Here is a 72,089-nt window from a genome sequence, read left to right as displayed (position 1 = left end):
TTGGTGATATATATTGGAAAAGGGCTACATTGAACCTAATGACCATTTCTCCACCAACTCTGAATCCAATGTATTTGAAGCTTCAGTTGATGATGACTGAGCGAAATTCCTTGATAGAAGACGGCTATAGAACAAAGTCTTGTCAGGATGCAGTTACTTGCCAAATCCCTAATTTTTGCCTAGATTTCCCCAGGGTGAGGTACTCAATCTAGCGGGATACATATTCATTTTTTATGTCTCTAACTTTTGCCTGGATCGCCCTTTTGGGTTTTCAATCCACCGAGACGCTCATTTTTGCCTAAGCCGCCCTTTCGGGTTTTCAACTTAGCGAGCTATTCTGTTTTTATTTTTAGGCAAAGTATTTCTTGACTACATCGAAATTCACAGGACGAGTGAAATCCTCCCCATCCATAGTTGTAAGTATTAAAGCACCGCCTGAAAAGGCTCTCTTAACAACATACGGACCCTCATAGTTTGGAGTCCACTTGCCCCTGGAATCGGGCGCGAAAGATAAAACTTTCTCGAGCACGAGGTCACCTTCTCGGAACACACGAGGCTTGACCTTCTTATCAAAAGCTTTCTTCATCCTTTGCTGATATAACTGGCCATGACACATGGCAGTCAATCTCTTCTCTTCAATCAAATTCAGTTGGTCGTAACGACTCTGAACCCATTCAGCATCAGTCAACTTGGCTTCCATCAAGACTCTCATTGATGGGATCTCCACCTCTATTGGGAGCATAAACTCCATGCCATATACAAGGGAGAAAGGGGTTGCCCCTGTTGAATTGCGGACAGATGTACGATATCCATGCAAAGCAAATGGCAGCATCTCATGCCAATCTTTGTATGTAACAACCATCTTCTGGATAATCTTCTTGATGTTCTTATTAGCAGCTTCAACAACCCCATTCATCTTGGGTCTATAAGGAGAAGAATTATGATGTGCTATCTTGAACTCATTACACAACTCTTTCATCATCTTGTTGTTCAAGTTAGATCCATTATCAGTAATGATCTTATCTGGCACACCATAACGGCATATGAGTTGATTCTTGATAAACTTCACAACCACCTGCCTGGTCATGTTTGCATATGATGCCGCTTCAACCCACATGGTGAAGTAATCAATTGCTACGAGAATAGACCTGTGACCGTTGGACGCTTTCGGCTCTATCATGCCAATCATGTCAATTCCCCACATAGAGAAAGGCCATGGTGATGAAATCACATTCAGAAGTGTCGGGGGAATATGAATCGTGTCCGCGTAAATCTGACACTTGTGGCATTTCTTAACATATTTGCAACAGTCAGACTCCATTGTCAACCAATAATAGCCTGCTCTTAACATCTTCCTAGCCATGGCATGTCCATTGGAATGAGTACCGAATGAACCCTCATGGACTTCAGTCATTAACAGGTCTGCTTCGTGTCTATCCACGCATCTGAGCAGAACCATGTCAAAATTCCTCTTATAAAGCACATCACCATTGAGGTAGAAACTGCCAGATAATCTCCTCAAAGTTTTCTTATCTTTCACAGATGCCCCAGGCGGGTAAATCTGACTCTGAAGAAAACACTTGATGTCATAATACCATGGCTTATCATCTTTCACTTCTTCTACTGCAAATACATGAGCTGGTCTATCCAAGCGCATCATAGTGATATTGGGAACCTCATTCCAAAGTCTCACTACGATCATTGATGCAAGTGTAGCAAACGCATCTGCCATCCAATTCTCATCTCGAGGAATATGATGGAAGTCAACCTCAGTAAAGAACGTTGAAATCCTCCTCGCATAATCTCTATATGGGATAAGGCCAGGCTGATTCGTCTCCCATTCACCCTTAATCTGATTAACAACAAGGGCCGAATCGCCATACACATCAAAATGCTTGATCCTAAGATCAATACATTCTTCCAATCCCAAGATACAGGCCTCGTATTCCGCCATATTATTCGTGCATTTGAAAGTTAACCTTACTGTAAAAGGAAAATGTGTGCCCTGGGGATTAATAATCACTGCCCCAATACCATTTCCATATTGATTTACACCGCCATCAAACACCATGCTCCATCGGGAACCAGGCTTTGGCCCTTCATCGAGCGTAGGCTCATCGCAATCTTTCATTTTCAAATACAGAATCTCCTCATCAGGGAAGTCGTACTGAACAGACTAATAATCCTCAATTGGTTAATATGCCAAGTGATCAACTAATATACTTCCTTTAATAGCTTTCTGAGCTCGATACTCAATATCATACTCAGACAACAGCATCTGCCAATGGGCAATCCTCCTAGTTAAAGCAGGCTTCTCAAAGATATACTTGATTGGATCCATTTTGGATAACAACCAAGTCGTATGATTCAACATATACTGGCGTAAGCGCTTAGCAACCCAAGCCAAAGCAGAACATGTTTTCTCAAGCATTGAGTATCGAGACTCACAATCGGTGAATTTCTTACTCAGATAGTAAATGGCATACTCTTTCTTCCCTGATTCATCTTGCTGACCTAATACACAACCCATATAGTCTTCAAGACTAGTCAAATACATAATCAAGGGTCTCCCTTCCACAGGCGGAGACAGAATCAGAGGCTCAGACAAATACTCTTTAATACTGTCGAAAGCTTTCTGGCAATCCTCGGTCCAATCATGATGCTGATCTTTCTGGAGGAGCTTGAATATCGGCGCACATGTGGCAGTCATGTGGGATATAAATCTGGAAATGTAATTCAAGCGGCCAAGAAAACCTCGAACTTGCTTCTCAGTTTTGGGCGCAGGAATCTCTTGTATTGCTTTGACCTTGGCAGGGTCAACTTCAATACCTCTCTCGCTGACAATAAATCCCAATAACTTGCCAGAACAGACTCCAAACGTACACTTGTTAGGATTCAGACGAAGCTTATACTTCCTCAAACGCTGAAAAAGCTTCAACAAGTGCTCTACATGTTCAACTTCCATTCTCGACTTCGCAATCATATCATCAATGTATACCTCAATCTCCTTGTGCATCATATCGTGAAACAAGGTAGTCATAGCTCGTTGATACGTGGCTCCGGCGTTCTTCAAATCGAAGGGCATCACTCGATAATAGAATGTTCCCCAAGGTGTGATGAATGTTGTCTTCTCCATATCCTCGGGTGACATTTTATTCTGATTATATCCGGAAAATCCGTCCATAAATGAGAAGACATTGAATTTAGCTGTATTATCTACCAACATATCAATATGTGGTAGAGGGAAGTCATCTTTTGGACTAGCTTTATTCAAGTCTCTATAGTCCACACACATTCGGACTTTTCCATCTTTCTTAGGCACGAGCACAATATTGGCCACCCATTGAGGATATGTAGAGGTCACCAGAAACCCCACATCAATTTGCTTATGAACTTCTTCTTTGATCTTCACTTCCATGTCGGGATGAGTTCTTCTGAGTTTCTGCTTTACAGGCACACACTCAGGCTTCAACGGCAGGAAATGTTGCACGATATCAGTATCCAAACCAGGCATGTCTTCATATGACCACGAAAAGACGTCGACGTATTCTCGTAGCAACTCAATCAACCCCTTCTTCATAGATTCTTCCAGGAGTGCCCCAAACTTCACTTCTCGCACACAATCCTCAGACCCCAAGTTGATTGTTTCCAGATTCTCAAGATGTGGCTGAATGATCTTCTCTTCGTGCTCAAGTAGACGGGTAATCTCGTCTGGAATCTCTTCAACATCATCTTCTTCGGCCTCAAATACAGGGAACTCAAAGTTGGGAGATGGTGTTGGACCATTATGTTCAATGGGTTTGATCAACCTGCATAATGATTTTGGATATAAAGAGATTTTAGAATTCAAACAAGGCAAATCATTATGCATATGAAAAGATTGATTTTATTCTATTTTTAAGGTTTTATGTGATCACCAATTTTCATGCAAAAAGCAAAAAGTGAAAATAAATGGAAAAAACAAACATTTAACATGAATTTATTGAATGAAATATCATTGTATTTATGAGCCAACAATGTCATCACTCCTATTTTTGGCATGGGAGAAGGGTTTTTTAAACAAACAGTGAACATTACGTTGACTTATGGACAACTGTTGGTGTTGGTGTAAGCCCTACAGGCCAATACTTTTGGTACTTGTATCGAATTATTTGTTAATAATAAAAGGCATTTTCTTTATTAATGGTTGATTAATAAAGTCCCTAGAATAGATAGTCCGTTTAATGTATTAAGTGTGACTTAATCATGAGAACACATTAAACATAAGGGCACTATTCTTAAAGTATCCGTAGTTGAGCTTTAATGTGAAGTGGGATAACATTAAAGCATTAAGACTATTATGTTTGTAGACTGATGATCACATCTCATGGATCATGGATAAAGAGTTATCAAGTCTTAAACATAGGTATGAACATTAGGAGTAATATTTATACCGGATTGACCCGCTATGAGAATACTATATAGAAAGTTATGCAAAGTGTCATAAGTTATTCTCATGGTGATAATAGTGTATACCACTCTTCGACCTGAAACCACTATGGATCCTAGATGTAGAGTTGAGTGCCTTATTACTGATCCAACGTTATCCGTAATTGGATGACCATAAAGACAGTTGATGAGTACTCCACAAAGCATGCTGAGGGACATGAGTGTCCTAGATGGAATTTGCCAATCCTGCGTAACAGGATAAATGTCTATGGGCCCAATATTGAACTGGACAAGGATGACACGGTCTATACCTTGTGTTCAATATAGACATAAGGGAAGAGGGGTAATTATACACATAATTATTATCACAGGAGGTTTTGTCAGATCACATGACATTTTCGTGACTTGGGTAGCAGTGATGTGTTGCTAGATACCACTCACTGTTTATTATGTTAAATGCGTGATTTAATATAATTGCCAACGCCGCGAAAACCTATAGGGTCACACACAAAGGACGGATTGATGAGAGATAGAATAATTAAGGAACATCGTAAGGTACGGTGTACTTAAGCAGAATACGAAATATGGTAAGGTACCAAATACTTAAGTGATTTTGGCATATTATGAGATATAGGCCAAAATGCACTTAAGTGGGCTTTTTGGCTTGAAGCCCACACAAGTGGTTCTATAAATAGAGCTCTTGTGCAGAAGCTTTGTATGGGAATACAACACAACTGAAGAGTTGGAATTTCGTATCTCTCTTTCTCTCACTCAAAGCCTTCATTCACAAACAGCTAGCACTGCGATTGAAGGAATCTGTTCGTGTGGACTGAGTAGAGACGTTGTCATCGTTCAACGTTCGTGATCGCCCCGTGGATCTGTATCAAAGGTTTTGATCATTATCAGAGATCTACACCAAAGGTTTGAATCGCCACAAGAGGTAACGATTCTATCACTGATCATGCCCATTCGTAAGGATCACTAAATGGAGAAATTTTTAAATTCCGCTGCACCTTGGATGGCAATTCTCCAACAGTGGTTTCAGAGCCACTTACGAAACCATGAATCTGATATCTGTTTTTGTTATGTAATAATATGATTAAAACATAATGAATCAAAGGTTAAATTGAGATCGATCAAGTTACATATATGTGATATATGTAACCCTGATGCAAAATACATTATATATGATATAATGTTCTTGTTTCGTTCATTCAAAACCTCGATGATTGTTTTCCTTTGAGCGATCAATGGTCGTTTGCTTCTTGATCCGACATTAGTATGGTGAAGCAATGACGTGTTGATCAATCATAATGAATTAACAATCGAGACGTGTTTGACGGTCTGAAATTGGTGCATTAGGGTTAGTGACGGCACAAGGGTTGTGTTGTCAGAGAGTTATGCGATTCGGGTTTGAACGCACAAGAGTTGTGCTTCCTAAACACTTTTTGGAACAGTGTTAACCAGTTAACGCGTATGGTTAACCGGTTAACGGAATGCGAAATAAAATTTTTGAGATTTTTAACAGTGTTAACCGGTTAACGCATATGGTTAACCGGTTAACGCAAGGCGGAAAACAGTTTTCCAAGACATTTTCAAACAGTGTTAGCCGGTTAACACATTTGGTTAACCGGTTAACGCAAGGCAGAAAACAATTTTTTTCAGATTTCAAAACAGTGTTAACCGGTTAACGCATATGGTTAACCGGTTAACGCAAGGAAATTTTCACCCATTCGGCTAACTCAGTGCTTTAAAAGTGTCAAGTGTTGATACGAAAAGCGACATCGATTTAAATGAATTGTTCATTAAAATGTGATGATCGGTCGTAGAAATTTAATTTGATTTTAATTAATTAAAGGAATTAATAATAATAATAAAGTGTTTATTATTGTCTTGTGGTGATCGGTTATGGCCTTAGTTTTCCTTTATTCTATTTTGGGTTTTTAAAATACGACCTGCGTGTCGTGCCTCTCTCTTAATCTCCCAAATGTAACTTCTTTTCTCATCTCACTCCCTCGTATGTAAAACGAGTTTCTTTCATGTAATGTAATGATATGAAGAAAGCAAAGAAGTCAGTGCCAAAGGAGGACAACCTTGAAGATCTTGCTTGGAGAAGCTTAGATCGTTGTAGGTTAGCTTAGGTTCTCTCATTGGCTTGGGAGAACAATTGCGCTAGGGGCCATAACTGTTTCATTATGTATGTATGTATGTTGATGCATGTGAATGTATGTTGATGCATGTGAGAGACGGTTTATAGGATAAACAAGCCGGTGAGATCAGAAAAATTGCAATTCCCTAAAAACTAAATATTAAGTTTTAAGCTTTCCAAGTTTTAACACTCATCAAGACTAGTATCGAATAATGTAGGTTTCGCCTACGCGAGGTACATGTTCTATATTAGTAAGGTGTGATGGGATAATTGTAATATCCAACTGTTAAAACAATGGGTCAAACTTAACTAAACAAATTATAATTAGATTATATATATGTTTAGAAGCAAGAGTTAGGAATGATCCATATGATGGATTGGAATAAGGAGTTATTCACCCAACTGAAATTTTCGAGAGTTGTATGAGATACAATTGGAAGGAGTTCCTACCTAAATAACCTAGTTTTGTGTAATCCGCCTACGCGGACTTAGAACGAAGTAAAATATGGATCTCGACCCACTAGAAAATCTTCCAACGGGATTTTCCGAATCAAATGATGAGGGTCATTTGTTTTGAGTAAAATAGTGGGAGCATATTTAATTAAAGGCCTAATTGAATATGTCAATGATACTTATATTTTCATTAATCCTTATGTAGATTACCATGACAGCAAACACCTCTAACAACATCCTGCGATCAATCCTTGATAAGGAAAAATTGTCTGGGACAAATTTTCTGGATTGGCACGGAAACCTGAGGATTGTCCTCAAACATGATAAAAAGCTGTATGTCTTGGAGACACCTGTTCCTGAAGAGGAACCTCCTAGTTCTGCACCTAAGGCAGAAAGAGATGCTTATAAGAAGCATGTCGATGATGCCAATGAAACTGCTTGTCTCATGCTGGCTACCATGAACTCAGAATTGCAAAAGCAACATGAGAACATGTCAGCGTTCGATATGATCGAACACCTGAAGTTGCTCTATCAAGAGCAAGCAAGGCATGAGAGGTTTGAAGTTTCAAAAACCCCTTTTCAAAGCAAGTTAGCTGAGGGAGCCCCTGTAGGTCCCCATGTACTCAAGATGATTGGGTATGTGGAAAACCTTGATAGATTGGGTTTTCCCCTCGAAAAGGAACTTGCAACTGATTTGATCTTGCAATCGTTGCCAGATAGTTTCAGTCAATTTGTCCTAAATTTCAATATGATTGATATGGACAAATCTCTTCCTGAACTGCTCGCCATGTTAAGAACTACCGAGCAGAATCTGAAGTCAAAAGGGAAGTCCATTCTGATGATCGGAAATGGAAAGAGACAAAACAAAAGGCCCACTAAGCAGAGTGATAAGGGGAAGGGCAAGGAAGTTGCCAATCCCAGACCCACTGCTGTTTTGAAGCCTAGTGGAGGCATAGCAAAAGAAGGCACCTGCTTCCATTGCGGTAAGACCGGACACTGGAAGAGGAACTACCCAAAGTACATGGAAGATAAGAAGAATGGAGTAGAGACTTCAACTTCAGGTATTTTTGTTATTACTTTATCTACTTCTGCATCATGGGTATTAGATACTGGATGCAGTTCTCACGTTTGTACAAATGTGCAGGAACTAAAAAGGAGTAGAGATTTGGCAAAAGGTGAAGTCGACCTACGAGTTGGCTTTAGTCGTAGGAACTTTTGTATTGACTTTACCAAGTGGTTTAATAATTCAGTTAGAGAACTGTTATTATGTACCTGCAATTAGCAGGAATATTATTTCCATTGCTTGTTTGGACAAGTTTGGTTTTTCATTTATAATAAAGAACAATTGTTGCTCAATTTATTTGAATGATATATTCTATGCTACTGCACGAATGAACAATGGACTATATGTCCTTGATCTTGAAATGCCTATTAATAACATTAATACAAAAGGGTGAAACCTAACGAGTTAAAACCAACTAGGTAAGAATATTAAAACTCTTCGATCAGATCGAAGTGGTGAGTATTTAATCCTAGAGTTTGACCATCTGAAAGAGTGTGGGATCCTATCCCAACTTACTCCTCCTGGCACATCCCAATGGAAGGATGTACCTGAGAGAAGAAATCGAACCCTGTTGGACATGGTCCGATCCATGATGAGTCACACCAATCTTCCAAACTCCTTTTGAGGACATACACCATTGACATCAGCTTACACACTTAACCGTGTTCCATCCAAAAGGTTGAAAAGACACCATATAAGATATGGAATGGTAAGAGACCACATATGTCTTACATGAAGATTTGGGGTTGCGAAGTTTATGTGAAATGAAAAATTTCAACTAAGCTTGAGCCCAAATCTGACAAATGCTCATTTGTGGGATATCCTGAAGAAACAAGAAGGTATCACTTCTACAATCCTACTGAGGGCAAAGTGTTTGTCGCTCGAACTGGAGTTTTCCTAGAAAGGGATTTCATTTCCAAAGGAACCAGTGGGAGGAAAGTAGAGCTTGAAGAAATTCAAGAATCACAAGGCATTGATAAACCTATGGAGGAATCAGAGCAGGGAACACAAATAGTTGTGTAAGAGCAACCTGCTCAAGTAGAACAAGACCAGCGTAGGTCAGGCAGGATACGTCACCTACCTGAGATATATGGATATCTGATCTAGGTGATGTATTACTCATGGATCAAGATGAGCCTGTGACCTACTCATGGAATCTTCGTTTTGATGAAACAGTTAAACTGTATGGATTCATCAATAACGAAGATGGGCCTTGTGTCTACAAGAAGGTTAGTGGGAGCATGATCGTATTCCTGGTATTATATGTAGATGACATATTACTCATTGGAATCGATATCCCTATCCTGAAACAAGTAAAGTCTTGGTTGGGGAAATGCTTTTCTATGAAGGACCTAGGTGAAGCAGCCTATATATTAGGAATCAGAATCTATAAAGATAGATCACAAAACTGCTTGGCCTAAGTCAGAGTACATACATAGACAAAGTGCTGAGACGCTTTAATATGAATGATTTCAATCTGGTTATGTGTTTTGCTTAAATGGTGGCACTATGAGCTTGGAAAGTTCAACGCAAGATGCAGTTGCTGATTCTACAATTGAGGCTGAGTATATTGCTGCCTTAAGTGCAGCAAAGGAAGCTGTTTGGATCAATAAACTTGGCATAGTCCCTAGCATTGTGGATCCCATTGGCCTCTATTATGATAACAATGGTGTTATCGCACGAGCTAAGGAGCCTAGATCTCACCAACGATCCAAACACATACTTAGGCGTTGTGCGAAAATATGTAAAGTACCTACACTTGACAATGTTGCTAACCCACTGACAAAGCCTATTGCGCAGCAGAAGCATGATGGCCATACTAGATCAATGGGCATACGGGTGTCGCAGCCTGAAAAAAACAGAGGTGCGAAAAAACAACCGGCGAGAAAGAAATGACAGAAGAGTCGCCACCGTGCGTTATTTATCCCAAAAGAGGGAAAGGAAACGCTCGAAGTAAACCTGGAGAAAAGGACAGGAAAAGACAAGGTCTCGCAACCAAATCTTGGGTTCAGGAGTCGATTATGCGAAGGGAAGGTATTAGCACCCCTACGCATCCGTAGTACTCTACGGGATCCACTCTTGTTTGTTCTTGTCTAAAGGGTGTGTGTTTATCTAATGTACTATTTACTAAAAGGGTCAAAGAAAATGACTCGCACGGATATCGCATCCACTGCATACGTATCTCATCTGGATATGAGAGTCAGAGTCTTCGTAGCTCGGCTGCCTAGGGGTTAAAGAGATGTGTGCTCGCTAAGACATCGCGTCTTATGCCTACGTATCTCATCGGGAATGAGAATCAGAGCAAAACGTAGTTCAGCTAAACTACGAGAATAAGGGTCTCGATTGCAACTAGGGCAAGAGAAAGGGAAGGTCTCGATCGCAACGAGGGCGAGAGAAAGGATCGCAACGAGGGCGAAAACAAACAAAGATTAGTTGTTAGTTGTTAGTCAAACTCGGCAAGACGTCGCGTCTTGTGCCTACGTATCTCATCTGAACATGAGAATCAGAGTTACCGTAGTTCGGCTACACGCACGCCAAACAAACAAACACACAAGCAGGCAAACATGGAGCCTGAATGCCAATCACTGGACTTACATCAGCATCCGAACCAAAACACACACAAAAAGGCAAACGTGGAGCCCGAACGCCAATCACTGGACTTACATCGGCATCCGAACCAAAACACACACAAAAAGGCAAACGTGGAGCCCGAACGCCAATCACTGGACTTACATCGGCATCCGAACCAAAACACACACAAAAAGGAAAACGTGGAGCCCGAACGCCAATCACTGGACTTACATCAGCATCCGAACCAAAACACACGCACACTGGAACCCGAATGCCACTCGATGGACTTACATCAGCTTCCAAGCACACAACAACCAAACAAGTTAATAGGGAGTCGGGAACTCGAGCCTATAACTGTCAAGCACACACACAAAAAGAAAGAAAAGTGTGCCCGGAGAGATCTCGCACGACCTCCTGCCTACGTACCTCATCTGGTATGAGAATCAGGGTGACGTAGTTCCCCTTATATAGGGGTTGCCATCTGAACATGGACTTACAAAGGAGGACACCAGTTGAGTCAAAGGAGAGTGGGCGATGTGTTCACGTCCTAGCAGTAGGTGTCGCAGCTCGCTGAATCGAGTCTTAGGCGGTTACCTCTTTGCAATAGAACGGACTACATGCCACAAGATCGGAGACACACGGAAGGTCTAAAAGTGGGGAAGCTCTGCCCTAGAGTTGTCATGCAATATGCGCTTAAGTGTTAGGATTTACAAATGGGAATATCTACCTAATGTTAGCATGCAAAGAAAATGGGAATTCTAACTATGTTATCATACAAAAGGATACGGGAATCCTACCTATGTTATCATACAAAGGGTTCTATCTAATGGGTGCTACCTAATCGGAACAAGAGTTGACGAGTGGAGCAAGGAGAAATGTTAGGGATAAGGGTAGATGGCGATGCATGAAGCAATCGACTTACAAGGTTGATGGCGATGCATAGAGCAATCGACTTACAAGGTTGATGGCCGATGCATAAAGCAATCGACTTACAAAAGGGTGGATGAATACGTGCTGGTTCTGTTAGGTTTTGAGAAAAATGATTACTCGACGTTGGATCGAGGTTTTGGTCTTGTTTTGAAATGGTTATCGGGTATTCATTTTATTTCTTGTATTAACAGATGAATAAAGAATGAAAGAATATTATACATTTCATGGGAGAGGGATACATTTGTTATGAATGGGGGTTGTCATGGCAATCAAACAATATAAATATATGCCTCATACATCATACAAGTAGGCAACAACCAAACAATAAGATATTTAAACAAGTATATGATCAAATCAAATAATCAAAGAAATGAAATGAATGAGCATTAAACAATGTATGGGTGTAAGTGTAAGGGAACCAGCTCATTGTAAGAAAGCCCAAGAGTAAGCTATGTGAGGTTGATGGCGATGCTTAAAAAGCAATCGACTTACAAGGGTGTAAAAATGGGCTCGATATTAAATCGAGAAAGTATGATTTTTATAGTTTGAAAAAATGGTTTTTTAAACTAAATTCAAATACAATAACTATGCATTATTAACAAATGAAATTATAATAAACATAAAAAAAAAAGATATTAACAAAATATTAAAAGAATAAAAAATGCTAAAGGAAGATAAAATCAAATAAAAAGCAAAAAGTACCACACATGAGTATTGAACCCTCCCCACCTAATATTATGCAACTACCCTCTCTCCACTAGGCCACTCAACACTATCTGCTATTGAGATGCTACGTTAAGTATATGAACCGGGCTAAAAGATTTAAAATAATAAAAAAAACAAAAAAAACATTTTTATGATTTTTTTGTATTATCTCTGTTAAAAACAAATTAAGTTAAATAATAAAAAGAATAAATAATAAAAAAAAAGAAATTAAGAACATATAAACATTTTCTGATTTTTGTATTAAAAACAAAATAAATTAAATAGTAAAAAGAATTAATTAAAAATTAAAAAAAACAAAAAAAGAAAGAAAAAAAAAGGAAATGGAAACAGCAGAAGCTCGTCTCCAACGCTATCGTCTTCCTCACTCTCTCTCAAACTCTCTCAGGCGAAAACCTCTCCCTGCTCTCAGAAACAAAGACTATTACAAAACAGGAAGCTCACCCTCGGACCTTTGATGAAGATGACAGCTCAGGTGACAATCGAACCTTTTCCTTCGCCTCTTCAAGTGCTGGTTTGCTCTTCCTTTAGGATTAGGTTTTTTTCTTCTTTGAAATCTCCTCGCCTCCCCCGTTCTCTTACTGATTTCTCCTCTTTTATATTTCTGTGAATTAGGGTTTCAAAGGTGCCTTTGGTAATCCAGAAGAGTAACTCTGCAAAGCCCTTTTTGATGTTCAGAAACTGGATTGACCCCTTTGATGCTTGGCCTTGGAAAGGTAAACTGAACGCAAGCTTTCTTCTCTGTTTTGTTTCTATTACAATTTGGGAATATTTCTTGAATTAACTGCTTGGTAATTAATTTCGTTTTACTGCAGTGAAGTTGGTTACAAGTGGACACGTTGAAGAAACTGAGAATTTGATGAAGGTTCCCTCGTGTTTTCAGTTATCCATCGCAAACTTTGTGCATACTTGTCGTAAGTTCATGTCCTGTTGCAGGCTTGAAATGTTTGCCTTTATCTGTTTGAGTTGTGGCTCAAGTTTGGTTCATAGTATGATTAATGGACGACTGTTTGCAGGTTTATGAAAATGGATTTGATGTGTTTGGCGATGACGGGCAACGATGATTGTTGCTGTTCTTCAATTTTATTTGCATCTTTAGCAGCACCTGGAATTGCTTGTTGACTAGACGGCGGATGTACGGAGTTGGGCTGCTGTAGCGAGACAGAAGAAATACCACCGAGACTCGGGGATTGGGCTCCAAGTCCCATACTAGATTGTGAAGAAACGGATGAGCCTTGAGAGTTGAACTGCTGCAAAAGTGGACTTTGTTGTTGGGAAGAAAACTGCTTATGATTTCCTGCAACAAGGGAAGGCATATTAAGAAGGGTATCGGGCCCTTGTTGTTGCACTTGCTGAAACTTCTGCAGAAACATTTCCCTTTGATCAGGAGCTATTTCAGTTCTTTCACGAAGCTGCCCCGCATCATTCTGATTCGGAAAGGGACTTCCAGTGTTGTTATTTAATGCATGTAGCAACACAAATCATGATTCACTCAGGGCAAAGCCAATGCATGCAGCGGGTTTGGTGTACAATGTGTTAATTGGTTTTGCAGGCTGCTGATGCTTGGCGGCAGGACCATGGTTTTGTAGGAATTTGTTGACAGGATATTGTAACAGCAGGTATGACTCTGTGTAGCATGATTGACATTGTTATGACTCAAATGGGATATAACTACATGACTTGCATTATCTGTTGACTGCTCCTGCTACAGACTGTAGGTTCCGGCTTAATCATATCAAGCAAAAGATAAATAAGAGTGGCCCTTGTTACACTGAAGTCAAAAACCCTGTGCTGCAACTGGTGCTTTACGAGCAGCCCGACAGTATCCAGCATCATCTTTCATGCATCTCCTTGTGCACTTCTTGCTAATGACAGAATAGGATTTGTTTCCACAATCGGCATCATCTGGCTGACTGCAGGACCCAACTGCTCAAAGTAAGGAATCGCCTCTGCCGCTGGTCTGTTGTTGTAAGCGATTACAGCATTTTCCTTTCATAAGTGATACATATCTTTTCATCACATTCCTTGGGTAATTTCTCAGAAAATAAGCTTCCTGTGAGTACTTGAAGAAGTGCACCATTGCTGGATGCATGGTGTAATGTGGTTACCACTCAATTCTACTTTTTCTACCGTACCGTCGAAAGGATCGATACGAGGCGTGAGTGTTTCTTCAAGAATATTTGTCTCGTCAATTGTGTCGGAATTGAATTTCACCAATAATGTGTGTTTGACATTGTATGAAGTTTTAAAGCAATCACAATTTTCTGATGGCGTCGGCTTGAACTCTGAGACTCCTTTGCATCGGTATACTCCAACCGAATAGTCTGAATTTTCCTAAGGTAGAAGAGATAGCGACAAAATTGTTGGTTTGGTCGGTACTTAGACGACTTTCAGTGATATCAAAGGCACTACCAAGCTTTTGCTTCCGCCGACAGATACATTGTGAAAGCTAGAGTGCCTACTGTTGACACTGTTATTGATGCCAGAACTAAGCCAACGGTAACAGACACTGTCTTTTTGGATTTCGACGAGTTTTGGCAAATACCGGTTCTTGGAGCAGGCCCTTCCAATCTGGTCATGAACTGACTGATGTTGTATGGGCTGCAGAATGTTGTGATTTTGCACATCTAGGCATTGGTTTCCAGCAGGTACAATTTGCAACATGGTTGAGGTTTGCCTTCTGACTTGATGTGGTGCAGTAGGGCAAATGCAGTAGGAGGCAAGAAACTTCAAAGTTTAAGGCATGACCAAGTTGGCATTAAAGTGAAGAAACCAAATCCACAAATTAAAATCAAGGCCAACATGGACATGAAGCATGGAACGAGGATTAGGGTCATGATGGAAGACTTAGGATTTTAGGATGCAAAGAGGTTGCGTTGACTTTGGTCAAAGTTGACCAAAGTCAACAATTGGTCAAAGTTCATTTTTTGTATCTTTCTTGTAAATGGAATTCAATGGACAATTATGGGTGAATTTTAGGGTTTGGGGAATTTGGGTTGACTTTGGTCAAAGTTGACCAAAAAGTCAACTGTTGACCAAAGTCAGCAATTGGTCAAAAATGTCAAATTTGTATTTTCTTATGTAGAATCAAATGTAATGGTTTAAAATGACACGGAATGGATTGAAATGGTTTGAAATTGGTTTCCAAATTGTTTTGTTTTTTTGTGACTCGGATTTTTGAAAAATAACTTGAGTGATAATGTACATGAACAAAGCCATGAAATGAGACCATAAGGTTAGGGCTTTGGCATAGTATCCATGAACCAATAACTTGACTGGCCAGTGGCTAGAAACACAAGAAACTTGGTTGTTCAGATGACTCAGACCATAGATGTATCCACAATCACAACACCATGACTTTGGATCGAAACCAATCCTCATATAAAACCAACATAAGGTTAGGCCAAGCATGCCAAACAAACATAAAAATTCAGGACCAAAATCGGGGTATGACAGCTGCCCCTATTTAAACGTCTTCAACTAGAGAATATGAAGTAGGATATTCTTCATATGATCATAGTGGGAGATGGTTAAATACTAAGAAGACCCGGATTTTGATCCTGAATCCCTATGAAATAATTAACAATGTCTGTCAGAATCGGCAAAGAAGCAATCTCGAAAGAAGAGTCCGTCTGGTACGGTGAAAATCGGCCTGAGTACCGAAACAGAAAGTTGACCTGGATACCAAAATAAATGGTAACACAGGAATACCCATGGCCTGAACGCCGCACTAAGCATCGGAATATGAGAGTATCAATGTTGGTCTGATCACCGGAAATCTGGTCTGAACACCACTTTGATCTGGATATCGGAAAAACTGGCCTGAATGCCACTTCAGTCTGGATACCGGAAACTTCTTGGATCTTAAAATCGGGAAAGACTGGCCTGAATGCCACTTCGGTCTGGATACCGGGAAAACTGGCCTGAATGCCACTTCGGTCTGGATACCGGGAACTGGCCTGAACGCCACTTCGGTCTGGATACCGGGAAAATTGGCCTGAACGCCACTTCGGTCTGGATACCGGGAAAATTGGCCTGAACGCCACTTCGGTCTGGATACCGGGAAAATTGGCCTGAACGCCACTTCGGTCTGGATACCGGGAACTTCTTCGATCTGAAAATCGGGAAAGACTGGCTTGAATGCCACTACGGTCTGGATACCGGGAAAACTGGCCTGAATGCCACTTCGGTCTGGATACCGGGAACTGGCCTGAACGCCACTTCGGTCTGGATACCGGGAAAATTGGTCTGAACGCCACTTCGGTCTGGATACCGGGAAAATTGGCCTGAACGCCACTTCGGTCTGAATACCGGGAAAATTGGCCTGAACGCCACTTCGGTCTGGATACCGGGAAAATTGGCCTGAACGCCACTTCGGTCTGGATACCGGGAACTTCTTCGATCTGAAAATCGGGAAAGACTGGCTTGAATGCCACTTCGGTCTGGATACCGGGAAAACTGGCCTGAATGCCACTTCGGTCTGGATACCGGGAACTGGCCTGAACGCCACTTCGGTCTGGATACCGGGAAAATTGGCCTGAACGCCACTTCGGTCTGGATACCGGGAAAATTGGCCTGAACGCGACTTCGGTCTGGATACCGGGAAAATTGGCCTGAACGCGACTTCGGTCTGGATACCGGGAACTTCTTCAATCTGAAAATCGGGAAAGACTGGCTTGAATGCCACTTCGGTCTGGATACCGGGAAAACTGGCCTGAATGCCACTTCGGTCTGGATACCGGGAACTGGCCTGAACGCCACTTCGGTCTGGATACCGGGAACTTCTTCGATCTGAAAATCGGGAAACACTGGCTTGAATGCCACTTCGGTCTGGATACCGGGAAAACTGGCCTGAATGCCACTTCGGTCTGGATACCGGGAACTCTGGCCTGAACGCCACTTCGGTCTGGATACCGGGAACTCTGGCCTGAATGCCACTTCGGTCTGAATACCGCCTCGGTCTGAACACCGGAAAATTCTTCATGTCTATCAGCATCGGCGAAGATAACAAAACAGTGATAAATGAGCTGGCACGCATGCCAAAGACCCATGCTGGGGATAACAGTCGAAAGATTGACCAAAGAGTGCATGACATATATTATCTATAGCCGTCAAAACGTAGATAATACACTCGCATGGAAGATTATCCATAACCGGGTTGTAGGTTGTTAAATGGATAAACGACCGAAAAGAAAGGCAACGGGGTACCAGACTAGGTATGCAAAAGATGACCAATCAAAAGAGGATAAAGTTGCTTACTCGGAGCAAGTATCCAAGAAGAAGGGGAAGACCCAATGGGGACAATACTGCTTGATCAAGGCAAGTATCCAAAGGGGACAAGACTATCAATACCATAAAGAGGGGATTACATCTACCGGTTAGTAGGCAGAAAACCACGGAAAAGTAACCAGTCATCGATAGGATGAGCACACAGGGTTAACTCCACCAAGGGGATGAAAGTGGGATTTTACAGCTACCAGTTAATAGGTAGAAAACCACAAAGATAGGACTTACAACTACCGGTTTGTAGGTAAAAGCCAAAAATTCCGCTGAGGATGAGATGAATGAGTGCCGGTTAGTGAGCAACCATTCATTTATGCCCTAGAGAAGTACAAGAGACAGCGAACAAGAAGCCAATTTAGGATCGATCCAAGAAGGCAAACTGAATCAAGACTCATCCTAATGAGGAAAGAACTCAATAGGGAAAACCCATCCCATTATGGAGGGAACGGAAGCAACCGTCATCCACGAGGATGTATCTCGGTGGGGAGCGCAGAAGGAATGGTGGACATTTTCTGCCTAAGGGGTCGACTCTATATGGAGAGATCAGACACGCCCACATATGCTAGGGGAATTGAACCAAGCTTGCAAAATGATGCCAACTTCGGGGAGTAACACTGCTGGGGATACCCACTCAACTAAGGAGTCAGTTGTTGGGAAAACACCAACTTCTCAACCATGCTGATGAACCCAATTCTGAAGCCGATCCAATGGCGCGATGCTAAACTCTTTCCAACAACCCAATCTGGGCTGGTCACCACGGTCTAGGGCTAATGGACATGTTTGCAATGTTGATGCATGAGTTTTTTTTTGTTTTACACAATGCCCCATGATCATGGAAATGCTATGCAGTAATGATGCAATATGCTATGCTTATCTAAATGATGAATGCATAAACACACGTCTCCTCCAGAGACAACACCGGGGAACTCCAGGAACTGTGCTGAGGATCTTATAATCACGTCAACTTCCACCCTGCTGGGGAAAGACAAACCTTGCTGAGGATGCTCTCCATCGAACCCGAACTGCTTGGAGATTACCCTGCTAGGGGAGGCAACCCAATCTTATCTCTACTGGGGATGATTTTCTCCAAACCCGATCCGCTTGGGGATCTCACTGAGGGAAAACCATCAACACAAACCCTACTGGGAAGGCAGTAACCTTCAGGCTCGCTGAGGAGACACTGATCTCAAATCTGTTAGGGAGGTAACCCTCTCACACCTACTGGGGAAATACAGCTTATTGGACACGGAACACCTGTCGAGTCGCCGAATTGCGGCATCCATCGTCCACCCACAGTGTCGGCTCTCCCTCTTTTACGAACTCCCAGACGCTTCTGGACTTTTCTGCTCCATCATCTTGTATTCCCAATCTCGTCCGTACTCCACGGAGATCGAACTCCTAGTATTCATACAAACTTTCCAATCATCAGACTTTGAAGAGTCTTCTTGATTAACTTTCCAGGACTGTCGTCGTAATCCTTCACTGTCTTTTCACCGTTCAACTATCTCTTGCCCCTGATCAGGCTCTGCAGCAGGGATCGTTAGATAAAAGCGTGCCCCGGGTATGCCCCAGGTGTTCCGATATTTCAACGCCTAAGTCACTCAAACTTCCGAATAAGATTTCCAGATTTCAACCTCATAAGCATGCATCGGAAGGGACCTCTATGTTTCAAAATGAAAATATTCTTATCAAAATAAACGGATGTTTTCGTACTCAAAATGGTAATGACACAAAAACAAAATTTATTTGACCGAACACACGCTTTATTGACTGGAATAAAAGATGGCTCACAACCGAGCAACACACAGGAAGCAAACCCTGGAAAGAGGTGATTGCACACAACAGAAAAAACTCGATCCTAGTGGCAATGTGAAACCATGATCTTATCGGGTTCCAACTCAGTTACACCTCATATGTCCTCAAGACTTTCCGCACTTTCTGTCTTCTGAACAAGATGCTTCCGATTGGTCTCTGTTGGAGATTCTCCAAGTCATCATGAGCACAAACGATCATGCTAGACGCAGTTGTTCGTTTCATTCCCTCTTTTGCCTGGACCGCCCTTTCGGGTTTCAGTCCACCGGGATACCCTTTTTTGCCCAAGTCGCCCTTGTGGGGTTTTCGACTTGCCGGGTGTACAGCTCTTTTCATTTATTATCCCTAACTTTTGCCCGAACCTTTTCTCTCTTTTTTTTTGGTTCGCCGGGATGCCCTTTTTTGCCTGGACTCTTTTATTCTTTTGGTCCAGCGGGTCTCTTTTTCACGAAGTATCTTTTAACTGCGTCCGCATTCACAGGGGATGGAAAATCCTCATCATCCGTGGTCGTCAGCAACAAGGCTATGTCAGAGAAAACCCTTTTTGACCACGAACGGACATTCATAATTGTTTATCCACTTGCCCCACGATCGTCTTGAGGAGGAAGGATCCTTTTCAACACCACATCTCTTCCATGCTACCCACGAGGTCGCACTTCTCGGTCAACAACACGCTTCATTTATTGGGTACAACTGCCCCATGACAAGTAACTGTCAGCCTCTTTTCTCAATCAGGCTCAACGCGTTATACCAAGTTCTCATCCACTCGCCCTTTTCTAACTTCTCATCCATCCGGACTCTTCATAATGAAATCTAGCCTCCAGCAGGCAATATCACTTCCATCCCATACCACATGAGGAAGGCGTTGCCCCAGTAGATGCACGTACCAAAGTACGACACTCAGGATACCAACTTCGTACTCAGCCACTATCATTGGTGCGTTCACATGTTATCGGGGAAGCACTAGCTCACTCTCTTTAAACTCTCCCCATCAGACATCAAAACCCGTTCGGATTCGGGGTCAGGCCCCTCCTCCGGGATCGGTCACTCTCAATCTTTCGATTCGAGTACCTCGAGATGTCCTCATCAGGGACTTCAGACTTCCTTGGTTGACAATCATCAGTGGGCTGTTGGGCGAGATAACCATACAATACCTTCCTCTTGGTTTCTTTCTGGGAGGTATACTGAATATCGTATTCAGCTGACATCACTTGCCCTCTCACAACCCATCCGTTCGATGCTAGCTCCTCAAGCACATACTTGATCAGATCCATTTTGGACATCCACAAGGTGGTATGAACCAGCATACACTGTCTCAATCGGCGAGCAGCCTATGCCAAAGTACATCAAGTTTTCTCGAGCAGTGAGTATATTGTTTCACAGTCGATAAACTTTTTGCTTAGGTAAATTGCGTGCTCTTTTCGACAAGACTAGTCATACTGACTCAATACGCGCCTCATAGACCCCTTAAGGGCTGTCAAGTACCAGATTAGCAGTCGTTTCTTCCCCGGAAGGTATCAGAATCAAAGGTTCCTGCTACTCCTTTTTTTTTCTTTTTTTTTTCATGCCCCTTGGCAGTCCTCATTCCACCTGACCTTTTATTACGGGATAAAAGACCTCTGCTGACTCCCCTCAACAGGACATCCTAAAGCAAGTTCCCAGTCTCGGGGTCCTTGGATTGATCAGCGAGAATGCGCCCACCAGAGCTAACATAATCACGTCTCGGAGGAGAGGCCTCGACTGAGTTCTCGGAAAATGGTCACCAGAGTCGACAATTTCTAGAGGAACATCATGTCGTTACGGAACATCCGTAGGACATAATATATCCAAGAGAAACCTCGTCTGGGTGTGGTTCTTCACGAACGACTTAACGTAGCAACATGCCACGCAAGCCTCATGAACATCCACTCTAAAATCTGTGTGTACACTCAAGCCTGGGTAATGGGCTTACCTCTCATAGAACACCCCACCCCAACAAACAGATAAACGGCAGCAGATACAGCAAACATATGTACATGAATGCAATAAGGTAAAGCAGGTAAATGCTGAAAATAAATAACTGTACAAAAGAATAAACACCCAATAAACAAGAAACCTACAAAAGCTAGGAGGGACTCGCTTAGGGAAACCACGTCCCCAGCAGAGTCGCCAGCTGTCGCAGCCTGAAAAAAACAGAGGTGCGAAAAAACAACCAGCGAGAAAGAAATGACAGAAGAGTCGCCACCGTGCGTTATTTATCCCAAAAGAGGGAAAGGAAACGCTCGAAGTAAACCTGGAGAAAAGGACAGGAAAAGACAAGGTCTCGCAACCAAATCTTGGGTTCGGGAGTCGATTATGCGAAGGGAAGGTATTAGCACCCCTACGCATCCGTAGTACTCTACGGGATCCACTCTTGTTTGTTCTTGTCTAAAGGGTGTGTGTTTATCTAATGTACTATTTACTAAAAGGGTCAAAGAAAATGACTTGCACGGATATCGCATCCACTGCATACGTATCTCATCTGGATATGAGAGTCAGAGTCTTCGTAGCTCGGCTGCCTAGGGGTTAAAGAGATGTGTGCTCGCTAAGACATCGCGTCTTATGCCTACGTATCTCATCGGGAATGAGAATCAGAGCAAAACGTAGTTCAGCTAAACTACGGGAATAAGGGTCTCGATTGCAACTAGGGCAAGAGAAAGGGAAGGTCTCGATCGCAACGAGGGCGAGAGAAAGGATCGCAACGAGGGCGAAAACAAACAAAGATTAGTTGTTAGTTGTTAGTCAAACTCGGCAAGACGTCGCGTCTTGTGCCTACGTATCTCATCTGAACATGAGAATCAGAGTTGCCGTAGTTCGGCTACACGCACGCCAAACAAACAAACACACAAGCAGGCAAACATGGAGCCTGAATGCCAATCACTGGACTTACATCAGCATCCGAACCAAAACACACAGAAAAAAGCAAACGTGGAGCCCGAACGCCAATCACTGGACTTACATCGGCATCCGAACCAAAACACACACAAAAAGGCAAACGTGGATCCCGAACGCCAATCACTGGACTTACATCGGCATCCGAACCAAAACACACACAAAAAGGTAAACGTGGAGCCCGAACGCGAATCATTGGACTTACATCAGCATCCGAACCAAAACACACGCACACTGGAACCCGAATGCCACTCGATGGACTTACATCAGCTTCCAAGCACACAACAACCAAACAAGTTAATAGGGAGTCGGGAACTCGAGCCTATAACTGTCAAGCACACACACAAAAAGAAAGAAAAGTGTGCCCGGAGAGATCTCGCACGACCTCCTGCCTACGTACCTCATCTGGTATGAGAATCAGGGCGACGTAGTTCCCCTTATATAGGGGTTGCCATCTGAACATGGACTTACAAAGGAGGACACCAGTTGTGTCAAAGGAGAGTGGGCGATGTGTTCACGTCCTAGCAGTAGGTGTCGCAGCTCGCTGAATCGAGTCTTAGGCGGTTACCTCTTTGCAATAGAACGGACTACATGCCACAAGATCGGAGACGCACGGAAGGTCTAAAAGTGGGGAAGCTCTGCCCTAGAGTTGTCATGCAATATGCGCTTAAGTGTTAGGATTTACAAATGGGAATATCTACCTAATGTTAGCATGCAAAGAAAATGGGAATTCTAACTATGTTATCATACAAAAGGATACGGGAATCCTACCTATGTTATCATACAAAGGGTTCTATCTAATGGGTGCTACCTAATCGGAACAAGAGTTGACGAGTGGAGCAAGGAGAAATGTTAGGGATAAGGGTAGATGGCGATGCATGAAGCAATCGACTTACAAGGTTGATGGCGATGCATAGAGCAATCGACTTACAAGGTTGATGGCCGATGCATAAAGCAATCGACTTACAAAAGGGTGGATGAATACGTGCTGGTTCTGTTAGGTTTTGAGAAAAATGATTACTCGACGTTGGATCGAGGTTTTGGTCTTGTTTTGAAATGGTTATCGGGTATTCATTTTATTTCTTGTATTAACAGATGAATAAAGAATGAAAGAATATTATACATTTCATGGGAGAGGGATACATTTGTTATGAATGGGGGTTGTCATGGCAATCAAACAATATAAATATATGCCTCATACATCATACAAGTAGGCAACAACCAAACAATAAGATATTTAAACAAGTATATGATCAAATCAAATAATCAAAGAAATGAAATGAATGAGCATTAAACAACGTATGGGTGTAAGTGTAAGGGAACCAGCTCATTGTAAGAAAGCCCAAGAGTAAGCTATGTGAGGTTGATGGCGATGCTTAAAAAGCAATCGACTTACAAGGGTGTAAAAATGGGCTCGATATTAAATCGAGAAAGTATGATTTTTATAGTTTGAAAAAATGGTTTTTTAAACTAAATTCAAATACAATAACTATGCATTATTAACAAATGAAATTATAATAAACATAAAAAAAAAAAGATATTAACAAAATATTAAAAGAATAAAAAATGCTAAAGGAAGATAAAATCAAATAAAAAGCAAAAAGTACCACACATGAGTATTGAACCCTCCCCACCTAATATTATGCAACTACCCTCTCTCCACTAGGCCACTCAACACTATCTGCTATTGAGATGCTACGTTAAGTATATGAACCGGGCTAAAAGATTTAAAATAATAAAAAAAACAAAATAAACATTTTTATGATTTTTTTGTATTATCTCTGTTAAAAACAAATTAAGTTAAATAATAAAAAGAATAAATAATAAAAAAAAGAAATTAAGAACATATAAACATTTTCTGATTTTTGTATTAAAAACAAAATAAATTAAATAGTAAAAAGAATTAATTAAAAATTAAAAAAAACAAAAAAAGAAAAAAAAAGGAAATGGATATAGCAGAAGCTCGTCTCCAACGCTATCGTCTTCCTCACTCTCTCTCAAACTCTCTCAGGCGAAAACCTCTCCCTGCTCTCAGAAACAAAGACTATTACAAAACAGGAAGCTCACCCTCGGACCTTTGATGAAGATGACAGCTCAGGTGACAATCGAACCTTTTCCTTCGCCTCTTCAAGTGCTGGTTTGCTCTTCCTTTAGGATTAGGTTTTTTTCTTCTTTGAAATCTCCTCGCCTCCCCCGTTCTCTTACTGATTTCTCCTCTTTTATATTTCTGTGAATTAGGGTTTCAAAGGTGCCTTTGGTAATCCAGAAGAGTAACTCTGCAAAGCCCTTTTTGATGTTCAGAAACTGGATTGACCCCTTTGATGCTTGGCCTTGGAAAGGTAAACTGAACGCAAGCTTTCTTCTCTGTTTTGTTTCTATTCCAATTTGGGAATATTTCTTGAATTAACTGCTTGGTAATTAATTTCGTTTTACTGCAGTGAAGTTGGTTACAAGTGGACACGTTGAAGAAACTGAGAATTTGATGAAGGTTCCCTCGTGTTTTCAGTTATCCATCGCAAACTTTGTGCATACTTGTCGTAAGTTCATGTCCTGTTGCAAGCTTGAAATGTTTGCCTTTATCTGTTTGAATTGTGGCTCAAGTTTGGTTCATAGTATGATTAATGGACGACTGTTTGCAGGTTTATGAAAATGGATTTGATGTGTTTGGCGATGACGGGCAACGATGATTGTTGCTGTTCTTCAATTTTATCTGCATCTTTAGCAGCACCTGGAAATGCTTGTTGACTAGACGGCGGATGTACGGAGTTGGGCTGCTGTAGCGAGACAGAAGAAATACCACCGAGACTCGGGGGTTGGGCTCCAAGTCCCATACTAGATTGTGAAGAAACGGATGAGCCTTGAGAGTTGAACTGCTGCAAAAGTGGACTTTGTTGTTGGGAAGAAAACTGCTTATGATTTCCTGCAACAAGGGAAGGCATATTAAGAAGGGTATCGGGCCCTTGTTGTTGCACTTGCTGAAACTTCTGCAGAAACTTTTCCCTTTGATCAGGAGCTATTTCAGTTCTTCCACGAAGCTGCCCCGCATCATTCTGATTCGGAAAGGGACTTCCAGTGTTGTTATTTAATGCATGTAGCAACACAAATCATGATTCACTCAGGGCAAAGCCAATGCATGCAGCAGGTTTGGTGTACAATGTGTTAATTGGTTTTGCAGGCTGCTGATGCTTGGCGGCAGGACCATGGTTTTGTAGGAATTTGTTGACAGGATATTGTAACAGCAGGTATGACTCTGTGTAGCATGATTGACATTGTTATGACTCAAATGGGATATAACTACATGACTTGCATTATCTGTTGACTGCTCCTGCTACAGACTGTAGGTTTCGGCTTAATCATATCAAGCAAAAGATAAATAAGAGTGGCCCTTGTTACACTGATGTCAAAAACCCTGTGCTGCAACTGGTGCTTTACGAGCAGCCCGACAATATCCAGCATCATCTTCCATGCATCTCCTTGTGCACTTCTTGCTAATGACAGAATAGGATTTGCTTCCACAATCGGCATCATCTGGCTGACTGCAGGACCCAACTGCTCAAAGTAAGGAATCGCCTCTGCCGCTGGTCTGTTGTTGTAAGCGATTACAGCATTTTCCTTTCATAAGTGATACATATCTTTTCATCACATTCCTTGGGTAATTTCTCAGAAAATAAGCTTCCTGTGAGTACTTGAAGAAGTGCACCATTGCTGGATGCATGGTGTAATGTGGTTACCACTAAATTCTACTTTTTCTACCATACCGTCGAAAGGATCGATACGAGGCGTGAGTGTTTATTCAAGAATATCTGTCTCGTCAATTGGGTCGGAATTGAATTTCACCAATAATGTGTGTTTGACATTGTATGAAGTTTTAAAGCAATCACGATTTTCTGATGGCGTCGGCTTGAACTCTGAGACTCCTTTGCATCGGTATACTCCAACCGAATAGTCCGAATTTTCCTAAGGTAGAAGAGATAGCGACAAAATTGTTGGTTTGATCGGTACTTAGACGACTTTCAGTGATATCAAAGGCACTACCAAGCTTTTGCTTCCGCCGACAGATACATGGTTGAGGTTTGCCTTCTGACTTGATGTGGTGCAGTAGGAGGCAAGAAACTTCAAAGTTTAAGGCATGACCAAGTTGGCATTAAAGTGAAGAAACCAAATCCACAAATTAAAATCAAGGCCAACATGGACATGAAGCATGGAACGAGGATTAGGGTCATGATGGAAGACTTAGGATTTTAGGATGCAAAGAGGTTGCGTTGACTTTGGTCAAAGTTGACCAAAGTCAACAATTGGTCAAAGTTCATTTTTTGTATCTTTCTTGTAAATGGAATTCAATGGACAATTATGGGTGAATTTTAGGGTTTGGGGAATTTGGGTTGACTTTGGTCAAAGTTGACCAAAAAGTCAACTGTTGACCAAAGTCAACAATTGGTCAAAAATGTCAAATTTGTATTTTCTTATGTAGAATCAAATGTAATGGTTTAAAATGACACGGAATGGATTGAAATGGTTTGAAATTGGTTTCCAAATTGTTTTGTTTTTTTGTGACTCGGATTTTTGAAAAATAACTTGAGTGATAATGTACATGAACAAAGCCATGAAATGAGACCATAAGGTTAGGGCTTTGGCATAGTATCCATGAACCAATAACTTGACTGGCCAGTGGCTAGAAACACAAGAAACTTGGTTGTTCAGATGACTCAGACCATAGATGTATCCACAATCACAACACCATGACTTTGGATCGAAACCAATCCTCATATAAAACCAACATAAGGTTAGGCCAAGCATGCCAAACAAACATAAAAATTCAGGACCAAAATCGAGGTATGACAGCTGCCCCTATTTAAACGTCTTCAACTAGAGAATATGAAGCAGGATATTCTTCATATGATCATAGTGGGAGATGGTTAAATACTAAGAAGACCCGGATTTTGATCCTGAATCCCTATGAAATAATTAACAATGTCTGTCAGAATCGGCAAAGAAGCAATCTCGAAAGAAGAGTCCGTCTGGTACGGTGAAAATCGGCCTGAGTACCGAAACAGAAAGTTGACCTGGATACCAAAATAAATGGTAACACAGGAATACCCATGGTCTGAACGCCGCACTAAGCATCGGAATATGAGAGTATCAATGTTGGTCTGATCACCGGAAATCTGGTCTGAACACCACTTTGATCTGGATATCGGAAAAACTGGCCTGAATGCCACTTCGGTCTGGATACCGGAAACTTCTTCGATCTGAAAATCGGGAAAGACTGGCCTGAATGCCACTTCGGTCTGAATACCGGAAACTGCTTCGATCTGAATATCGGGAAAGACTGACCTGAATGCCACTTCGGTCTGGATACCGGAAACTGCTTCGATCTGAATATCGGGAAAGACTGGCTTGAATGCCACTTCGGTCTGGATACCGGGAACTGGCCTGGATGCCACTTCGGTCTGGATACCGGGAACTGGCCTGAATGCCACTTCGGTCTGGATACCGGGAACTGGCCTGAATGCCACTTCGGTCTGGATACCGGGAACTGGCCTGAACGCCACTTCGGTCTGGATACCGGGAAAATTGGCCTGAACGCCACTTCGGTCTGGATACCGGGAAAATTGGCCTGAACGCCACTTCGGTCTGGATATCGGGAACTTCTTCGATCTGAAAATCGGGAAAGACTGGCTTGAATGCCACTTCGGTCTGGATACCAGGAAAACTGGCCTGAATGCCAATTCGGTCTGGATACCGGGAAAACTGGCCTGAATGCCACTTCGGTCTGGATACCGGGAACTGGCCTGAACGCCACTTCGGTCTGGATACCGGGAAAATTGTCCTGAACGCCACTTCGGTCTGGATACCGGGAAAATTGGCCTGAACGCCACTTCGGTCTGGATACCGGAAAAATTGGCCTGAACGCCACTTCGGTCTGGATACCGGGAACTTCTTCGATCTGAAAATCGAGAAAGACTGGCTTGAATTCCACTTCGGTCTGGATACCGGGAAAATTGGCCTGAATGCCACTTCAGTCTGGATACCGGGAACTGGCCTGAACGCCACTTCGGTCTGGATACCGGGAAAATTGGCCTGAACGCTACTGCGGTCTGGATACCGGGAAAATTGGCCTGAACGCCACTTCGGTCTGGATACCGGGAACTTCTTCAATCTGAAAATCGGGAAAGACTGGCTTGAATGCCACTTCGGTCTGGATACCGGGAAAACTGGCCTGAATGCCACTTCGGTCTGGATACCGGGAACTGGCCTGAACGCCACTTCGGTCTGGATACCGGGAACTTCTTCGATCTGAAAATCGGGAAACACTGGTTTGAATGCCACTTCGGTCTGGATACCGGGAAAACTGGCCTGAATGCCACTTCGGTCTGGATACCGGGAACTCTGGCCTGAACGCCACTTCGGTCTGGATACCGGGAACTCTGGCCTTGATGCCACTTCGGTCTGAATACCGCCTCGGTCTGAACACCGGAAAATTCTTCATGTCTATCAGCATCGGCGAAGATAACAAAACAGTGATAAATGAGCTGGCACGCATGCCAAAGACCCATGCTGGGGATAACAGTCGAAAGATTGACCAAAGAGTGCATGACATATATTATCTATAGCCGTCAAAACGTAGATAATACACTCGCATGGAAGATTATCCATAACCGGGTTGTAGGTTGTTAAATGGATAAACGACCGAAAAGAAAGGCAACGGGGTACCAGACTAGGTATGCAAAAGATGACCAATCAAAAGAGGATAAAGTTGCTTACTCGGAGCAAGTATCCAAGAAGAAGGGGAAGACCCAATGGGGACAATACTGCTTGATCAAGGCAAGTATCCAAAGGGGACAAGACTATCAATACCACAAAGAGGGGATTACATCTACCGGTTAGTAGGCAGAAAACCACGGAAAAGTAACCAGTCATCGATAGGATGAGCACACAGGGTTAACTCCACCAAGGGGATGAAAGTGGGATTTTACAGCTACCAGTTAATAGGTAGAAAACCACAAAGATAGGACTTACAACTACCGGTTTGTAGGTAAAAGCCAAAAATTCCGCTGAGGATGAGATGAATGAGTGCCGGTTAGTGAGCAACCATTCATTTATGCCCTAGAGAAGTACAAGAGACAGCGAACAAGAAGCCAATTTAGGATCGATCCAAGAAGGCAAACTGAATCAAGACTCATCCTAATGAGGAAAGAACTCAATAGGGAAAACCCATCCCATTATGGAGGGAACGGAAGCAACCGTCATCCACGATGATGTATCTCGGTGGGGAGCGCAGAAGGAATGGTGGACATTTTCTGCCTAAGGGGTCGACTCTATATGGAGAGATCAGACACGCCCACATATGCTAGGGGAATTGAACCAAGCTTGCAAAATGATGCCAACTTCGGGGAGTAACACTGCTGGGGATACCCACTCAACTAAGGAGTCACTTGTTGGGAAAACACCAACTTCTCAACCATGCTGATGAACCCAATTCTGAAGCCGATCCAATGGCGCGATGCTAAACTCTTTCCAACAACCCAATCTCGGCTGGTCACCACGGTCTAGGGCTAATGGACATGTTTGCAATGTTGATGCATGAGTTTTTTTTTGTTTTACACAATGCCCCATGATCATGGAAATGCTATGCACTAATGATGCAATATGCTATGCTTATCTAAATGATGAATGCATAAACACACGTCTCCTCCAGAGACAACACCGGGGAACTCCAGGAACTGTGTTGAGGATCTTATAATCACGTCAACTTCCACCCTGCTGGGGAAAGACAAACCTTGCTGAGGATGCACTCCATCGAACCCGAACTGCTTGGAGATTACCCTGCTAGGGGAGGCAACCCAATCTTATCTCTACTGGGGATGATTTTCTCCAAACCCGATCCGCTTGGGGATCTCACTGAGGGAAAACCATCAACACAAACCCTACTGGGAAGGCAGTAACCTTCAGGCTCGCTGAGGAGACACTGATCTCAAATCTGTTAGGGAGGTAACCCTCTCACACCTACTGGGGAAATACAGCTTATTGGACACGGAACACCTGTCGAGTCGCCGAATTGCGGCATCCATCGTCCACCCACAGTGTCGGCTCTCCCTCTTTTACGAACTCCCAGACGCTTCTGGACTTTTCTGCTCCATCATCTTGTATTCCCAATCTCGTCCGTACTCCACGGAGATCGAACTCCTAGTATTCATACAAACTTTCCAATCATCAGACTTTGAAGAGTCTTCTTGATTAACTTTCCAGGACTGTCGTCGTAATCCTTCACTGTCTTTTCACCGTTCAACTATCTCTTGCCCCTGATCAGGCTCTGCAGCAGGGATCGTTAGATAAAAGCGTGCCCCGGGTATGCCCCAGGTGTTCCGATATTTCAACGCCTAAGTCACTCAAACTTCCGAATAAGATTTCCAGATTTCAACCTCATAAGCATGCATCGGAAGGGACCTCTATGTTTCAAAATGAAAATATTCTTATCAAAATAAACGGATGTTTTCGTAATCAAAATGGTAATGACACAAAAACAAAATTTATTTGACCGAACACACGCTTTATTGACTGGAATAAAAGATGGCTCACAACCGAGCAACACACAGGAAGCAAACCCTGGAAAGAGGTGATTGCACACAACAGAAAAAACTCTATCCTAGTGGCAATGTGAAACCATGATCTTATCGGGTTCCAACTCAGTTACACCTCATATGTCCTCAAGACTTTCCGCACTTTCTGTCTTCTGAACAAGATGCTTCCGATTGGTCTCTGTTGGAGATTCTCCAAGTCATCATGAGCACAAACGATCATGCTAGACGCAGTTGTTCGTTTCATTCCCTCTTTTGCCTGGACCTCCCTTTCGGGTTTCAGTCCACCGGGATACCCTTTTTTGCCCAAGTTGCCCTTGTGGGGTTTTCGACTTGCCGGGTGTACAGTTCTTTTCATTTATTATCCCTAACTTTTGCCCGAACCTTTTCTCTCTTTTTTTTGGTTCGCCGGGATGCCCTCTTTTGCCTGTACTCTTTTATTCTTTTGGTCCAGCGGGTCTCTTTTTCACGAAGTATCTTTTAACTGCGTCTGCATTCACAGGGGATGGAAAATCCTCATCATCCGTGGTCGTCAGCAACAAGGCTCTGTCAGAGAAAACCCTTTTTGACCACGAACGGACATTCATAATTGTTTATCCACTTGCCCCACGATCGTCTTGAGGAGGAAGGATCCTTTTCAAAACCACATCTCTTCCATGCTACCCACGAGGTCGCACTTCTCGGTCAACAACACGCTTCATTTACTGGGTACAACTGCCCCATGACAAGTAACTGTCAGCCTCTTTTCTCAATCAGGCTCAACGCGTTATACCGAGTTCTCATCCACTCGCCCTTTTCTAACTTCTCATCCATCCGGACTCTTCATAATGAAATCTAGCCTCCAGCAGGCAATATCACTTCCATCCCATACCACATGAGGAAGGCGTTGCCCCAGTAGATGCACGTACCAAAGTACGACACTCAGGATACCAACTTCGTACTCAGCCACTATCATTGGTGCGTTCACATGTTATCGGGGAAGCACTAGCTCACTCTCTTTAAACTCTCCCCATCAGACATCAAAACCCGTTCGGATTCGGGGTCAGGCCCCTCCTCCGGGATCGGTCACTCTCAATCTTTCGATTCGAGTACCTCGAGATGTCCTCATCAGGGACTTCAGACTTCCTTGGTTGACAATCATCAGTGGGCTGTTGGGCGAGATAACCATACAATACCTTCCTCTTGGTTGCTTTCTGGGAGGTATACTAAATATCGTATTCAGCTGACATCACTTGCCCTCTCACAACCCGTCCGTTCGATCCTAGCTCCTCAAGCACATACTTGATCAGATCCATTTTGGACATCCACAAGGTGGTATGAACCAGCATACACTGTCTCAATCGGCGAGCAGCCTATGCCAAAGTACATCAAGTTTTCTCGAGCAGTGAGTATATTGTTTCACAGTCGATAAACTTTTTGCTTAGGTAAATTGCGTGCTCTTTTCGACAAGACTAGTCATACTGACTCAATACGCGCCTCATAGACCCCTTAAGGGCTGTCAAGTACCAGATTAGCAGTCGTTTCTTCCCCGGAAGGTATCAGAATCAAAGGTTCCTGCTACTCCTTTTTTTTTCTTTTTTTTTCATGCCCCTTGGCAGTCCTCATTCCACCTGACCATTTGATTTCTTTCTTTTTTTTTGTTTATTTTTGGTTCAGGCGTTTCTAGTACACTTTTTTTTTTTTTTTTTTTTGCAGGATCGACCTCGACTCCTCTTTCGTTTGCAACATGCCTCGGCAGCTTGCTGGACAGCACTCCATAAGTGCACTAATTCGAACTCAACAGTATGAGTTATCTCTACTTGTCAAACAACTTGATCCACCGGATGCCCCTCTTCTGCTTGGGACTTTGCCCTCATGTCATCAACATGGCATTTGCTTTCACGATGAATCATATCATGAAACAAAGTCACCCTAGACTTCTGATACTTGGCACCGGCCGTCTCGATACTGAACGACATCACCTTATAACCAGAAGATGCCCCTTGTGTGATGGACATGGTTTACGTCATATCATCTGGCAACAGTTCAATCTGGTCTCGGCCAAGAAGCCATCCATGAAGATAAACTGAGCATTATAATCAATCCAATACCTCGTTGTGACGTACCGGGAATTCATCTTTCAGATTAGCTCAGCTCACATCTCGACAGTCCACACACATTCTCATCTTTCAGCACCGGTTTCCGCTTCCCTGGAGGACAGTCTTCTCTCCATGGTAACTCGTGCCTCCACAACATCGGTATCTTACCTTGGTGTATCTAGATACAACCAGGCGCACATATACCATCCTGTTCTTGACTTGCCTCTGAAGCGGCCTCAATATTCGCTTTCTGACCTTGGCGGTACTTGGGATGACAATCTCGACTCGCTCCTCGTGTGGTTGAATCACCTTCTCCTGGCTAATTCCAGCAGATCACAATCTTCTTCGCCTTCTTCTTCGGCATGATAGATCGGATTGTCGAAGTCATACAGAGGTGTAACCAAATTGTTACCGATGAGATCAGGAGGGTAATCACTTTTGAGGTCGGAACCAAATGAATCAAAAGGAAAGAGAATAAAAACATTGCCATTTTTTATTTTTATTATTTTTAAACGGTAAAAAATGAAAAACAGGGAACACCGCTTTTAATCACAAAAACATCCATTTATTACTGATGCAAAACGTTGCATAAATGAAACACATGAGATGGCCCTTACCATGGACCAGTACGTTTCGGGCAAAACGTATGGCTTTCATGCAAACGACAATTGAAACACAGAAATACTACACTTCCGGATGAGTGACAGTGATGCTTTTGGAGGCCTTCCAGTTGCCTGGTACGCACGACTTTATCCATAGCTCGAGCTCGCGGTCGCGGTCGATCTCTTCACTCGCTGAACAAGCATGATCAGAATCCAGCATTCCTGCACTGACAAAGATGTACGGTGGACGACGTCCTCCGTTTGGTCTAGACGACTCTTGATCTGGATAACCAATCCCGAACATGTCTGCCTTTACCACTATGTCGATGATCCTGCCCCAACCTCGGGCCTCTTGGTTCTTCACCACCTCTAGAGCTTGTTTATAAGAAGAAATGGACAACTTCTTCTCTTTCTCGACAACAAGAGCGCTCTCCACCTGGACGGTTTCGATTGCTTGACTGGGTATTTCAAGTTTTCCAATGTCCATTTCTACTTCTTTCATCTTCTGGGTCGTGTCTCCCATCAATACACACCCCTCTGTGGCAACGGCCGCATAACAATTATCAACCACAGGGAAGACTCCATCCTGCACCAGAGGTTTTGGAACCACAGCCAGGGGAACCTTTAGCTGATCTTCCTCAGTCATCTCCATTCCTTTCTTGACCTTTTTCACCATCTTCACTTTTACAGGACCCTGCCTGGGTACCGGGTTGACATCCCCATTCATTATCTGGGCCAAGCTGATGGTCTTGGAGTCCACCATGTCTTGGACGACATGCTTGAAAGCTCTACAACCCTTAACACTGTGCCCAGGTGCCTCAGAATGGAATTCACAACTGGCATTCTCATCATAGTGTGCAGGCCTCTTCTGTTGTTCTATGGGAATCAAAATCCTTGGCCGGACTAACCCCAAATCCCTCAATCTCCTGAACAGAAGGGTGTAGGTCACAGGTGGCTCCTCAAACTGACGATCCTCCTTCTTTCTCTTCACCTGGCTCCTAGCTCTCGGTGCCTTCTGTTGAGGTGGTGGTTGTTGCGGGGGTACAGGTGAGTTACCAACAAGAGTGGTTACAACAACAACATAAGGATGATAACGATCCTTACTGCGTTCTTTCTTTGTTGGCACACCACTTGACTCAACCTCCTTTTTGAGCGGACCACTGTCAGAGAGTTTCTTTGCTACCGAGCCAGAGGGATTTGTTACATCGGATGATGGAGCCTTTCCCTGAACTTTCTCCTTGATCATCCAGCTCTCAATCCTTTCCAATCTCTCAGACATGGCTTTCTGCCCCAAGGCAAGCCCTTGCATAATACTGAACAATCCCCTCATCATTTCTTTTAGTTCAAGGATATCGGCGTTGGGAATATTCCTTTGATTTTGGTTTCACAGAGACAAATAATTTTTCATCAATAACATTCTGACATCTGGATATCTCTCAACCAGAATCTTAATCAAAAAGTGGACCCTGAGTACGGATAGACACGAGTTGAATGCAGATGAATGCGATGCAAATGCATGAATGCAAGTCACTGCGCCACCAAGTCATCTGAAGACCCATTCTCTGAACTAGTCACAGTCATCGGGACTAAGTCACCATAAATCCGACTTGGGGAGTTCCGAAATAAACAGAACTGGAGATTATATCACTATCATCACAGGAACATCCACTGAACGGATGACAGTCAGATCCTCTGAACAGGTACTTTCAAATTCAACCCGGGGATCCGAAATAAACGGAACCCATTGATAAACCACAGACAGAACTCCGGCGTCCCAGAAATAAATGTCCATAAATTTGGCTGAACCAAAGTCACCATCACAGCACCACTGGCAGAAACCGTATCTGTAGAGATCAAACCCTCCCCTCACTGGTAGGTTCTAAGAACAGAAGTTTGTCAGCTTCAGCCCTTCAGTCGAGAATAATACGTTTACCACTGAAGGTTTGGCATTATTACGGGATAAAAGACCTCTGCTGACTCCCCTCAACAGGACATCCTAAAGCAAGTTCCCAGTCTCGGGGTCCTCGGATTGATCAGCGAGAATGCGCCCACCAGAGCTAACATAATCACGTCTCGGAGGAAAGGCCTCGACTGAGTTCTCGGAAAATGGTCACCAGAGTCGACAATTTCTAGAGGAACATCATGTCGTTACGGAACATCCGTAGGACATAATATATCCAAGAGAAACCTCGTCTGGGTGTGGTTCTTCACGAACGACTTAACGTAGCAACATGCCACGCAAGCCTCATGAACATCCACTCTAAAATCTGTGTGTACACTCAAGCCTGAGTAATGGGCTTACCTCTCATAGAACACCCCACCCCAACAAACAGATAAACGGCAGCAGATACAACAAACATATGTACATGAATGCAATAAGGTAAAGCAGGTAAATGCTGAAAATAAATAACTGTACAAAAGAATAAACACCCAATAAACAAGAAACCTACAAAAGCTAGGAGGGACTCGCTTAGGGAAACCACGTCCCCAGCAGAGTCGCCAGCTGTCGCAGCCTGAAAAAAACAGAGGTCCGAAAAAACAACCAGCGAGAAAGAAATGACAGAAGAGTCGCCACCGTGCGTTATTTATCCCAAAAGAGGGAAAGGAAACGCTCGAAGTAAACCTGGAGAAAAGGACAGGAAAAGACAAGGTCTCGTAACCAAATCTTGGGTTCGGGAGTCGATTATGCGAAGGGAAGGTATTAGCACCCCTACGCATCCGTAGTACTCTACGGGATCCACTCTTGTTTGTTCTTGTCTAAAGGGTGTGTGTTTATCTAATGTACTATTTACTAAAAGGGTCAAAGAAAATGACTCGCACGGATATCGCATCCACTGCATACGTATCTCATCTGGATATGAGAATCAGAGTCTTCGTAGCTCGGCTGCCTAGGGGTTAAAGAGATGTGTGCTCGCTAAGACATCGCGTCTTATGCCTACGTATCTCATCGGGAATGAGAATCAGAGCAAAACGTAGTTCAGCTAAACTACGAGAATAAGGGTCTCGATTGCAACTAGGGCAAGAGAAAGGGAAGGTCTCGATCGCAATGAGGGCGAGAGAAAGGATCGCAACGAGGGCGAAAACAAACAAAGATTAGTTGTTAGTTGTTAGTCAAACTCGGCAAGACGTCGCGTCTTGTGCCTACGTATCTCATCTGAACATGAGAATCAGAGTTGCCGTAGTTCGGCTACACGCACGCCAAACAAACAAACACACAAGCAGGCAAACATGGAGCCTGAATGCCAATCACTGGACTTACATCAGCATCCGAACCAAAACACACACAAAATGGCAAACGTGGAGCCCGAACGCCAATCACTGGACTTACATCGGCATCCGAACCAAAACACACACAAAAAGGCAAACGTGGAGCCCAAACGCCAATCACTGGACTTACATCGGCATCCGAACCAAAACACACACAAAAAGGCAAACGTGGAGCCCGAACGCCAATCACTGGACTTACATCAGCATCCGAACCAAAACACACGCACACTGGAACCCGAATGCCACTCGATGGACTTACATCAGCTTCCAAGCACACAACAACCAAACAAGTTAATAGGGAGTCGGGAACTCGAGCCTATAACTGTCAAGCACACACACAAAAAGAAAGAAAAGTGTGCCCGGAGAGATCTCGCACGACCTCCTGCCTACGTACCTCATCTGGTATGAGAATCAGGGCGACGTAGTTCCCCTTATATAGGGGTTGCCATCTGAACATGGACTTACAAAGGAGGACACCAGTTGTGTCAAAGGAGAGTGGGCGATGTGTTCACGTCCTAGCAGTAGGTGTCGCAGCTCGCTGAATCGAGTCTTAGGCGGTTACCTCTTTGCAATAGAACGGACTACATGCCACAAGATCGGAGACGCACGAAAGGTCTAAAAGTGGGGAAGCTCTGCCCTAGAGTTGTCATGCAATATGCGCTTAAGTGTTAGGATTTACAAATGGGAATATCTACCTAATGTTAGCATGCAAAGAAAATGGGAATTCTAACTATGTTATCATACAAAAGGATACGGGAATCCTACCTATGTTATCATACAAAGGGTTCTATCTAATGGGTGCTACCTAATCAGAACAAGAGTTGACGAGTGGAGCAAGGAGAAATGTTAGGGATAAGGGTAGATGGCGATGCATGAAGCAATCGACTTACAAGGTTGATGGCGATGCATAGAGCAATCGACTTACAAGGTTGATGGCCGATGCATAAAGCAATCGACTTACAAAAGGGTGGATGAATACGTGTTGGTTCTGTTAGGTTTTGAGAAAAATGATTACTCGACGTTGGATCGAGGTTTTGGTCTTGTTTTGAAATGGTTATCGGGTATTCATTTTATTTCTTGTATTAACAGATGAATAAAGAATGAAAGAATATTATACATTTCATGGGAGAGGGATACATTTGTTATGAATGGGGGTTGTCATGGCAATCAAACAATATAAATATATGCCTCATACATCATACAAGTAGGCAACAACCAAGCAATAAGATATTTAAACAAGTATATGATCAAATCAAATAATCAAAGAAATGAAATGAATGAGCATTAAACAACGTATGGGTGTAAGTGTAAGGGAACCAGCTCATTGTAAGAAAGCCCAAGAGTAAGCTATGTGAGGTTGATGGCGATGCTTAAAAAGCAATCGACTTACAAGGGTGTAAAAATGGGCTCGATATTAAATCGAGAAAGTATGATTTTTATAGTTTGAAAAAATGGTTTTTTGAACTAAATTCAAATACAATAACTATGCATTATTAACAAATGAAATTATAATAAACATAAAAAAAAAAAAGATATTAACAAAATATTAAAAGAATAAAAAATGCTAAAGGAAGATAAAATCAAATAAAAAGCAAAAAGTACCACACATGAGTATTGAACCCTCCCCACCTAATATTATGCAACTACCCTCTCTCCCCTAGGCCACTCAACACTATCTGCTATTGAGATGCTACATTAAGTATATGAACCGGGCTAAAAGATTTAAAATAATAAAAAAAACAAAATAAACATTTTTATGATTTTTTTGTATTATCTCTGTTAAAAACAAATTAAGTTAAATAATAAAAAGAATAAATAATAAAAAAAAAGAAATTAAGAACATATAAACATTTTCTGATTTTTGTATTAAAAACAAAATAAATTAAATAGTAAAAAGAATTAATTAAAAATTAAAAAAAACAAAAAAAGAAAGAAAAAAAAAGGAAATGGAAACAGCAGAAGCTCGTCTCCAACGCTATCGTCTTCCTCACTCTCTCTCAAACTCTCTCAGGCGAAAACCTCTCCCTGCTCTCAGAAACAAAGACTATTACAAAATAGGAAGCTCACCCTCGGACCTTTGATGAAGATGACAGCTCAGGTGACAATCGAACCTTTTCCTTCGCCTCTTCAAGTGCTGGTTTGCTCTTCCTTTAGGATTAGGTTTTTTTCTTCTTTGAAATCTCCTCGCCTCCCCCGTTCTCTTACTGATTTCTCCTCTTTTATATTTCTGTGAATTAGGGTTTCAAAGGTGCCTTTGGTAATCCAGAAGAGTAACTCTGCAAAGCCCTTTTTGATGTTCAGAAACTGGATTGACCCCTTTGATGCTTGGCCTTGGAAAGGTAAACTGAACGCAAGCTTTCTTCTCTGTTTTGTTTCTATTCCAATTTGGGAATATTTCTTGAATTAACTGCTTGGTAATTAATTTTGTTTTACTGCAGTGAAGTTGGTTACAAGTGGACACGTTGAAGAAACTGAGAATTTGATGAAGGTTCCCTCGTGTTTTCAGTTATCCATCGCAAACTTTGTGCATACTTGTCGTAAGTTCATGTCCTGTTGCAAGCTTGAAATGTTTGCCTTTATCTGTTTGAATTGTGGCTCAAGTTTGGTTCATAGTATGATTAATGGACGACTGTTTGCAGGTTTATGAAAATGGATTTGATGTGTTTGGCGATGACGGGCAACGATGATTGTTGTTGTTCTTCAATTTTATCTGCATCTTTAACAGCACCTGGAATTGCTTGTTGACTAGACGGCGGATGTACGGAGTTGGGCTGCTGTAGCGAGACAGAAGAAATACCACCGAGACTCGGGGATTGGGCTCCAAGTCCCATACTAGATTGTGAAGAAACGGATGAGCCTTGAGAGTTGAACTGCTGCAAAAGTGGACTTTGTTGTTGGGAAGAAAACTGCTTATGATTTCCTGCAACAAGGGAAGGCATATTAAGAAGGGTACCGGGCCCTTGTTGTTGCACTTGCTGAAACTTCTGGAGAAACTTTTCCCTTTGATCAGGAGCTATTTCAGTTCTTCCACGAAGCTGCCCCGCATCATTCTGATTCGGAAAGGGACTTCCAGTGTTGTTATTTAATGCATGTAGCAACACAAATCATGATTCACTCAGGGCAAAGCCAATGCATGCAGCAGGTTTGGTGTACAATGTGTTAATTGGTTTTGCAGGCTGCTGATGCTTGGCGGCAGGACCATGGTTTTGTAGGAATTTGTTGACAGGATATTGTAACCGCAGGTATGACTTTGTGTAGCATGATTGACATTGTTATGACTCAAATGGGATATAACTACATGACTTGCATTATCTGTTGACTGCTCCTGCTACAGACTGTAGGTTCCGGCTTAATCATATCAAGCAAAAGATAAATAAGAGTGGCCCTTATTACACTGAAGTCAAAAACCCTGTGCTGCAACTGGTGCTTTACGAGCAGCCCGACAGTATCCAGCATCATCTTCCATGCATCTCCTTGTGCACTTCTTGCTAATGACAGAATAGGATTTGCTTCCACAATCGGCATCATCTGGCTGACTGCAGGACCCAACTGCTCAAAGTAAGGAATCGCCTCTGCCGCTGGTCTGTTGTTGTAAGCGATTACAGCATTTTCCTTTCATAAGTGATACATATCTTTTCATCACATTCCTTGGGTAATTTCTCAGAAAATAAGCTTCCTGTGAGTACTTGAAGAAGTGCACCATTGCTGGATGCATGGTGTAATGTGGTTACCACTCAATTCTACTTTTTCTACCGTACCGTCGAAAGGATCGATACGAGGCGTGAGTGTTTCTTCAAGAATATTTGTCTCGTCAATTGTGTCGGAATAGAATTTCACCAATAATGTGTGTTTGACATTGTATGAAGTTTTAAAGCAATCACGATTTTCTGATGGTGTCGGCTTGAACTCTGAGACTCCTTTGCATCGGTATACTCCAACCGAATAGTCCGAATTTTCCTAAGGTAGAAGAGATAGCGACAAAATTGTTGGTTTGATCGGTACTTAGACGACTTTCAGTGATATCAAAGGCACTACCAAGCTTTTGCTTCCGCCGACAGATACATTGTGAAAGCTAGAGTGCCTACTGTTGACACTGTTATTGATGCCAGAACTAAGCCAACGGTAACAGACACTGTCTTTTTGGATTTCGACGAGTTTTGGCAAATACCGGTTCTTGGAGCAGGCCCTTCCAATCTGGTCATGAACTGACTGATGTTGTATGGGCTGCAGAATGTTGTGATTTTGCACATCTAGGCATTGGTTTCCAGCAGGTACAATTTGCAACATGGTTGAGGTTTGCCTTCTGACTTGATGTGGTGCAGCAGGGCAAATGCAGTAGGAGGCAAGAAACTTCAAAGTTTAAGGCATGACCAAGTTGGCATTAAAGTGAAGAAACCAAATCCACAAATTAAAATCAAGGCCAACATGGACATGAAGCATGGAACGAGGATTAGGGTCATGATGGAAGACTTAGGATTTTAGGATGCAAAGAGGTTGCGTTGACTTTGGTCAAAGTTGACCAAAGTCAACAATTGGTCAAAGTTCATTTTTTGTATCTTTCTTGTAAATGGAATTCAATGGACAATTATGGGTGAATTTTAGGGTTTGGGGAATTTGGGTTGACTTTGGTCAAAGTTGACCAAAAAGTCAACTGTTGACCAAAGTCAACAATTGGTCAAAAATGTCAAATTTGTATTTTCTTATGTAGAATCAAATGTAATGGTTTAAAATGACACGGAATGGATTGAAATGGTTTGAAATTGGTTTCCAAATTGTTTTGTTTTTTTGTGACTCGGATTTTTGAAAAATAACTTGAGTGATAATGTACATGAACAAAGCCATGAAATGAGACCATAAGGTTAGGGCTTTGGCATAGTATCCATGAACCAATAACTTGACTGGCCAGTGGCTAGAAACACAAGAAACTTGGTTGTTCAGATGACTCAGACCATAGATGTATCCACAATCACAACACCATGACTTTGGATCGAAACCAATCCTCATATAAAACCAACATAAGGTTGGCCAAGCATGCCAAACAAATATAAAAATTCAGGACCAAAATCGGGGTATGACAACGGGGTATGCCTGATTGGCTCTAGTGCTAGTGGGAGATTGTTGGTGTAAGCCCTAGAGGCCAATACTTTTGGTACTTGTATCGAATTATTTGTTAATAATAAAAGGCATTTTCTTTATTAATGGTTGATTAATAAAGTCCCTAGAATAGATAGTCCGTTTAATGTATTAAGTGTGACTTAATCATGAGAACACATTAAACATAAGGGCCCTATTCTTAAAGTATCCGTAGTTGAGCTTTAATGTGAAGTGGGATAACATTAAAGCATTAAGACTATTATGTTTGTAGACTGATGATCACATCTCATGGATCATGGATAAAGAGTTATCAAGTCTTAAACATAGGTATGAATATTAGGAGTAATATTTATACCGGATTGACCCGCTATGAGAATACTATATAAAAAGTTATGCAAAGTGTCATAAGTAATTCTCATGGTGATAATAGTGTATACCACTCTTCGACCTGAAACCACTATGGATCCTAGATGTAGAGTTGAGTGCCTTATTACTGATCTAACGTTATCCGTAACTGGATGACCATAAAGACAGTTGATGAGTACTCCACAAAGCATGCTGAGGGACATGAGTGTCCTAGATGGAATTTGCCAATCCTGCGTAACAGGATAAATGTCTATGGGCCGAATATTGAACTGGACAAGGATGACACGGTCTATACCTTGTGTTCAATATAGACATAAGGGCAAAGGGGTAATTATACACATAATTATTATCACAGGAGGTTTTGTCAGATCACATGACATTTTTGTGACTTGGGTAGCAGTGATGTGTTGCTAGATACCGCTCACTGTTTATTATGTTAAATGCGTGATTTAATATAATTGCCAACGCCGCAAAAACCTATAGGGTCACACACAAAGGACGGATTGATGAGAGATAGAATAATTAAGGAACATCGTAAGGTACGGTGTACTTAAGCAGAATACGAAATATGGTAAGGTACCAAATACTTAAGTGATTTTGGCATATTATGAGATATAGGCCAAAATGCACTTAAGTGGGCTTTTTGGCTTGAAGCCCACACAAGTGGTTCTATAAATAGAGCTCTTGTGCAGAAGCTTTGTATGGGAATACAACACAACTGAAGAGTTGGAATTTTGTATCTCTCTTTCTCTCACTCAAAGCCTTCATTCACAAACAGCTAGCACTGCGATTGAAGGAATCCGTTCGTGTGGACTGAGTAGAGACGTTGTCATTGTTCAACGTTCGTGATCGCCCCGTGGATCTGTATCAAAGGTTTTGATCATTATCAGAGATCTGCACCAAAGGTTTGAATCGCCACAAGAGGTAACGATTCTATCACTGATCATGCCCATTCGTAAGGATCACTAAATGGAGAAATTTTTAAATTCCGCTGCGCCTTGGATGGCAATTCTCCAACAGTTGGAACATCAACAGCGACCCAATTATTGCAGACCCCTCCAGGGATGACAAAGTTTCCAGAATCTTCCTCTGCATCCTCTTCCATAATAGCAGCAGCTTCCTCGTCTTGGATGGTGTGGATGAAACCACCACTCTGAAAAATCCCATGCTTGTTGAAAGTGCTAGAAGAATACCCTATGTCAGCCCGAGATTTATTGTCTTCTATCTTGATCATTTGTCCTAAACTAGTAGTTGCACCATGCTCAATTGCCAACTTAGCATCATTGTAGGACGCAAATGAAGAAGTTCCTTTCTTAGTAGGCTCAGCAATAGATAAAGCTTGGAACGGAGTTCCAACTTCATCCTCAGCATCTATATAAGAAAAGGAAGACAAATGGCTGACCAGGAGAGCCTTCTCTCCCCCTACCACCACCAGCTTTTTGTTCTTGACAAATTTCTATTTCTGGTGTAGGGTGGATGTCACGGCACCTGCCTCGTGAATCCATGGTCTGCCCAACAGGCAGCTATATGATGGGTGGATATCCATGACCTGAAAAGTGATATGGAAATCACTTGGTCCAATCTTGACTGGAAGCTCAACCTCACCAATCACTGTTTTACGGGATCCATCAAAAGCTTTCATCACTACTCCACTCTGCCTCATGGGAGGCCCCTGGTATGACAATCTGGCCAGAATGGATTTTGGCAACACATTCAGTGATGATCCAGTGTCTACCAGCACATTAGACATGGCATCATCCTTGCAGTTCATAGATATGTGAAGTGCCAAATTGTGGTCTCTTCCCTCCTCGGGGAGATCAACATTAAAAAACTCAGATTGTTACAAGCGGTAATGTTTGTAACAATGCTATCGAATTATTCTATTATGACGTCATGATCTACAAACGCCACATCCAACACCTTCTGCAGAGCTTCACGGTGTGGTTCTAAATTCATCAACAAAGATAGCACAGATATCTTTGAAGGCGTTTGTAGAAGCTGATCTACAACGTTGTATTCACTCCTCTTGATGAGCTTCAACATCTCATCATAGTCTTCTTTCATGGTGCCATTCTAGCCAACAAAGACAAGAGTTCTTACAACGGTGGCAGGTTTATTAGCAACAAGTGTCGGATTCGAAGAAACAACAACATTTCCTACCGGGCGCATAACACAATCAGCAACATCGGCCCTTTTGATGTCAGCCTGACGTTTCGGCGGAGCCGAGAAAATACGATCGCTACGGGTCAGGCCGCTGACATCAGCGATATTAACAATAGAGGTAGAGGGCAGAGGCACCTCCTTCCCATCTTCCAATGCCACATTATTGTAACGATAGGGGACATCCTTATTAGAATAATATGGCACAGGGCCAGCTGGTTTAATTATCAAAGAGGGAGAAGCCTTCTGCTTGCTGCCATCATATCGGATGACAACAGGCTCTGGGATCCGAAACACTGGTGATATCACATTGACTTCATCATCACCATCGTGATTCTGAAGTATCTCAATTACACCTTCATCTAGCATTTCTTGGATGTCTTTACGGACTTGACGACATCCCATCTAATTGACAGTGCAGACACGACATCTGTCATGGTCGTGCTCATAGTGACTGTATTCATACAACATTTTGTACATCTTGACCAATGATTGTCGAATATGACTGATATATTTGACTTTATATTTACCAGGGCAGCCCTGGACCATGTTGACAGCAGATTTCCCATGCTCGGGCAATGGGTTCTTCTTAACGTTGGGACCTACGTCCTCGAAACACAAGATACCACTTTTCACCAGGTCTTGAACCTCGGTCTTCAGCGGGTAATAGTTTTCCACGTCATGTCCGGGGGCACCGGAATGATAAATACAATGTAGCTCGGGCTTATACCACCACTGAGGGTTGGTAGGTATAGCCGGTGGGTCGCGTGGAGTAATCAGTTTTTTCTCTATCAAAGAGGGATATAGCTCTGCGTAGGTCATAGGAATAGGATCAAAAGTGACCCTCTTCCTCTCATAGTTGGTACTGGTCTGATTATTGTTTCGAGGCTGGTAGCCCTGCTGTTGAGGACGGTGATGTTGTTGTTGATATTGTTGATGTTGTTGTTGCTGGTTATTATTATGCTGATAGTGCTGATTTTCTCTGAAAACAGGTGCTATATGAGCCACCTGATGCTGATTACCGGCGAAACACACGGTCTTCCTCCTCACTGAGGGTCTTCTGGGTTTGATATGGGAGGTCACAACATGTGCCTCACCATCTTTCTTCTTTCCAAACGCCTCATATCGTTTGGCAAAAGAGCCTTCTTCTCTAGTCAGGCGCCCTTCCCTGACTCCTTCCTCCAAACGCATCCCCATGTTCACCATCTTGGTGAAGTCAGAAGGAGCGCTGGCAATCATCCGCTCATAATAAAATGAGCTCATGGTATTCAAGAAGATCTTGGTCATTTCTTTCTCTTCCAGCGGAGGCACAATCTGTGCAGCTAGTTCTCGCCACCTCTGGGCGTACTCCTTGAAAGTTTCCTTATCCTTCTGGGACATGGCTCTCAATTGATCCCTATCGGGAGCCATATCCACATTATACTTGTATTGCTTGACGAAATCTTCGCCAAGGTCATTGAAGGATCGGATGTTCGCGCTGTCCAAGCCCATATACCATCTCAGAGCAGCACCAGATAGACTGTCCTAGAAATAATGAATGAGGAGCTGATCATTGTCGGTCTGAGTCGACATCTTCCTCGCATACATAACCAAGTGGGTGAGAGGGAAAGTATTTCCCTTGTACTTTTCAAAGTCAGGTACTTTGAACTTTCCAGGGATTTTGACATTCGGAACTAGGCAGAGTTCAGCAGCAGACTTGCCAAAGAGGTCCTTTCCTCTGAGAGTTCTTAGTTCCTTGCGGAGTTCAAGAAGTTGATCATTCATTGCATCCATCTTTTCATATACATCTGGGCCCTCAGACGGCTCAGAGTGGTAGATGGTGTCATCTACCCTTGGCATAGTATGCACGACAGGAGGTGGAACAGCGAGGACTGGGCTAGATGCCAGCAAAGAAGCAAACGTGGGGGCAAGACCCTCAGGAACAAAGTTTGCGGGCATCCCCCAGGGAAACCCGGCTGGCATAGCAGTTGGTGCAAAGTGGGCACTGGCAGCAGGCATTGTTGAAGAGGCAATCTCAGAGATGACTGTCCTTTGGGGAGGAGTTGAAGGCGTTGGAGATGATTGGCTTTGGGCGGCCATGAAAGACTCCATTAGGGCAGTCAGTCTGGCCACTTCCTCCTTGAGTTCTCGGTTCTCTTGTTCTAGGTGATCCATCAGTCTTGAAGTGTTGGCTTGAGTGTAGTGCCGGTGAGTCAGCTTGTCTTCAAAATAAATGAAGAACACAGAGTTAGACCATTGAACAAGAAGCCTGGAGAAAAACCTGCTTATGCACATGATGCATGCAATGCTTGTGCATATGATTTATTTTATTTATCAAAGGAACTTTAGAGTCCTATTTGCAAATATCGAAAATATTAATTATTTAGACACATGGAAATAACATATCAATAACATCTGGAAAACATTTTTTACACCAAAGAAGTACAGTCTTGGTAACCAAATACAATACAAGAGAGAAGGATAATGAATATCCTATGGAACCCTAGAAACAATTGTCTAAAGCTCTGGAGACTGGTTGATAAGCTGCACGAAGCCTCTTCACCTCCCTCTCATAGGCTGCCTCCGTATCTGCCTTCTCTTTGGCAAGTCAGTCGTACTTCCTCTTCCAGAACTTGGAAGACTGAGGAAGAAGAGAAGTCACCATATCATCAGGCTCATCGATAACCTAAATCTCAAGAAACACTATCAATGCATCCTTATCTCTAAGTTGCCGAAGTAGCTCTTCTCGTTCACGGATCCAAGCACGTGAACGGTCTTCGTTTCTCAACTCCTCTACTCCTTGATCAGAGAGGGTTGAAGGCCCAGCCACAACCAAAGGTGTAGGTCTCGGATACTCATAAGGCATAAGATACTCGAAAGCTCTCCTCCTAACCCACGAGGTATAGGGTTCCAAAGCAATACAGTTCTTGAACCAAGCTCTTTCCTTCCCTTCCTATGGATCTTGCGCCAAGCGCGAACCATCCTGCCCTTCAAGCCTTGGGGATCTTTACCCTCCTGAAAGAACACACCTTCCAACAGAATGTTATTAGGTTTATCCTTTAGGGGGAACCCAAGCTGACGACGTGCCAAAATAGGATTGTAGTTAATCCCACCACATGTACCAAGAAGAGGCACATTGGAGAATTCACCACAAGAGTCGATAATCTGCACACCATCATACACACGACTGTACCAAAAGATATCATCATTAGTGAGAGACATAAGCCTCATGGACCACCGTAGACATCCTTTGTTCTCCTTGAAGGCGACCGTCTGTGGCAAGTGAGAAATAAACCACTTGTACAACAGAGGCAAACAACACACAATGGTACCACCACCCTTTGCATTCCTCATATGAAAAGAGAAATAAGTGTCACCCAACAGAGTCGGAACGGGATTAAGAGTAAAGAAAATTCTAATAGCCTTCACATCCACAAATTTTTCGATGTTAGGAAATAACACTAGCCCATAGATGAGAAGTACAAATATGGCCTCAAAGGCGTCCTCACTCATGGCCTTCCCATACAAAGTAGCTTGAGCAATAAGGAACTCAGAAGGGAGACCTTGAATTCCACCTTTGGTAGTCATATGAGCATCAACCAGAGATTCATCTATATGCAACATATCAGCAATCTCTTGAGAAGTAGGAACCCTCTCTAAGCCACTGAACGGCAACTGATCTAGGATAGGTATACCCACAAGATAGGCATTCTCCTCAAGGGTAGGCAAAAGCTGGAAATCTGGGAATGTGAAGCAACGGTATAAGGGATCATAGAACTGCACCAATACACTCATCAGACCTTCATCCACTTGAGTAGCAAGAATAGATAGAAGCTTCCCATGACGAGCCTTGAAATCCAAGGGATCTAATACATAGGATGTCAAATTCCTTAGCTCTTTCAAATCGGGTTGTCTGAAACTGTACTTCTTCGTATTCCTTCTTTGTCTATCCATGTCTGAAAATTTGCAAATAGACCTCTTAAGTTCCTTGAAAATTTTCTCATTATTGATGATATGGATGCAAATGGGTGCATGAATGCATGGATGCAACAATCACACTCAAGGATCAAGCAAAGCACACCACACAAAGATCATGGGATGGATCAAGTCATCCTTAATATCAATCATCCATTTTGGTGGATTATGGTTTACACCTTATCAACACCCAAGTTCCATTGATATTAAGGATACACAAGAACGGATCAACCATGAATCAAGGGTTTGTTGCAAGTCACGAGCATGGAGTCTCGGTTAAGGACCACCCCAAAGGGAGTGTACTAGGGTTTAAACCTGCCAAACATGTTCTACAAGAGGTTCCCATAGTCATCTTCCCATCTTTCGAATATTATCGGATAAACGACTACACGTATTCCAAAAATATTCTCAAGAGAGACTCTTATGAGTGTAGTATCGTGTAACAATCGTATCAAATCTTACACTTGAACAACCTTCGCACTACGTCCTAAAAATAGGCCAAGATGGGCTTGGTAAACTAAGGTCCTTGGCTTCTAAGGTCTATATTGGAAAAAGTAATTCCTAACCACGACTACTCATGTGACATTATTGATCCCAATATAACCTCCACCAAGTGAATGGGCTTGCAAGTCAACTTGCTAAGGAATAACTCCACACAAGTCAACAAGACTATGCCATTCTCCTATCCTAAGTGCACTCAAGTTCGGGTATAGAACTCCTCTCACAAAGAGACCACCAAGCACACAAGCAATTAATATATCAAGCAATTCATCCATTACATACAATAAAGTAATCCCAAATTGCACAAAAATATGTCACAAAAATAATATACAATACAATACAACAAAATGTGAAAAGTAGGCAAAACCCACTAGGCAAATTTCCCGAACAGAGTCACCACTTTTCTGTAGCGGGGTATTCGTTACCTTTAGATTTTTTGACTAAACCAAAAGTAAACCATACAAGTCGAGTCGCCACCGCACTTCTATTTATCCAAAGGAAAGGTTAGAAAGCGAACAAAAACCGATAAGTTTTATCGAATCAAAAACTAATAAAACTGTCAGAGATCGGGGTAAGGGGGTTGGTTATGCAATGGGAAGGTTTTAAGCACCCAAAAAATCCTAGGTACTCCTAGGGAGCCCTTTTCACAATTGTTGTAAGGTTGGTATTTTGTGAAAATTTGTTTGTGCAAACATGATTGGGGAGATGAGATAAGAATGTACAAATTATTTACAACTTTGTGTTTAAATGGATAAACCCATTGCCTACGTACCATATTAAAAAAGATTAGGATCAAAACCTCGTAGTTCGGGGTAAAAATCTCAAAACAAGTTGGTGAATTTGATTGGTCCAAAAGCCTTAAGGTCTTTTGTTATCCAAGGGAGAAAACTCAACCTAAAACCACAAATCCACCATGTGAGGATAGCTTCAACATGCTAGTGAGGGGTTAACCCTATAATAAGCATGGAAGACTCATTGTCCATCACTAAGGATATAGGTGAGTATTATATCTACCTCAAGAATAACTCAAACCTAATAGCTAAAGGTTATGAAAAGTTTTTAATAACAAGTGGCCATTGAAACCACAAAAACATTTGAATGAGTTATATTTACCAATGAAAAGTATTTACAAAATATGGTCAAAGTTGACATAAAGATTCAATTTAAAATAAGTATTATGAAAAGAAAGTTTGAAAATCAAAAGCATAATGCTTAGGTTTCTAATGTTTGAAAACAAATGTTAATGTTTGCACAAAAGTTTTGGCTTGGGTTAGAGTGGAGGGAAGAAGAAGAATGACTAAGTCCTAAACATACAAGAGATAAAGGAAAAGAGATAATACCATAAATGGAGTTCCCTTCTTGAGATCATATTGATGATCCAAGTAGCTCCCATCCTTTGGAATAAGCAAGCAAATAAGTGTATACTCAGCAATCAATCAATCAAGCAAAGCTCTTAGGAATCTTCCAATGGCTCTTGTATCTCTCACTTTAGATGCACATGACAATGATTCTTCAATTTGGCTCAAATAGGATTCCTTAGCACGAGAACACACACATCAAAAAGTTCTATGAAGCAAACCAAGAATGGACAAGAGTGAGTTTAAAGATTTGGTCCTTCTAATCCATCTTCAACATTAAGGCCTTTTTACTCCATTTTTGCATAGGGAATGTCCTAGAATCTAAGTCCTTTTTGTCCATTTTGCATTTGGTCCACAACAATCAAAACAAAAACACAAGCACAATAATATATACACAATTATGTGCTCAAGTGAGCAAAAGGCAAATTGCATTAACATAAACATGTGCTCAAATGAGCAAAGGGCAAAAGCAAATGAATAATATGTACAAGAATAGTAAATTGCATAAATGTAAAGTGCAAGAATTAAATGTTCATGGTTAATGGTTAGTATTAGTGTGCCATAAGGAAATTTAGCGCTATGTTAAGCAATCGTAAGTGGACTAATGTAGTAGTCACACCTATTTGAGGCCGGCCAATAAAATATAGGAAACAAACATAAGTTAAAGATCTTGGTTAGTGAATCAAGCTCCTACAACTTGTCATGCCAAAAGAAGATTAGAAATGATCTTGTATTGATTTAGGTTCTTTGCTTGATTAGGAAGCAACCTATCCTTAATGCAAAGCCATTCACTTGATCCATGATCAAGATGAATTAGATTTGAATCAAAGAAGGTTAAACCTCTCATACATCAAAGCTAACCACTAATCTTTAACTCATTGATCAAAAAAGAAGAAGAAGAAGAAGAAGATGATGAATAAGAAAGTGCATTAATGGAAATCAAATGAAGTAATCAACATACATTGACCAAAGGTAGATGGAATCAAGGTCAAACATTGGTAAACAAAAGCAAAATGAAGATTAGGAGTCAAGAAACAAATAAAATATTTTTGGTATTTTTCAAAATTAAAAAAATACTTGAATTAAAATCATCAATTAAAGGTCAAACTTCAAATTCACTTCAAATCAACTTTGAAAAGTCCAAGTGAATCATGCTAAGTTCAACAAGGTCAAACAAAGTTTGACAAAAAAATTCAGCATTTTTAGAAACTAGAAACTATTTTTAATCAATTAAAAATGCATAAAAATAACCTAATTGAATTAAACTCTCAAATAAATCTCAAATCAATTAATAAATTGATGAGAATATTTTTTATAGATCCATCATCATTCAAAGAGGTTGGGAAAATATTTTTGTATTTTTTTGGATATCAAAAACTATTTAAAATGAATTAAAAATAACCAGAAAAGAGAAAATTCATAAAAAATATCAAATGATAAACCAAAAAATATTAAAAATCATTTTTAGAAACTAGATTTAAAAGAGATATAATGCAATTGGTCTCACATTTTTTGGACCAATAATGAGTGAGATATTATTTTTTGAAATGAAATGGAATAAAAGAAATAAAATGAAAAATAAAAATCAGAAAATAAAAATAGAGAAAACGTGAGGCATTGGATCAGGAGCTCATTAATTGAGCTGGCACATCACATGGATCATATGTGCGCGTCCAAGATACACTCGAGTCAATACGTAACACATTGCCATTAAATAAGTCATAAAAAGAAGCGGTCCAGATTAGATCTGGAAACAAGATCGTGTGGTCAGGATTTGATCTGGAGTTGGGACGATGGTGAACACCACCGTCTTCTCCGGCGAGACCTCCAATGCCGGTGAAAGTTGCAGACATGGCAACCTCCATCAAATGTCACGATCCATATATCAAATGAAAGCTAGGGTGATGTACATCACCCCTTTACCAACCAATTCCACTGTAGACTTCCACGGAGAGAGAAATCAGAGATTGAAATATGGGGTGTTCAACTGAAACTTAGTGTATTTACAAAATTCAAAGCACAATTATGTTGCCTCTGATGAGAGGACTTCAGCCAACCCAGTAAATGCAATAAATAAGCTATGTACAATGAGTTTCGAAGAAAATAAGTTTGGATCTAAACCTATGAAATGAGGATCTTGAGAGCATGATTCTTCGAAGCTCTTGCTTGCAATGTAGTCTCAGGATCAATATGAGCAAGATTTAGGAACTATAGATCTAGAAATCAATCAAGGAAATTGAAATTTAGATCTGAAAAATTTGATGAGAAAAGAGAAATTTCCTTTAAGTGAGGTTATGGAGAGATTCTTACAGCATAACAGGTGCCTTCAGGTTGTGTAAATATGAAGCTATGCACTCCTATATATAGCAATTGGCAAGGTAGAAGCATGAACAAAGCATGTGCATGGATGGAAAGGGCCTCCATGCATGGGCCTGTACAGGCGCATGGAGGGTCCAATTCTGATTGGAAATGAATGCTTATATCATATGGAATTAAAATGGACGTGCGGAAGTAATGTAATGAGCTCATGCAATGTGTTTTTAATAAGTTTCCAAAAATGCACTAAAATATTATCCTCTTCGAAAATGACATTTCCAAAAATGAAAGATAGCCTTATGGGTAATGGTTGGAAAGCTCTTAGCATGAGGATCAATTGTTATATCGACCAAAACTTCATTTGTAATTGGGAAATTAGTGAAAATTGATCATGAAGTGCTAGGTGCAAAACATGTGTATGTGAAAATTTCAAAAATGGCCAAACTTCAAGCCCTTCTGTTTCAATGATGCAATTACCAAATGACAAAACCTCCAACATCAAAAGTTGTAGATCTTTTCAAGACAATCATTTTGGTTTTAAATTTTGCATCATTTGGATTTTTTATGAGGAAGTTATGGGCACTTGAAATTGGACTTTTTCACATTTCAATGCCTTTGGTCCAAAGTGACCTACAATGTTTTGCATTATAACATGTATTTATTTTAAGATTATGAAAATTTATCAAACATAACAGATGAAGTAGACATATTAAAATTTCCAATGCATTTAATCCCATATCAAAATCATGAAAAATGAATGGGTTATGTTCTTGGGAAGTTGACCCAAAATTAGGGTTTCAGTCAAAATGACCTACAATGTTTTGAAATGGATGATGAACTTCCACGCTTCAAAAATTTTTTTAATGAACATGAAAGTTGTGCATATGGTCCTTAAGAATTTGTTTTCTCTTGGGGTAATCTCCATTTGACAAACACATTAAAAGTTAGGTCATAATGTACTTCAAAATAGTCAGATGAATTGACTGATCAACTTCTCAAGTCCATGCCTCAAATCTTGATGAATTGAGGATTGAGGACACTCAAATAAGCTCAAAATATGCATGAAATGGTTAATGGAAGAACTTACTTTGATTATATTTGATCATGGGTTGAGGTTGCTTCATGAACAAGGCACATTTGATGAACAGATGAATTAGGGTTTCCTTGGGAAACAAGCCTCAAGCCCTTTGGTTTGCTTTGATCAAAATGATGATTTGAGATACTTGGGAGGCATATATGATGATTGAGAGATTTGGGAACCATTACCATGCTTGCTTTCACCTTCACCTGGCCATATCAATGAGCATAGGGTCTCTTAAGAGCCTTGGATCTTATGATTGCTTAAGCTACAAAACAAGCAAAGTTAGTGACATATTTTTGTGCTTCTAGTTAGTAAAAAAAAGAGAAAAGCAATAATATACTATTCAAGCATGCTTGGTGGTCTCAAACCAACTCACAAATGTTCCCACCCAAAGGTTAGGAGCCAAGATGCTATGATCCTTGAGGCAAGTGCAATGTGCAATGATATGATGCCTTGAGGGATCTTAGGGTCAAAATTAGGGTCTTACACTAGGTACGACTGACAACCCAAGTACTTGAATGGTGTGTACCAACACGTACACCCCATTTCGCATTCCAATTTGTTATGAAAATGGTTTTAAAAAAGGAACTTGATATTGGATCAAGTGTTTGAAAAAGATTGATAGAATGAGATTGATAGAATGAGATTGAGAAGAGAATGGAAAAGATATGTGAATAATGGATCATGGAATGGATGGAGAATATTTGATGTTGGATCAAATATTCACGTTGCAATGGTGTGAGTTTTATTTGGGAAACAACTTAACGTTGAATCAAGTACCTTTTGTTTCTTTCGAAATGCTTTGTTTATCGTTTTGTATTTTATCTTTTTCGATTAACCATGCATGGTGAACTAACTAGAAAGCAATAAATCTAAACTATTACATCATCATGGGGTGGGGGAACATTTGTCCCACAATGGGGAGATGGATCCACACAATACAACATACATGGGATAAAAAGAAAATACAAGTTACAAACTATTAAACTATGTACCATGCCTAAAGCATACAAGCGGCATGGTACTTCAAACAATACAAAGCTATTGAATGAGAATGAAATGGTTAGGAGGATGGCTACCTAGGAGTGAGCTTGAATCTCCAAGTCACATGTGGACACAAGACAACAAACAGGTTAGCATGAGATTAAGTCAAATGAGTGAGAATGATGCAATAATATATAAGTACATATAATGGTTAGAATCGATTCAAAAGGTAATGGATTAATCAATGAAAAACAATCAAAGATATATCCTATGATCATGGCAAATGAAATTAGACATACAAAGTATTCATAACCTAAATTGAAATAGGATTTTCAATTTAAAATACGATCATAAACCAAAGAATCGATTAAATGGACAATTAAAGTGACTATTAATTCTAAAAATTAAAATCTACCTAAACATGAATTAAGATCGAAATGAATCAAAATGGAAAATTCCCGATCCAAATCACGAATTGAAATCTAATCTACGTAAACATGTTAATCACCATGCAATATACAAATTGAAGTGGGAAAATAACCTAATAGGAAAATCATGATAAAATCAACACTAACCATATTAATCTCAACAAATATCCACAAAATGAATATCAAGACTTAATGACTAAAATTTAATCATGGCATGGTTAATCATATCAAGTAAATTCTGGAAAATTAAGAAAAATCAAATCAAATCTAATACTTGATTAAACCTAATTTCTAATTAACTATATAATTAAACCTAATGAATCAATTAAAATGAAATTAAATCCTAATGTCTAAAATCAAAACTCAAGAAAGTTACCTAATCTTAAGAAGAACAAGATCAAAACAATCTAATCAGCTGAAATTTAGCAAGATAAAAAATAAATTAATTAGGCTAGTCATGGATTAATGTGGTTTTAATGAGGGTTAGCATGAACATGGGCCAGGTGGTGTGTAAAATGGATTGGGGGTGTAGTGGGAACATGAACAAATTGGGGCAATGTATTTACTTGGGCCGGAAGGCCCGATCGTCACTCTCCCAAACCCTGGTTCAACACGTGAATAATTTACTGAAGAAAATTGCTTAAGGCTTTGCGTTCAAACACAATCGGTGCATCCTCAGAAACACTCCTCATCGGTGAAGATGAATATCCCTCGGTGGCATACGATAGCAAATGTGGATCAACGAGGAAATAGATTCAAAATAAGACAGAAGAATCAAAAAAATCCATTCCCGACTCAAACTCCAAGCATAATCGAAATTGAAAGGCGAATTCACCATGTTGTTCTTACGCATGAAATAGAAGCCATTGGAGAACGAATAACGTACTGGATTCGAGGCTAGCTCTGGGTAATCACTCTCTTTAGTTTTGTCCTGATCCTTTTCTTTTGTTAGCTTATGTTCTCTTCTTCTGCGATTTTCTGTTTCCGTAGCGCGTGGTTGTGAAGATTTTTGTGGGGATCCCTTTGCAGGTTGGCTCGAGGGATGATTTGACGGTTCCGAATTCTACGATGAAGCTTTTTCTTTTTGGATTGTGAGGTTCGAATTGGGTTTTTTTTGGAGAATATTGGAGAACGAAGTTCTGGTGTATGTTGTCGTTCAAGGGTGGAGTTGGTTAGAGGAGGTTGTTATGGAAGGTTTGGGGATTGGGTGAATTCGTGGTTCAATGAGGGTTGAGAAGGTTGTATGTAAGGAAGGTGGTTGGAGAAGAGTTTTTGTTGAGAAGTTTTGTGGGTTTTTTGTTCTACAGGATGATGGTTGAGGGAGTTTTGGAGGTTGTTAGGTTGTTAGAAGTGGTGGTTGCTAGATGAGGGTTTATGTTGAAAGGTTTAGGGTGAGGTTAGGTTTTGATCAATGTTGTAGGTTCCTAGCCGTGTCCTATGTGATGGTATTGCATCCTTGTTGTAGCAGGTATCAGGTATCAGGTCAGGGTTGTAACCTGGTTTAATCAACTGAAGGATAGTTGTTCTAGCTTTGGTATGCTACATAATTCCTACTCATCTGTTTACCTTTGATTATGTCATAACATAACCTTGGGAGAGGCTTGGATGGTGCAACCTGGATGTGCAATATGATAGCTTGCAGCATAGGGCATGGTTCTTGACTGGTATAGCAGGTTGAATGCTGCTGAATGTGATGGCCTGGTTCATGCAACATGGTGATTCAAGATAACTTTAAGCTTGGAAAACATGAGCAACATGTGCCATTGACCAAATCAAAAGTCAGCATGGGTCATGGAAGGATTAGGGATGGAATTAGGATTAGGTTTGGGAAATTAGGGTTTACTTTGGTCAAAGTTGACCAAAAAGTTAATTGTTGACCAAAGTCAACATTTGGAGAACAATTTCATTTTTTTGTATTTTTTGATGTAATGAACATTCGTATGCAATGTAAATGATTATTTGGAATGAATTTGAATGGTTTTGACTCGAAAGAATGACTTTGACTTTGAATAGAACCAACAAAGATTGATGGACCATACATCATGATATTAAAAATGAATGAGACTTGAAGGGGGCTTGAATAACCAATAGCCAAAGACCAAAGACCAATGAAACAAGGACTAATGCATTGGGCAATGAGACTTAAATGAAGGATTGATAGACCCATATACCACCATGAATGGACCAAACAAGGGCAAGCAAATACCAGGTGAAGTAATCATATGAGATGAACATGAATGGGACAAGTGGAGGGTTATGGGGCCATGGACTTGCACTCAAACTAATGATCATGAACATGCCAAAGATGCACATGTGAGGCCATTAGGTGAATGTCAATCCAAACAAGGAATTTTCCATAATAGACCATGATCAAGAGTGCCTGGAATGGATCTTGGCCAAGAAAGTGAAACATACACACCATGGAATGATGAGGGTCCAATGAAGTGGGGTTAAGGGTACATACAAGGAATAGTGACCACGATTTAGGGTTTGGGGACATCATGATCAAATGAGGATTTCAAAATAGGGTTTTGCTTCATCAAGAAGCCATAGTTGAATCTTCAATGCTGAGCATATACATAGGTTTCAAGAGACACCTCCAATTAGGGTTTGACTGATTGAGCCATCTTGAGTTGGAGAGAAACCCTAACTTCCACTAGGTGCAAGCACAAAGCTTTGAATCCATGATACATGTCCCCTTGTATTGGACTAATGATTATGCAAATGAAATGAAATGATATGAAGATATGCATATGACTAGGGTTAGTGACCTAGATGAACTTTGTGAAAGGTAGGGTGAATTTCGGGGTATGATAGTTGCCCCTATTTAATCTTCTTAAACCTGAATGTGTGGATAGTAATAGCTTCCGAAGATTCAAGGTAAGAGAGGAATAAATACTAAAATATCAAAAAAATTCCCACCAAGAACAAATCATATGTGAAGATAGATCACGAAGAAAATATTCGTCGAGGTATTGGATGAATAAACTAGCTTTTGTGTAGGGCAACTGCTGGGGATTGAAATGTTATTTGTGAGAAGTGAATAGTTATGAAGGTTAGATATGTGTGACGTATGCAATATGCTAATACAATATAATTGACTCTCTCTTTTTTCAACAAGCTCTCGATATTTTTATGAACAAGCTTTTCTTTTTTTGTTTCTCAGAATTCTCTGGCTAGCACTGAAAAAAGATTTCCGTTGGGGAGAAAGGGTGGAAGATGTTGGAAGAAATAATTTTCCAGGTGGAACCTGAACTTTGATGTGATGGCTAGGGTATTGAGACTTTATTAACCAAAGGGTTAAACAAAAAGATGAGGTCTACACAAACGAGTGATGGATATCAATATAGACGAGTATCAAAAGGGGTCAGCACGGCTGAAAGCGGAAAGATCAGTATGAATGAATACGGGCAATGAGTCAAAACGAAGGAAGGTTAAAATCTCAATATGACGAGTATTGGAAAAAGAGTTAACACATAATAAGGAATCGACAAATGATTTTTTTGCAAGAAGGATAAACCCAGACGACTGTTGAGAATCAACACAGACGAGTATTGAGATGCAAATCAGCACAAATGAGTGTTGATGACCGATACAGACGAGTATTGGAAAAAGGGTTTAACACAAACGAGTGTTGGCGACCAATACAGACGAGTATCAGAAAAAGGTTAGCACAAACAAGTGTATCAATACAGACGAGTATCGGAAAAGGGTTTAACACAAACGAGTGTTGAAGACCAATACAGAGGAGTATCAAAAAAAGTTTAACACAAACGAGTGTTGAAGACCAATACAAACGAGTATTGGAAAAAAGTTTTAACACAAACGAGTGTTGGAGACCAATACAGACGAGTATCGGAAAAATGTTTAACACAAACGAGTATTGGAGACCAATAGAGAGGAGTATTAGAAAAAGGTCAAGTGAGTGTTGGAGACCAATATAGACGAGTATCAAAAAAAGGTTTAACACAAACGAGTGTTAGAGACCAATACAGACGAGTATTAGAAAAAGGTTTTAACACAAACGAGTGTTAGAGACCAATAAAGATGAGTATTAGAAAAAGGTTTAACACAAACGAGTGTTGGAGACCAATACAGACGAGTATTAGAAAACGGTGTTAACACAAACATGTGTTGGAGACCAATACAGACGAGTATAAGAAATAGGTTTAACACAAACGAGCGTTGAAGACCAATACAGACGGGTATCGAGAAAAAGTTTAACACAAACGAGTGTTGGAGACCAATACAGACGAGTATCAGAAAAAGGTTTAACACAAACGAGTGTATCAATACAGACGAGTATTGGAAAAAGAGGGACCGACACGGATGAGTGGGATATCAATACTAACGGGTATTGAAAAAAGTCATAGACACTGACGAGTGCTTAACTGGTTTCTCGGGTTCGAGAGATAAGGATTACCAGATAGGAACTGAGTTTAAAAGGATTTTTCCAATAGGGGTTGGTCTTTGAAAAGGTGCCAACGGAAATTGGCTGTTGAATAATGCCAGGAGAGTTTTGGACTTGCGTCTTTCTTGTTAGAGAGCTTCATGCTATGCTGGATGATATGCATGAATAAAATGATATGATGCATGACAGGTTTATGCAATTATGTAAGGGTCTATAAATGCCCCAATATTGGGTACGGTGTAATGTATTCTGAGAAGAATTATCTTGGGTTGTGAGGCTTCTGATTTATGGGGTATGGGTTGTGTCTCGCATGACTTCCCGACATCTGACTTCTTGATATTGTTGGAGGAAGAATATGACATTGACCTTCTGATACCCCAGGATGGATCTACAAAGATTTCACATGTATGGGGAGAACCTTCCTCTCTTTGGACGGTCTTGCCCCAGTCTGTTGGGTATCTGCACGGATTGCCCCAATCACTAGTTATGCAACGGCTTCATCGTAGATTATCTTAATCTGACATGCCCCGGTGTTTTAGAACTGCATTCCTCTGATTAACCATCTTAGAGGGATTGACTTCTTGTGCTCTTGGGGTGGCCTGCCCTAGTATGGGCCTTGAAGTAATTTTGCCTCTGGATGGCTGATCTTCGAGGGAGTGCCTCTGACTAACTGGTCTTCGGAGAGATTTATCGAATCTCGACGTGACTACTTCTAGTCGACTGGATCTTATAGAGATTTCTCGACGTGACTTCCTCTAATCAATTGGATCTTGTAGAGATTTTCTCGATGTGACTGCCTATGGTCAATTGGATCTTGAAGAGATTGTCTTTATGCTATACAAATTCTTCAAACATTCCGCTCTTTGGTATGATCAATCAATATGATTTACCCCTGCTCAATGGAGGTCTTATGCATTCTACATTTTTGAATCATCAAGTTCCTCAATTCATGTTCATTATGGAAGATTTCTGGATGTCAGATGTTTACTCACGAGTAAAATAAGTTCATTTTGTAAATGATAATGCAAATGTCTAGTTTATTCTAGTTTTGAAATCCCATCTTGTTTACTAGAATTATGACATATAGAGAATGAACCACTAATGAGAATGTCATATCGATACCAGCATAAATGATAAGCAAATCATTATGGAGTCAGTTTTACACGATTATACTGACTATAGTATGCTTTCGAACTAAACCCTGCTTCAATTAGGTCTTTTGAGGGTTGTAACGTGGCTTGGGCACGGTTTTAGAAATAAAGGATCTATTGCTCGAAACCTATTCTAACCCACCCATTATCCTTGATGTTATCCAGTCCTATGTTCAGCTAGTTCAATACAAGCGCTCTTCTTCCAAAAGGGATTTGGGAGTGAAAATGAACCCATGAGGTTTTTAGAGTGGCAGTCATGCACCTTCTGCTTGCTTTGTAGCCACACGATTTTGTTCTCGCTGAGGATTTTCTTATGATTCCTCTTTGTTTCTTTTTGATTTCTCTACTTTTGTTGTATTGACCATGATTTATGATCCACAGGGATGTAATTTTTGCCTAAATCACTTGTTCTCAAGTTTTTGACTTAGCGGGCTTTCATTTCTTTTCTTTTGATTTTTTTAGGAATGAATCGTGTGACATTTATTCGATTGATTAGAAGGGTTGTGACTGCCTCGTGCCTTTGTGGGTGAGGGACAACCAATGTGGACTTATTGTTTCCGACCTCTTGTGAGGGATAAGATATGGTTGATCCTCATATAGGACACTCCTCTTTTGAATTTTGAACGCCTGGTCAAACTAACTGACGACTACCCTACCCTGGGTTAAAATTGAGGGTTTTATGTTTAGAAATAAACCCCTACTCCTTGGCTCGAAGGGGTTGACTAGGGATTATCTTCCTTATAACTCCGGTGTTTAGGATTTGAAACAATGCCTTACATCATCAGCAAGGTTCTATTCAAAAGCGTACGTGCAGTGATATCGTGCTTTCAATTTCGTCATTCTCCTTTTGATTTTGCTTAACAAAAGTTTGATATCGACGAGAAGTATGAGTGGACACGAATGGATTTATTCAAAACATGCATATTTATTTCAAATGTCATTATTATTCAAAAACAAACGAGTTTATTACAAGTGAATGTTACAAATGACAAACAAGAAATGTTACACGTGAAAAATGATTGAACAAACTAATGATTGCTGGTGAAGTGATCAACCTTATTCCTCCCACAGCTTGGGGTCTTGGTTCTGGGAGAAGCTGACGGGATTGTCCCACAGACACAACTTCTTCAGATCTACCACTGCTCTGACTACGGCATCTCAGATGTACTGGCCAGCCTGGGGTTGTTCATGATATTTGGAATAGCTGGTGCAAATGATATAGCTTTCGAGTCAATCACGTCTTGGACCTTATGCTTCAAGGCTCTACAGTTGTCACATTATGCCTAGGTGCTCCAGAATGGAATTCACACCTAGCATTGGCATTATAGCCTTAAGGGAGAGGTGTTGGAAGAGGTCCCAACTGTCTGTATTGCACCAAGGAGTCTCAAAGCAAGTGAGAAAGCAACTGACTGTACGACATCGGGATCGGGTCTATACTTCTTTCTGGATTCCTTAGTTTCCGGTGCCCCTAATGATAAGGGTTTTATCATTGAGGAGTGTAGGGTTATTGATACTGCATCGGTGAAGGACTAGCTGGGATAGCATACGTTGGCTGCTGATACGCATTAGGCAATATGGCTACCACCGGATAGTATGGCATTTGGTAGGCTCCAGCTTCTCTTTTGGCTATTGTGGCAACATTGGTCTCCCCTTCCTTCTTTTTTGGGAATCCAGAATGGGATTTCTTTGCTCCACTAGCCGCAGTTGTTGTATCTTGTATCTTACCGATCTTGAGGTAGTTCTCGATTCGCTCACCAACGATGACCAGGTCTGAGAATCATGAGGTAGAACTTATAATCATCCTATTAAGGTATGGCCCTTGAAGGGTGTCCATGAACATACCTACAAGTTCTTTTTCGAGAAGAGGAGGTTGAACCCCGACGGCTAGATCCCTCCAACATTGGGCGTATTCTTTGAATTATTCGTCTGGCTTCTGAACAAGGCTTTGTAGTTGGGTCCGATTGGGAGCCATGTATGAATTATACTGATAATGATTTAGGAAGGCCTTGGGCGAACTCCCTCCATGTTTGTATATGCGTGCGCTCAAGCTGCATATACCATTCTAGAGAAGCCCCACTAAGACTGTCCTAGAAAAAGTGCATTAAGAGTCTCTCATTGTTAGAATAAGCAACCATCTTTCTGCAAAAAGTTCGGATGTGGGTCTTCGGGAAGGTGATCCCTTTATACTTTTCAAAGTTTGGCACCTTGAACTTAGGAGGAATTTTCACACCTTGCACTAGGCACATGTCGGCAACATCTAACCCAAAAGTATTGGGACCTTCTATAGCCTTTAATTTGTCCTCCATCATACGAAATCTTCGTTCGAGGTCAGCAGGAGAAGGACCAAAAGCATCATATGCTGAATCAACCCTTGTACTGAAGAAAGCATCCCGATGATCGTCAATCTCAGGTTGAACTCTCCCATTGACATGGATGTTGAATGTCTGAGCAGCATTTTGATACGCTGGGCCTCTCTCGGTAGGTGGTTGAGTTACGACAGGTGTACCGGTTCCTTCTGGTGGATTCACTGGTATTGGCACAACAACAGGGTTGGCAGCGAAAACTCTCAGATTATCCTGACGCATTTCCTCTTGTCCTCTAGCCAAAGCTTGGATGGCTTCAACAAGTTGACCCATCTGGGCTTTCACAGTGGTCATATATTCCCTTATAAAAGCTTGGTTTTGCTCCCACTGATTCATGAGAAGCTTCTGATTACTGCGAGTGTTGCATGAATGTCGGGAAGTCAACTTGATCGTAGTAGGTTCTGGATAAAGGCCAAATAACGGTGAGTCTTCTTGGATAGGTCTGATGAAATGCACTTATGAATGCAACATGTTTTTATGTTCCTAAAAGAATGCATATGCTGAATGATGTAATGATATGGTATGCAACATCATAGATCCAAGGGCTCACAGCATCTTAGACAATCTAATCGTGTAGCTCAAGGTACGTTGAAGGTTTATTTCCCTGTAAGAAACAAACATGTCCCATCACAAGGTGAGTACTAAGACTTATGAGGATGCTTAGATTCACGGATCATATGGCGAAAGTATCTTTATCGCCACAAGACAACTTGTGAGTTAACAATACCTTCGGGATGATCTCCTCTAAGTGAGGTTTCCCTCAACTTCGAAAGCCAGGGGTTGTCTAAGGTCCTTGGAGTCATGGACTCTCCTTGGAAGAATTGCTGTCAGCGCAAGCGTGACTCACATTCCAGCAAAACTCCAAAAAGAATCTATTCCAAGCGGGATGTTCGTGTCTCCCTCTCAAGACAACTACGTCCGATAGGTTGACACGAAGTCCGTCCTATCTTATGTATACTCTTTAAGCCTGTATATTGGGATTTTCACTCAAGCACTAGATCCAATCCCACAACATCACAACAAGACATATATAACCGGAATATATATAATAGGAATGGATAAATAAAGCAAACGATAACAGAAGTAAACATAAAAGAAAAAGGATACAGGAAAGCTAGGCTTGACTCGCTTATGGGAACCCCATATTATCCCCAACAGAGTCGCCAACTGAAGCGCCGTGAAAAGTACGAAGTCGCCACCGGATTTTTTTTATTCCAAAGCAAAGGGAAAATAGCAATAAAACCCCAAATGAGAGAAATGGTCTCGTAACCAATAGCGGATTCGGAAGTCGGTTATGCAAGGGGAAGGTATTAGCACCCCTCACATCCATGGTACTCCATGGGAACCACTTGCTCGTATCAAATGCGTATGGATGTTATTCATCTTTATGTTGCTTGCTATCAGGAATGAGATGAAAGGATAAGATGGGGGAGAAAATAAGTTTTAAATTAGTGTGCTCGCCAAGGATTTGGGCCCTTGTGTCTACATATCCTCATACGTGCAATGAGGAAATCAGAGCTCCATAGTTCGTCTCACAAACAGAACATTTGTTTGGTTGTTTTTATTGAATAATATTGACATTCACGTGCTACTGTTCACTTGCTTGTATACTCTATTATGGGAGCGGAAAGTATTTGCTTGTTTGCGGTAAAGTGGACACGCTTGGATCATACTCTAGCAGTTAAACATTACTTGCTCGCACATGGTGGCTTAAGCTTTGTTCACGGTAGAACAGAAGTAATACGTTCTTATTGAAAGGTTTTGATGAGTGCACTAAGGCAAAAGATGATTTGATTTGTTGGGGTTGATTTTATGTACGGAGACAAGTATCAGACCCTTGGCTAGATACAGTTAACGGTCCAATAACTCGGGAGTTGGAAAGACAATGTTTTCCTAACCACTCCTTTTCATCCAAAAAAGAGATTTGAATTGTGAAAAGAGTTTGGCAAGTCTAATCATTGGAACTTAGAGGGCGACTAGTATCTGACCCTTGACTAAGTACGATCAACGATTAGAGTACTTAGGAATTGGGAGGACAATGGAGTCCTAACTACTATTTTCCCCCCTCATAGCACCTAGATCTAACTTGTTTGAATCATCAGATGTTTTAAGAGGGAAAGTCAAGTGTCGGGTCCTCAGGCTAGGTACGTCCGACAACCCAAGTACTTGAATGGTGTGTACAAACACGTACACCCCATTTCACATTCCAATTTGTTATGAAAATGGTTTTGAAAAAGGAACTTGATGTTGGATCAAGTATTTGACTTTATTATGAAAAAAGTGTGTGTGAAACATGGAGGTGATATTGATAGAATGAGATTGAGAAGAGAATGGAAAAGAGACGTGAATAGTGGATCATGGAATGGATGGATAATATTTGATGTTGGATCAAATATTCACGTTGCAATGGTGTGAGTTTTATTTGGAAAACAACTTGACATTGAATCAAGTACCTTTTGCTTCTTTCGGAATGCTTTGTTTATCGTTTTGTATTTTATCTTTTTCGATTAACCATACATGGTGAAATAACTATAAAGCAATAAGTCTAAGCTATTACATGATCATGGGGTGAGGGAACATTTGACCCACAATGGGGGGATGGATCCACAAAATACAACATATATGGGATGAAAAGAAAGTACAAGTTGCAAACTATTAAACTATGTACCATGCCTAAAACATATAAGCGGCGTGGTACTTCAAACAATACAAATCTATTGAATGAGAATGAAATGGTTAGGAGCATGGCTAGCTAGGAGTGAGCTTGAATCTCCAAGTGACATGTGGACACAAGACAACAAACGGGTTAGCATGATATTAAGTCAAATGAGTGAGAATGATGCAACAATAGGTAAGTACATACAATGGTTAGAATCAATTCAAAAGGTAATGGATTAATCAATGAAAAACAATCAAAGAGCTATGCTATGATCATGGCAAATGAAATTAGACATACAAAGTATTCAGCACGTAAATTGAAATTGGATTTTCAATTTACAATACGATCATAAACCAACGAATCGATTAAATGGACAATTAAAGTGACTATTAATTCTAAAAATTAAAATCTTCCTAAACATGAATTAAGATCGAAATGAATTAAAATGGAAAATTCTCGATCCAAGTCACGAATTGAAATCTAATCTACGTAAACATGTTAATCACCATGCAATATACGAATTGAAGTGGGAAAATAACCTAATAGGAAAATCATGATAAAATCAACACTAACCATACTAATCTCAACAAATATCCACAAAATGAATATCAAGACTTAATGACTAAAATCTAATCATGGCATGGTTAATCATATCAAGTAAATTCTGGAAAATTAAGAAAAATCAAATCAAATCTAATACTTGATTAAACCTAATTTCTAATTAACTATCTAATTAAACCTAATGAATCAATTAAAATGAAATTAAATCCTAATGTCTAAAATAAAAAATTCAAGAAAGTTACCTAATCTTAACAAGAACAAGATTAAAACAATCTAATCAGCTGAAATTTAGCAAGATAAAAAATAAATTAATTAGGCTAATCATGGATTAATGGGGTTTTAATGAGGGTTAGCATGAACCTGGGCTAGGTGGTGTGTGAAACGGGCCAGAGGGTGTAATGGACACATCAACAAATTGGGGCAATGTATTTTCTTGGGCCAGAAGGCCCGATCGTCACTCTCCTAAACCCTGGTTCAACACGTGAATAATTTACTGAAGAAAATTGCTTAAGGCTTCACGTTCGAACACAATCGGCGCATGCTCAGAAACGCTCCTCATCGGCGACGATGAATATCCCTCGGTGGCATACGATAGAAAATATGGATCAACAAGGAAATCAATTCAAGATCCGACGGAAGAATCGCACGAATCTGTTCCCGACTCAAAGTCCAAGCATAATCGAAACTAAAAGGCGAATTCACCATGTTGTTCTTGCGCGTGAAATAGAAGCCATTGGAGAACGAAGAACGTATCAGATTCGAGGTGAGCTCCTGGTAATCACTCTTTTTCTTTTTTTCCTGAGCATTTTCTTCTGTTAGTTTATATTCTCCTCTTCTACGATTTTCTGTTTCCGTAGCGCGAGGTTGTGAAGAGTTTTGTGGGGATCCCTTTGCAGGTTGGCTCGAGGGATGATTTGACGGTTCCGAATTCGACGATGAAGATTTTTATTTTTGGATTGTGAGGTTCGAATTGGGCTTTTTTGGAGAATATTGGAGACTGAAGTTCTGGTGTATGTTGTTGTTCAAGGTCGGAGTTTGTTAGAGGAGTTTGTTATGGAAGGTTTGGGGATTGGGTGAATTCTTGGTTCAATGAAGGCGGAAAAGGTTGTATGAATCGAAGGTGGTTGGTGAAGAGTTTTTGTTGAGAAGATTTGTGGGTTTTTTGTTCTGCAGGATGATGGTTGAGGGAGTTCTGGAGGTTGTTGGGTTGTTAGAAGTGGTGGTTGCAGGAGAAGGGTTTATGTTGAAAGGTTGAGGGTGAGTTTAGGTTCTGATCAATGTTGCAGGTTCCTAGCCGTGTCCTATGTGATGGTACTGCAACCTTGTTGTAGCAGGTATCAGGTAGCAAGTCAGGGTTGTGACCTGGTTTAATCAGCTGCAGGATAGTTTTTCTAGCTTTGGTATGTTGCAGAATTCCTACTCATCTGTTTACCATTCATTAGGCCATAACATAAACTTGGGAGAGGCCTGGATGGTGCAACCTGGATGTGCAATATGATGGCTTGCAGCATATGGCATGGTTCTTGGCTGGTATAACAAGTTGAATGTTATTGAATATGATGGCCTGGTTAATGCAACATGGTGATTCAAGATAACTCCAAGCTTGGAAAACATGAGCAACATATGCCATTGACCAAATCAAAAGTCAGCATGGGTCATGGAAGGATTAGGGATGGAATTAAGATTAGGTTTGGGGAATTAGGGTTTGGGGAAATCAGGTTATTCTTACCTAGTCAATCGGTAATTAATACACCTCTTTTCCTCAGCGAGTCATCCTTGATATGTTTACCCTAACCAGTAACGGATGTCCCTCTATCAGAGTGTATTATCTTTCCACCCAGTAACCGGTAGTAGACAATATATCTCTTTTACTCATGTGTTGAAGTTCATTCTTCCCCAGTTGAGTTTGAGTGCGTATTTCCTCAGTGGAATTGCCTTTTCCAGTTTGGTTCGAGTATTTTAGCTTTATTTTAATCTACCCATTTCCTCTGTAGATTTCCTTGGTTACCCAACCGAGTCTTTCCATTGATTTATTTTCATGGTAATTCCCCTTGTGTCTCTAGTAGTTTTAAGTCATAGCCTGGCATACGCACCGCTCTTATCCCCTAGAGTCTTTGTCTCCCCGGTGAGTTTTTCTTATGGAATGCATTATGCTCCGGTGGACTTTCAATCTCTCTCGGTTCTTTTCCTTTGTGGCAATTTATTCCTCACAAATATTTTTTTTAACATTCATATGATATGCATCACGAGGTCGCTTAGGGACCAAAGTTTGTTTCTAGATGTTTTTATTTAAGTCCATTCTACTGAGTTGATACGAATATTTTAACCTTCACATCCTCAATTAGAATGTCCTTAAATAGGGGCAGCTGTAAGACCCCAATTTTGACCCTAAGATCCCTCATGTTATCTCATCATATGCATTGGATTTTGGATCACACCTTGGCATCCTCCTTACCCCTCATTCATTGTATTTGCATTGGGAGAGATCACCAAGCATATTTTATTGTATCATACTTTGTTTTTCATCATTTACTAACCATACTGCCAAAAATATGTCTATGTATAACTTTGTTTCTTTTATAGGTAGTGTGTGCTTCCACCAATGCCTCCTCAAGCTCATAATTAGGGTTTGAGACCCTCAATGCAAGGAGATGGTTCACATTGTTTATAGGCATCATTTATATATCCCCATAATCTTCACTTATCATTTTGATCAAGAAATCATCAAGAGTTTGAAGCTTGTTTGCCTTGGAAGCCCTAATTCATCTAGGTATCTTTTGTGACTTCCTCAGCCAGTTTCTTCAACAGTTGATCAAATATACCAAGGTATACTTCATTGTACATCATCTTATGCATATATGATCCTCCATGATCTCTAAAGATCAAGAGAACTTCAAGTTTGCAAGTTGGTTCAAAGAGGTTGACCAAAGAAAGTCAACTGGTCAAAGCTGGGCTTTCCTATACCCTATCTCCTACAATTTTTGTCATATGAAAATTATTCCAAGAGAAACTTTACTCCTTATGACATTAAAAACAACTTTAATTTTTAGTTCAAGAGCTAAATTTTATTGGAAATTCATTTTTTATGGTGAAATATTATAGGTCATTTTGTTTGTGTCCTAGTTAGGAGGTCAACTTACAAGGACTATAACTTGCTCATTTTTTATGATATTAAAGCCATTCAAGTTTAATGATCAATTTCAATATGTCCTATAAAACTTTTATTCTTTGAGAAACTTCAAATTCAACTTTCAAGGGCATGTGCCAAGAGGAAACATTATAGGTCATTTTGGGCCATTACCATTGAACAAGCAATTTTCCTCAACTTCTAAAATGCATAACTCCTTCATTCCAAATCCAAATAAGGTCAAATTTGTGACCCAATTGAATAGGTTTGAAAGATATACAGCTTTGATGAAGTAACTTTTTCCATTTGAAGCTCATAGCAAAAGTTATTCAAGGTGGAAGAAGTGGACATTTGACTTGGTACTTAGAATTTTTTTAATTATGTTTGATTTCCCAAACTTCCACCTCAAAATTCATCATGATCCAAGATTAAAATGGAAAAGTGTTCAACATGAAAGTTGTTCCCCTTGATCTCAACTTTCCAAAATGTCCAAAATCACTTCATTTGGACAAGGTTTAAATGACTTGCGCATGGTTACTCTTCATGGTTCCATTTGGATGAATCTCATTACCACTTCTCAAATTCAAATGCATGGCTTCATGTTACACTTACAGCATCACTCATAATCATTTTTGGACCTTTTTACATCATCTCATGGGCCTATCACACGCTCATGCAAGCATGCACATGAGAATTCCTATTTTTTGGACAAATTGTGGAAGTGTGTGGAAATAAATTGCCAAGCCTATAAATACAACCCCTTCTGCTCAGAATTGGGGACACCTTGCCCAAGCTTTGCTCCTGCAACCTTCCCACCACCATTAAGAGGATAATATTGAAGGTTTTCAATTGAAAATTGAGTTTCAATTTCAAATTTGTTTTGAAGTTCAGACTCCAAGAATCTAAGCCATTTGAGATCTCAATTCATCTCCTACAATCCAATGGAAGCAAGCCCAAGCCAATTGAGATCCAAATCAAGCTTCATCACTGCAAACAGAAGGTGAAATTTGTCAAACTTTCTCTCTTTGATTCTCTCACAATTCTTCACCATTCTCTTTGATTTTTGTTTGGCTGAAGTCCTACCAATGTAGGAAACAAGATTGAGTTGCTTTGAGGTCAAATCGAAGCAACTCGGATCATGAACCTCAAATTTCAAATCCATGTATCTTTCTATATACTTGGAATTGGAAGAAATTGAGGTCAGATTCGTGCTCCGAGCATTTTTCCTTTAAAAACATGTACTCATTTTACATTTTCCATTTGCTTGAGGGCGGACCAGTCCGATGTGGTCCACTGAAGAAAATGATGGGAGCTAGGGCTCCTGTGGTGCGTTGGCAAGGTCCAAGCCATGTGATCTGGTTCCAATGTTTTAATCTTGAGCGTCCATTTTGATTACCAGCTTTGCAACGCATTTGAGTTGGTCCATCGTGGATAACGTGCGCGTCGCCGTCAAATTTGCCACCTCAATTAATGAGGGAGATTTGATGGCCCTTGTTTTTTTTTAATTTCATTTTATTTTCTGATTTTTCATTTAATCCCTTTATTTTGTTTAATTCATATTAATTTTGTTTTTAATCCAAAAAATATGGGACTTTCACCAAAAATCTTTAAATATTTTTCTCTTCCATATTATGAATAAAAATTATTTTTTGGATTAATTTTGACATTTTTCATGAATTAAATGTTTTTGTGCATGTTTTTAATTGTTTAAAAATACTTCTGACTTTTAAAAAATTGTGAAATTTTTTGTCTAAGGTCCTTTGACCTTGTTTGATCTAGGATAAATCCTTTGCCCATTTATTTAGTGTTTTGAGGGGATTTTAGGTTTTTACCAAATTTAAATGCATTTTAATCCATTTTTAAATTGAGTTTTAATTTATTAAATGTTTAAAAGTTATGTTGAGCCATTTTTAGGGTCTTGTGATATTTGACTTTCTGTTTGGGCTTTGGTCAAGGTTGATTTGACTTTTGTTGGATCAAACCCATTGGATTTAGGGGATTGTTGAAATGTACATTTCATCTCCCAAAATGAATGGATGGTTTTGATTTGATGAAATTCCTCCCATGATCAATTTGTGTTTCTATCTTCCCCTCCCTCTTCATCTTCATCCCTTTTCTTTCCCATTCCCTCATTTGACCAATGAAATCTCTAGTGTCTAAAGGCTAATTGACTCATCAATGACCTTGTGTCAAATGAATCAATACAAGTATGACTGAGATATGTCCTTCCCATTTTCATTTAGTGTGTGGTATATTTTAGGAGTTTGGTTCTTTGTACCAAATATCTAACATGCATTAACACTTATATTCTTATTGTCCGGCCTCAGATAGTTGTGACTTGTACATAAGTCCAATTACGATTGCTTAACATAGAGCTAAATTTGACCCATAAGACATAGCATTCTAGTAAGTGAGATTGTAAGTCTCCCATTCTTCATGGTATTGTGTGAAGACTTAACCTTTTTTCGTTTCATGGGAGCTAGTGACATACTTGTTTAATTATCCAAGTTGGAGCCCTTCTCATGGAAGATGTCTTAGTTTAAGGATTCACACTTATGAATGAATGGTTGAGTGTTCTCCAAAGAATGACTTAATCAATTAAAAATCATCACTAACGTTTGACTAACATTTAACTAACTTTGTTAATATTGCTTTACTTTCAAGTCATTTACTATTATGCAATTTAAATTTCATTCATTTATCATTCATTGCCATTTACATTTTATA

General features: G+C 40.8%; 2 long non-coding RNA genes across 4 annotated transcripts; both read left to right on the top strand.

Annotated features, from left to right (window-relative positions):
• The first annotated feature begins 12,661 nt into the window (after positions 1-12,661).
• LOC127119051 (uncharacterized) lies at positions 12,662-25,109 on the top strand. 3 transcript variants are annotated; one of them, XR_007802573.1, is made up of 4 exons: positions 12,662-12,792; positions 24,561-24,661; positions 24,761-24,859; positions 24,962-25,109. It is a non-coding gene; the product is annotated as an uncharacterized LOC127119051 (long non-coding RNA). The 3 variants fall into 3 exon arrangements; XR_007802572.1 differs by lacking the exon at positions 24,561-24,661 and adding an exon at positions 12,933-13,033; XR_007802571.1 differs by lacking the exon at positions 12,662-12,792 and adding an exon at positions 24,272-24,420.
• A 146-nt stretch (positions 25,110-25,255) lies between these two features.
• On the top strand, positions 25,256-26,820 carry LOC127119053 (uncharacterized). The gene is made up of 2 exons (XR_007802574.1): positions 25,256-25,564; positions 25,657-26,820. It is a non-coding gene; the product is annotated as an uncharacterized LOC127119053 (long non-coding RNA).
• The last annotated feature ends 45,269 nt before the right edge of the window (positions 26,821-72,089 follow it).

This window comes from Lathyrus oleraceus, chromosome 2 (assembly GCF_024323335.1).
Source record: "Lathyrus oleraceus cultivar Zhongwan6 chromosome 2, CAAS_Psat_ZW6_1.0, whole genome shotgun sequence".
In the NCBI taxonomy this organism is placed as follows: Eukaryota; Viridiplantae; Streptophyta; class Magnoliopsida; order Fabales; family Fabaceae; genus Lathyrus; species Lathyrus oleraceus.
This window is presented reverse-complemented; position numbering and strand designations above follow the sequence as displayed.